General features: G+C 38.1%; 2 protein-coding genes across 2 annotated transcripts; one reads left to right on the top strand and one right to left on the bottom strand.

Annotated features, from left to right (window-relative positions):
* Positions 1-30,002: 30,002 nt before the first annotated feature.
* Positions 30,003-30,482, bottom strand: LOC141588807 (uncharacterized). The gene has a single exon (XM_074410231.1). It carries the CDS (start codon positions 30,480-30,482, stop codon positions 30,003-30,005), a length of 480 nt encoding a protein of 159 aa, XP_074266332.1.
* A 30,195-nt stretch (positions 30,483-60,677) lies between these two features.
* LOC141588806 (F-box/kelch-repeat protein At3g06240-like) lies at positions 60,678-63,891 on the top strand. Its single transcript, XM_074410230.1, has 4 exons — positions 60,678-61,030; positions 62,263-62,356; positions 62,418-62,569; positions 62,644-63,891. The coding sequence occupies exons 1-4, from the start codon at positions 60,678-60,680 to the stop codon at positions 63,674-63,676; spliced, it is 1,632 nt and encodes a 543-aa protein (XP_074266331.1). The 3' UTR covers positions 63,677-63,891.
* The last annotated feature ends 8,198 nt before the right edge of the window (positions 63,892-72,089 follow it).

Genomic DNA, 72,089 nt, shown 5'->3' with positions numbered 1-72,089 from the left:
CGGCACATACATGTACAAAATGATGCCGTTTGGTTTGAAAAACGCCGGCGCCACGTATACAAGACTGGTGGACAAGGTATTCCAAAATCAGAAAGGACGAAACATTGAGGCTTACGTCGACGATGCTATTGTGAAAAGCAAGTCCGACAAATGAGCACCGGCCGATTTACACGAAACATTTTGTTCACTAAGAAAATACAAGATGAAGCTCAACCCAATGAAATGCAACTTCGGTGTCCGGCGGGTAATTCCTCGGTGTACTTGTCGGTGCAGGCATCGATGCAAATCCAGACAAGATCCAAGCAATCCTAGACCTGCCGGAACCAAGGAATCGAAAAGAGGTTATGATGCTGACCGGGAGAATGGCGGCTTTCGCCCGTTTCATCTCTCGGTCAGCCGACAAGAGCACCCCATTCTTCAAAGTATTGAAAGGGAATAAAGACTTCACCGGGGAGGAACAGAGCACGGCTTTCAAGCAACCGAAAGCTCATCTTCGGACTCTCCCAACTCGTCCGTGCCGATCTTTGGGGAGATGCTATACCTATACATAGCAAGTTACCTCGGCCACGGTCGCCGTGATCATCGGGGGAAGAGGACAAACAAAGAACACCCAATCTACTTTGTCAGCCATACGCTGTTGCCCGCCGAGAGAAATTACCCACTAATTGAGAAAGCAGCCTTCGCCGTCGTCGTTGCCACAAGGAAGTTAAAACCCTACTTCGACGCACACCCCGTGACGGTCCTAACCGATCAGCCACTTGAGAAAGCTTTGGAAAAATTCGAACAATCCGGCAGGCTCATCAAATGGGCAGTGGAACTCTCTGGTTTCGGCATTCAGTACAAACCAAGGCCTTCGATAAAGGGGCAAGCACTTGCAGATTTCCTGGCCGAATGCACATATCAAGAAGAGCCAAACCCAGGCATATGGGAGGTTTACACCGACGGCTCCTCCACGACGAACGGCTCGGAGCCGGCATCCTTATCATCATCCCAAACGGAGACGAGTTTGAGTACGCCTTGAAATTCACCTTCTCGGCCTCGAACAACGAATCCGAATACGAGGCGGTGATAACCGAGTCGAGCTAGCTAGGGCTGCGGAGCAGAACACATTGTGTTGAAGATGCACTCACCGTTGGTTACTAACCAAATCAGGGGGAGTTTGAGGCTCGGGACGACGGAATGGTAAGGTACCTAGAGAGGGTAAAAACCGACATAGCGAAATTGAAATCTTTCCAAATCCAATGCGTTCCCGGAATCCGAAAACAACCGGCCGACGCTCTCTCAAACCGGCCCTCAACCATCAAGAATGTCACCAACCGTGCTTTGGTAGATATCAGGAATACGAAGAGCATCACGAGACTGGCCGCATGGTAGGCAACATAGAGACCGAGACAACGTGGATGACCCCGATCATGAAATACAAACTCACAGTGAATTGCCGAGGGCCGCAATCCCTCGGCCAAACTAAAAAGGATCGCCACCAGGTACTTGGTGTTCGAAGGGGAACTGTACAGAAGATCCGTAATAAGACCACTCTTGAAGTGTGTCGGTCCACCGACGCAGAAACTAATACTGACAGAGATTCACGAAGGCATCTGTGGACACCACATGGGGGCAAGAACACTAGCCCACAAAGCTCTCCGAGCCGGCTACTTCGCCCACCATGCTTCAAGATTCCGAACAAAGACCAAGAAATGCACAAACCGTCGATGCATGCCCCGTGAATACACGCTCCCTCCGGGGACCTACAAAATGCTTAGTCCCCTTCCTTTCGCACAGTGGGGGATGGACATGCTAGGACCCTTCCCCACAGCCTCCGGAGGAAGGAAGTTCTTAATCGTCGCCGTTGATTACTTCACCAAATGGGTAGAAGTCGTAGCAAGATGCCAGCGAAGACCACAAATGTCAGCGAGCCGAAAGGTAATTTGGGAAAATGTGATAACTCGCTTCGGGTTGCCCCAAGTTATGGTATTCGACCACGGCCGAGAATTTTGGAGCGACCTGATAATGAACTGGTTAGAAGAGCTTGGCATCAAGTTTGCGTACTCCTCCGTCTGCCACCCACAGAGCAACGGGCAGGCGGAAGCAGCCAACAAAACAATCCTCAACGGTTTGAAGAAAACAGTTGAAGACCTTAAGGGAAGGTGGGCCGACGAACTACCCGGCGTCCTGTGGTCCCTTCGGACCACGGAGAAAGAAGCAACGGGGTACACCCCCTTCCACCTGGTCTACGGTTCCGAAGCAGTCCTACCAATTGAAGCAACGGTGCCGACATTCAGAACGGCTACCTTTAACCCAGGTGAAAACGAGGAGGGCCTGAAAGCCTCCCTAGACCTGGTCGAAGAAAGCCGAGATACAAAGACGTCTCAACTTGGCAAGATATCAAAACCGGATGAGAAGAGCCTACAACCGAAGGGTCCACAAAAGGGACTTAAAAATAGGAGACCTAGTCCTAAGGAAGTCACCGCCACCAACAAAGGAAACATTCACGGTAAGTCGACGGCCAATCGGGAGGGTCCCTACAAAGTGGTTGAAGAGATGAGGCGGGTACATACCTACTGACGGACATGGAGGGTGTGCCTTTGATGAGCCATTGGAATACCGACAACTTAAGAAAGTACTTTGTATAGTGGCGGAGGTGTCCAAGCCCATTGTGGACACCCCAACGCGTGATCATAACAAATGAAGAATCACCCAAATTTTCCATCAAAGTACTTGTCCCCTCCATAAAGTTGCCACCGGTCACCACCCAAAGAAGAAACGTACACTCGGTGCGGTTGAGACGCAAGTCCGCGGTCAATATGCCTACGATTACGAATGCTATCGAGCCATAACCCCGACACCTCGGCCCTAGCCGAGAGCGACGGGGACACAATGACCGATACGCGCTTATCGAGCCAGAACCCCGATTACCTCGGCCAAAGCCGAGAGCGACAGGGACACAACGACCGATACGCTAGAAGAAACGTATACTCGGTGCGTTGAGACGCAAGTCCGCGGTCAATATGCCTACGATTCGAATGCTATCGAGCCATAACCCCGATTACCTCGGCCCTAGCCGAGAGCGACGGGGACACAATGACCGATACGCGCTATCGAGCCGTAACCCCGATTACCTCGGCCAAAGCCGAGAGCGACGGGGACACAACGACCGATATGCTAGCGGGAACATAGACTCGGTGCAGCCGAGACGCAAATCAAGCAATACACTAAAGACGTTAGACACAGTTGAGATATGTATTCTAATCGCCTCAAATGCTTGGCGGTAAAAACGAAGGCACTCAATTAATAACGCAAGAAAAGCAAAGGTTCGTGACCAAAGTCCCGGCCAAGCCAAGGACCGAAAAGACAAAACTTTATTGAACATGATTGCAAGGAGAGTACAAACGACGACCGTCCCCATGGGGATAGCCTAAACTCTGCCTACCAAAGCTTTACAAAAGCTACGAAACAAAAAAACAAAAGGTTACAGACTTGGGATTTGAAGCGCCAAAAGATGGCAGGGAGAGGAGGCTCAATAATTGGACCCCGAACAGCTAAAGCTATCCGAGACGCCGGGTGAGTCTGGTGATGACCGCCCGTCTCCCTATGCCTGTTGCTTCCCTCCATCAGCAGCAGCAGCAGCATCTTCGGTGGCCGGCTCAGAAGAGGGCTCGACATCTTCAAGCACCTTTAGCCCGTCACCCTCCTTCACCTCTGCATCGCAGGCCGCCTTCGCCTCAGCTATCTGAGCCGCCTTCGCCGCCTCCGCATCCGCTGCTTCCGCAGCATCGGCCATCTCATCCAGAAGCTGGTCAAATTTATCCCACGGGAAGGTGCCGTCGGGGAGAAGTTTCTTAATTGCCTCCCTGGTCGCCTCCTCGGCCCGGTCCCGAAACTGGGCACACATTTTAGGGAGGAGATCATCTTGAAGCATTTCAATATCCTTCTCCTTTTGGGCAACGGCAGCCTGCACGTCCCTGAGCGCCTCCGCCTGGTTGTCGAACTGATCCTTCCACTGATCCCTCTTGGCAACCATGGCGTCATAAGCATCCTTATACCTGTTCCGCTCTTCCATCATCTTGGCAAAGTGGCGGCATCGCTTCTCAACTTTGGCCCTCTCGGCCCCTAGCGACTTCTCAACTTCCTCCACGCGCTTCGTGGCGAAGAGAGATCCGATTTAGCCTTCGCGGCTTCCCCTTTGCGGCGAGAGAGATCCGGTTTGAGCTTTGCGGCAGTGGCGCAGCTTGGGCCATAGTTTTCTCCCCGCTCCGTGATGTAGGAGCCGGCCTGTTGGGTCCACCTCCCCAGCTTCTTATACAGTTTCGCACCCTCTGCCACAAGCTCGGAGGCAGAAATCTTCTGAGCCAAGGAGTCAACGATGACATTTCTGACACTAGCCTTCTCAGGCTGCTTCCCTGATTGCCGTTCAGCAATAACGGCGGTCGCCGAGGGAGGATCTACAAAAAATTTACACAGAGCATCCATATCACCTTGCATTGACACATCAGAAAGCCGGTCATCAGGGATGTCCAACGAACCGGCTAAATCCGAACCGCAAGTTAGATCCGTACCAGTTTGGACCCTCTTAAATGGAGGGGTCGGTAGGCTTCTCCCCGAACGGTGGAAGCAGGTGGTGGCTCCTTTCTCTTCTTTGGGGAAGAAGGACCCTTAGCAACGGTCACCACCTTGTCAGTGATGTCGATAATCTCCACATGATCCTTCTGCACCACTGGGGTCGAGGAGGGAGTGGACACCGATGCCGTCGCCACCCTGACGCTCCTTTCTTTGTTCTCTTCGCACGCCCGAGAACCCGTACTTGGGCCGCCGACGATCCAACGACTTCACCGCTTCTCCATAAGGTCGTTAGGAGCCGGTCTACGATCACTTTTTTTCACCGTAGGATGTCGGCTTGAGCGACCTTCCCGTCCTTATCAAGGCCTATCCTCTTTAAGGTACTCTCGGACAGGTCCGCCAAACCGGTCCCGCAAGAAATCAAACAAAGAATTACATGAAAGAAATGAAACATAGCTCTAAAAAAAGAACATAACGAGCTAAGATGGGCCTCACACCGACCCCACTCACCCTGGGCCGAGGGCCGGTATGAGGCCGACGTGGCTCATCCTGAAGAATAATCCGAGTCGGGGCAGCCATCCCTTCTCGGCGTCAAACAACAGACGCCCGCTTCTCATCCTCGAAGAAGGACCATCGAAGCATCCATCTTAGCCTTACCCCCGGAGATACATTTATCGTACTCTTCCCGCTCTCACACCGAAAGTGAACAGGGGGCTCGGAAAGACCGAGGCAAAGGGTAATCCTCCGGCACTTGGACATACACCCACCGCCGTTGCCAGTCTTTGCAAGAAGTAAGCTTGTTCACGGAGACATAGCCCGGCTCCGTCTGTACGCTGTACCACCCCACTTTACCGGAAATTGATGGCCGAAGACTGTGAAGTCGGCGGAATAAGTTGACTGTCGGGATCTCCCCCCTAAAGAGACAAAGCCACACAAAGCCAACTATCGTCCTCACGGCCAGCGGATGTAGTTGGGCCACCGCGACTTTCATAGCACTGATAATGGCCACGACGTATTTATTCAGAGGAAACCGCAGCCCATACTCCAGATGCCTGATGTACACGCCGGTGTGACCCGGTGGAGGGCAACAGACCGCCTGACCCTTCTTAGGAATAACGATCTTATACCCCTCACCGAACGAGAAGTGGCCTCCGAAAAATGTCTCGCCGAACAATCGCGAACTTATGAGACCAACCACGTTCAAGACCAATCGTGCGGGGGCTCGCCATGATCCGGGACAGACATGCCTCCCACCATCGAAGGGGTCCCCTCATCCTCATCGCATCGTCACCCTCATCCTCCCGTCCCTCCAGAATTGGTGGATCGACTACGGGAGAAGGAGACCTAGGGCCCCCAAACCTTATCGGAATGGCGTCTAGTATCTCCTCCCCATCAAGACGTAACGGAGAACCCTCCGGCACAGAAGTGCTAGTCCCGGCGTCAGCGGAAGACATAATAGCAATAATTGTTCAACAAAATAAAGAGAAGAAGTTTGTTTACCTTGAAGAAAAACACTCGCCGGAATGACAACTCTGAAGATTAGAAGACAAAGAAAACCTTTGAAAGTTTAGAGAGGAAAATTTTGGAGAATGAAATTGGTGACCAATTTCACGGAGCAACTGCCCTATTTATAGGGAAAAGCCCATGAAGAAGGACCAATCAGAAAACAGCCCATGAAGCGTCAACCAATCAGCGTGCAGACACGTGTCGGACATGCAACCACGGGATGTCAATCGTTGCAACAGTTAGACGTCAATCAATGCAACAGTGACCAAGCGTCTTCAACACGCCTATTCATATCTCCTTACCTATTCACCTTCCTCAACAAATTCCCAAGCATCTGCTCTCCGCCGGCCACATAATCAACCAAGCTAGGAAGCGCCGGCCGGGGGCAATCAAAAACAACCGGCACTCTCAACCCTGGTCTCGGCCAGCGTCACTTTCTTTTCCACATCGGATGCCCTTTACGCATCCATGTGGAGGGGGGATATGGTACGGCCTAAGAAAGACCAGGCCGAGGTAAAAGAAGCCGCCGCAGAAGAAGCCGATGCAGGAAATTTTTTACAAATTACTTGCGCAGAATATACGCTCAAACATACATCGGAGCCCATACCACGGCATAGACTACGCTGGGGGCAAATTGATGGGGCATATTCTGCACCGCTGACCAAGTCAACATGATTGAGCAAGGTCAAAGATATCCACAAGTCAACGACTTGGACAATCTAGCCGATGCGACCATCGGCCCGTCACTGGTCTCGGCATGGTAACCTCGCCAAATGGGACACATATCCGCGTACTCATACCCAAGACCCCTCGGCGGCGAGTCAACAGGATCCGCCGGCCAGCCATAGGCCCCTCGGCCGAGGGGTAAATCAGTCTTTCCACCTGCTAGCCACTTGGCCACTTGGCCACTACGTGACAAAAGGTGAAAGCCTATAAATACTCCTCAACCTTCATTGAGGAAAGGATCCCAACGAATACACAACTAAACCTAAATACACTATTCATCTGGTAATATCTTCCTTATCTCTCTACAATACACATCCAGCCAAGTAACAACTTATCTCTTAAGTTTACTGACTTGAGTGTCGGAGTGAGTACGCTTGGCACAAAGCCAAGCCCTCAGTTCGTTCATTGTTGCAGGAGAGGCCGTGAGGAACGATTGAGACCAAAGGAGAATCCAACTCAAGACATCATTCAAACAAGCCAAGGGTGGTAACTATACTTGATCTGGAATTACACCCGGAACAGTAATATTTTTACAAATACTCCTAAATATAAGGTAGTTTTCGACAAAAACCCTTTATCAATACCCCAAATCATTCTAACATCACCGTTAGCATACACAATCCCTATATGCAATCATAATCATATTAGTTATATACACAATATAACCCCTGGCCAGGAAATTATGGTGAAGTTGAATTGATCATTCCTTAGACACTAATAATAATCCATCTCAACTTAACTGCTTTCCTAACATGATTCATTGAACCTTAATCTTTTAGGTCCTTATAATTCATATTAAAGTAGCAACATCAAGAATTAACTTCATATCATAGCTCCAAGTCAAAGGGCATCGAACAAATTTGGACAACACAGTCCATAGGATCACACAGTGACAAAGTAGGGAATCATTTGTCAGTCCTAACGGTCGACTTACTAACACACATAGTATGATATATGTGTCACAACATAGCTCCCACTACAATGGGCATATCACGCTTCTATGTCATGCGAATCATAAGTCTAGATACTACTCAAGTATCTAATCCAAGTCACTAGATTGATATACACAATATCAATCTGACACTTGTGATTCGGTTCAAAGCTTTAGTATGAAAATAGGGTGTCTTCTCATACTTCGACTACAAAAGTCTCATCTTAGACTTACTAAGGCGACTATATAACGAGTCAATATCTTTCCCATACAACTCATGCACAAAGATAATCTTTATCTAACACTCACTAAGAATTAACGTGACTCAGTCTCATCTTGCCCACTACACAAGTGTCAAGGCGATTACCCATGTGATTAGGCAATCTATAAACTTGGTGATATCTTTTGTGCCTCATCATGCAACAAATGCATATGAACATTTCCAAAAGATACAAAATCTTTATCCAAAAAAAAATGTCCATCATCAAACACATCCACAACTCAACAAGATTAAAACTTAAGTTGATTGTTTCGCACAATTAGCTCAACACATGAACTAATTAAGAACACATCTTATGAAATAATGTGACAACCATCTTGTTAGTTAATCTTACTTGATGACAACTCTTAGTCCTACACAATAACTAATTTACTCTTACCACAAAGGTAAAAGTGAAAATCATTTGATTACATATCATTTTACGTGTAGAAGATTGATTAGGTAACAAATACTTATCAATCACAAATTGACGTTCAACCATGTACTAAACAAGGTACACATCAAAATGCCAACTACACCAGAATAAGAAATAATACTTAATTGTTTCTTACTTTTGAGCATAGGTTTAGACATAAAAACTTTATTTTTCTTCTAAATACCAATATGCCACCCATTAACAAAGAGAAACTTATTCTCTTATATAATTTTGACATATCCAAAACTATTTTACCATTCCAATTAAATCATCACACAAATAATTTATGAAATTAAAAATAAATATAAATCATTCAACATATGAATAAGCTTGAAGTACACAAAGATCTATCATATTAATCATTTGAGACAAACTAAATTGAACAATCTATGCATATAGGCTTTTCTCGAGCAACTTGATACGAGAAAATAGTCTTTACATCCATTTGAAAACAAAATCCAAATAGATAATCAAAGCTTAGAAGAAATTGGAACAAATCCCAACATTTGAGAACATATCTCAAAATAATCTTAAACCTTATTGTCATAACCGTATCATTCATTGTCACATTGTCTATCTACTCTCATAATAACAATCCATTCTTTATTACTTGGCGAAAAAAAAAACTCACTTACTAAAAGTGATATCTCCCACTTACTAAAAGTGGTTCAAAAAACGAATAGAAGGAGCAACTCCCACTATCCTCCATAATGAGCAAAACACTTAACACACAAGTTAATATTTGCTCATTAGTAGACAAACTCTCATCTTTATCTTGGATCATGGAACTACTCCCACTATCCAAAACATAGAGAGAAGTTAAAACTATTCTTGGTGTCTCAACGGGTTCACAAAAAATTCTCCCACTCACCAAGAGATAGTTACAGACAGTGACAAATACAATACATATGTCTACTACCTTTCGTCAAACACTTAGAAACACATCCAAGTGAATAAATAATATTGCGGGTCACTAAAACACAAAGTTTGACAAAATGTTAAAGCATAAAACATCAATCTACTATCCAAAACTTATTTGGATCGAACAAAATTTTCTTAAAACATATTTAAGGAATCCTCCTTTAAACCAAAAGGAAGGAAAACTTGATCAGCGTTAGACTTCACTTAGCCATGTCAAGTGACGTACAATTCCTTAACTAAAAACAACCTCTTGTCATATTAATTAGGAATTGTAAGATCAACGCACATATATTTTTCTCTTCACTTACACTTTGAACATATCAAAGAGTTATTCACAACCAACATATTTACTAAGAGTTCTAACTCTAAAGTCAAAGTTGGTTTTCACTTTTATCATAAATTGCTTGAACATATCAAACACTATATAAAATGACAAAATAATGGATACAAAACCCATTGCGTGAGCCATCTCAAAAGAAGAGAAAAAAACTGCGGTCTCATGATACTCCTTAACATTTAACTACCCACAATTAAAAATAAAAATAGATTGAAATACAAAAGTTAGAGATAATGAACATATATAAAAATGTAATCAAAGAGATGAATCAAAAATAATGCGGTGAACATATATATTATGACCAAACACATAGCCATAACGAACTATTAACAAGAGGTTTAATAAGTATAATTCGTGATTTCCAATAAACTAATTATTGAAAAGTAACCACGCACTTCAAGTGCGTAGAGAATTAACAAATCAAAGTAGCACAAAGCCTCTTTGAATTATCCATCAACAAACAATGGATTAAACAACGAATTATAAAAATTCTCACTCCGTTTCTAAATCCACAAAGGACAAGAATTAACATTGGATGCAAGAAACAAACATATAACTCGAATTGATGGAGAAGGATGTCATTTGGCTCGAAACTAACATGAACCAAATTTATAGTATCTCCTTACTATTCTCTCGCCGACACTAAGTCAGACATATTAAACAATACCACATATTTGTACTCATAGTAAGAAAAAAAAAACATAGACCATTAACAATCGTAACGAGAGATATTAGCGCCAAAAGGCACTCTTTTCCCGTCTCGATAAATTTTGAGACTTTTACGAAGGATTGAGTGTATTGACTATGACCCATTAAGAGTGTTCTATTTTTTCTAATCCCATAATCGGATGGCAAACAAATCGCCATGGGAAAAATAAGCTCTTACGTTAGCCAATCGCGTGTTTAAAAATCATTTCACACATGATAAATAAAACACGGTGACAATCCTCAAATACTCCGGGTCAAGACACACAATCTTGTACCCTACATCAAAACGAATCTGACTTACACATTAGTCTCACGCTACACAAGCAGTAAGACATGTCTCAAAACTAGTTAATAGGTCTACATACAAAAGAACACAATTTTGCATGCATAAAGTTTACTATATTTGAACAAATACTGGTAAAGAAAAAACAAACTCTCATTATCCTACTCATTAGAAAGATATTTAACCTCGACAATATAATAGTGATCACAATTTCTCAAATCGTGATTTTAATAAGATACTAAATCTTATCACTCTAGTGATCAAAGTTCAAACCGCTTCACTATGGTGAACAAATCACCAAAAACACTTGTTGTCATACACAAGTATATGGATTAAGGCACATTTCAAAATTAAATTATCAAAATCCCTTCATTTATATTGTTCGTTCGAAAATTTCGCTAAGCTCATAATCATCACAAACGCCATAAACGAGAAATTTCAACAATTTAATTAACTCTTAAGATTAAATGAAACAAAATCATTAATCTTTAATAAACAACTAAACAAATTAGCCATTCACCCTTACAAATACCGCTAAACAAATTAGCATGTATAATAATATCACTTTGATATTAGACAAATACTGTGCAAAATAAATTTGCACATCGTTAAAATTAATTAAAACTTGACCATAACACATATGATAGTTTTAATGAGTTATTGATAAGCAACTACTATGTATTCAAATTTCTCATCTCTCATGTAAAAACCAAATTTACATGATATCACATATCACTAAGACATAACGGGGTCTTAGATGTAAAACGAATTTACATGTCCAAGTATATCACAAAGATATAAATCTTTTCGTAAAACAAATTTACGATAACTATTATATCACAAAGATATACACCTTGTATGTAAGTTATAAAATCTCATGAACAACAAATGTCAATAAGATATTATTTTTTTAATGTAATACAAAATTACACAATTTTCACAAGACAAAATAAACGAAACGAATTCGTAAATTTTAACTCTATCTTGTAAAATACGATATACCACATAATTATGAGTAGCATATACAAGTCGAACACAGAGTCGAAAATTAGTATTTCTTATACTCATAAATTTTTCTAGCCAATTGCTCAAAACAAAAAAATGTCGCTAAGACGTAAAAAATTTACATACAAGGATAAATTTCACGTAACTTATAAAATATCACATAGATATTTATCATTTACACGTAAAATAAATTTATGAGATATACTCATAAAATTTTGGATATAATTAACTTCACTAAGAAATTAAATTATGCATATAAAACAAATTTATATGGTCCACACTTATTTTGTTTATATGAAACATATTCATATAATCGTACTTTTAACCAAACACATTAGTATATCATAATATCACAAAGATATATATATATATATATATATATATATATATATATATATATATATATATATGCCTATAGAATAAATATATATATATGCCTATAGAATAAATCCAATATGAAACAAATTCATACAATCATTGTGTGAAACAAATTCACAATTCCACATGTTGTCCACTCAAACTTAATAAGAAACAAATTCTTACACTTATTATTCTTGCCAAACTAATTAGCAAAAAAAAAAAAAAACATATAATGGACCATGTTCGGTAATATGAATCATAATTCATCCGACCAAAACTTTTACCATTATAAACACCCCATAAAAAAACATATAATGCTTATTGAACAGTTGGACTATCCAACCTATCATCACTCTAATACTCTATGGCTATCCAGACCTGAAATCACCTCTTTTCATCTTTCCATGTCAAATAAACCCACCTCATCTATCAGAAAACCAATTCTTTGATCTACCCATTGTCATAGAATCGTGATTTTATATCCTTCTTCACACAGAAGACAAGAAACAAATTGAGTGGTGATCTCAATATATATCATCTCTACCAAAGAGAAAATATTCATTGATGCCTAGACCCATTTCGTATCGATATAAATCTGCTCGAAAGCATATCGCCATTACTGGTGATTGCTGAAAACTTCGATACTCAGGTTCGGCGGAGGATCGTGACACACACGGTCCCGCGCAGCGAATCATCCATGACACACACGTCGACATGGGATGGATAACGCATGGCATACACGCGTAGTGGCTGGTGGTTGTTAATTTAATATGAAACGACCTTTAAGGCTGACAAACAACCTTCAAGTGTGATTCGATGTTGGCACCTGACTCACGGGCCGATTGGCATGGTTCAATGGATAACAAATATGGACGAGTAAAAAAGAACAGCCACTAAGGCGATGATCTGGAGAGCGACCCCACAGGCCAAAAAATGGTGTCGTGAATGGCATATACCATCCACAACAGACGATATTTCGCAATACAATCAACCACGAATGTTCAAGGTAGGGGAAAAATAAATAATGTCAAAAGACGGAGGCAGACCAAAGATCATACTTATAGATCAGTATTGCATAATGATAATCAGAATAAATCAGAATTCCATGGTCATATGCATGCGTACTTAAATAAATGCAACTTGCTCTATGTTATACGCATACATTCAATAATATACTAATCATGTCCATTCTTGCACATACATAACTCATTAATCAATCAAAATTTTGATTCAAGATAGTAGATTGAATAAGAATACGTGGGGCAAAAAAAATGTGGGGCAGTAGCAAAACACATTTGCTCTGATACCACTGTTGGAAAATAAGGACATACCTTTATGCGGAAGCGATCGGACCGTTGTGCTCGCTAACTGCCCAATACCGTATATCGTATCTCCGGCGGCTACTAGAGTCCCGGAACATATCCACGCCCCAAATCCCAAGTCCCATATTGATGGTGGACTTCGCAACTAGAGAAGTATGTTTGTATGTATATAGTGTGTTAGAACACATTAGATTGATGATGCCAAGTCCCCTTGTTATTTGATTGTTTGCTCTTAGTTGAAATAATTAGTGAATGAAGCAATCAAATGGACTTTCAACAATGATTCAAGATGATCAAGTCATTCAAGGAAGTCAAGACAATGATACTTTCCAAAGCCTTAGTCGATATATGTAAGAGTAAGAGTAACATTCTCATTTAAGTCAAGTAATGGCAAAACTATGCAACGGTCTGTTGTCATCGTGGTTTCGTACTATCATACGGAGGAGTTTTCGTCCAAATGTTTTTAAGTGTCAAAACTTTGCAAACTTTAAACCTTAAACATTTGAATTTTCAGAAACTTGAAAACAATCTGAAATTTTGGAGTCACAAGCCCACTTGACTAAGCCTCTAGATTTGTGCAAACACCTTTTACCAAAATGGCAAAGAAGACTTGTCAAACTTCTAAAGTAAGAAAGGCTTTTTGCCATTTCGGTAAATTGTCACATGTTGAGTGTAGAAGCTTAAGTTTTCTGATTTCTTAAGCCCCAAGCCTACAAGTCTAACACTTACCATCACTCAAAGCTATCATTTTTATATTGGATTTAATTTTTCAAAGTGTACTTACCTAAGACTAAATCCACTATAAATAGAGTGTCTTAGTCACATTTATTTCTTAAGACTTCCAAAGCATTTATTGTAAAAAACCTTGCAAATCATTTGTGCATTGAAAGCTTTGTTCTTCAAGTATTTGCAAAACGTTTTTACGATTTTAAGTCTTCAAAATTGTTTTCAAAAAGTCAGAAAACCTCCAAGTATCGATTCATTTGTCTTTGTGACATGATGAGTTTGTTCCATGATTCTCGTGTTAGATCTTCATTGTAATCTCCATGTTCATTTAAGTGAACTCTTGAGATTCAAGATTCTGTAACACCTTGAGATAGAACCCATAAACTCTTGAAGCGGAGTAGCTTTAAGTTTGAGTGCAACCGGAGTAGGTTGGCGAGTTATTTTCATTGTAAGGGGTTTAGTAAGTTTGAGTAAATTTCTAAACAAGCAATAAAATAACGGTTGGACGTAGGCCTCGGAGTAGAGGCTGAACCAATTTTTAAAATGTCGTTTGTTTGTTCATTTACTTTTACGTTCCTCCACTTTGCTATTTCTCGCATGTACCTAATCAAGTTACGTGTCACGATCACCTATACCGTGACATAGAATCTTGCATACCTTCTTGTGAACTTACATTCAATTAAGTCTCTCAAGTTTTGTACTTCTTTATTCTTAGCTTAAAGTGATTAATTAACTAAGTTGAGAATAAAATTTTTAAAAAGGTACACCTAATTCACCCCCTCCCCCTCTTAGGTGTTAATCGTTCTTAACTCTTCAATTGGTATCAGAGTCTTGTGCTCTTGATATTGGTTAAATCCAAAGAGTTGATCCTATAGTTATGGACGATTCAAAACACACTAAGTATCCCATTTTCAAGGGAGAAAACTATGCCTGGTGGAAACATCGCATGGAGCACTATGTCAAAAGTGCGGACTATGAATGTTGGTTAATCATTCAAAAGGGTCCCCTCAAAATCGAAGTGACTAATGCTGATGGCACTAGCTCCTTGAAAAGTGAGGATAAGTATGTTGAGGCCGACTATAAGAAAATCGAGAAAAACTCTAAGGCCATGTCCATTCTTCAATATGGGATCGGTGACCAAGAGATTAATCGTATATCTGGATGTGCTTCGGCCAAAGAGATTTGGGACACCCTAAACCTTGCCTATGAGGGAACGTCACAAGTCAAAAAACATCGTATTGATCTTCTCATGCAACAATATGAGATGTTCAATATGGACCGAGATGAGTCAATTAATAGTTTGTCTTCACGTTTTTCTAGTATTGTCAATGACCTTAAGAGTTTAGGTAGGAGTTTTCAATCCGAGGATTTAGTCCGTAAAATCCTTCGTAGCCTAACTGAAAAGTGGCAACCGAAGGTTACGGCTATTGAGGAAGCTAAGGACCTTTCATTGCTCACCCTTGATGAACTTATGGGCTCACTTATGGCTCATGAGTTAACTCTCATGAAGCGTTCTAGTGAAAGCTCTAAAGGGAAAGGACTCGCTCTTAATGCTCTCTCAAGTGATGAGGAGGATGAAGATGATGAGTTTGCAATGTTCACTAAAAACATTGTTGGCATGATCAATGGTCGAAACTCTCAAAGGTATAGCAACAACTCTAGTAAACGCCGTTTTCCTAAGAGAAGATCTAACTCCACCGTTGGTTGCTTTAAATGTGGTGACAAAGGTCACCAAATCAAAGAATGCCCAAAGTGGAACGATATCAAATCTAAGGAAAACGTGACTTTGCAAAACGTGATTACAAAAACAAGGTAATGACTGCTATTTGGGGCATGTCTGATTCTGAAGAGGACGATGTCCTTGAGGATGAATTAGACGCCAAACTTAGCATCTCGTCTAGTTCCTCAAAAAATGCTTCCAAATCATCAAAGAAAGAAGACATCAAGTGTCTTATGGCTCACTCCGTGGATTCGACTCGATTGGACCATGAGGTAATTAAGCTCAAGAAAAAGGTTCGATCTTTCTCTAAAGACAAAGTTTGTCTCCTCCTAGATCAATTCATAGATAAGTGTCGTGTCCAAACTAATAAGTTGGAAGCTATGCAAATCGAAATTGAGGACATAGCTGAGGAAAATGTAGTCCTTAAAGAAAGTCTAAATGAGAATGATCAACCTAGTTCCATGTCGGTCTTGAAAAAGAAATCAAAAAACTTCGAAAACAAAACTTGTTTTTAGCCAACAAAGTTGATGAAACCAAAGTCAACATGATCCTTGTCTTGTTGCATCCAGTTCTAAAGGAAATGTGTCATCACTAACACAAGAACGTGACCAACTTTTGATTGACTTAGCTACTTGTCACAACGAAAAAGATGATCTTGTTAAGATTGCTGAAATGTTAAATGATGAGTCTAGTCATGTCAAAAGTGCCTTAGAACGAGCTCAAAAACTAAATGATGACCTTCTTGCTCAAAATGAGATGTTAAAGAAAGCTGAACAGACTCATGCCACAGAGGTTTCTACTGTGGCATCTGATTCGAGAAAAGAAATAGATACTCTCACGGAATTAGTGTCTTCTTTAACTAAGGAACGTGATACTCTTCTAGCTGACCTCAAATTATGTCAAAGAGATAATAAACAATTGGAACAAATTGGGATGTTACTTAGTGATGAAGCAAGACTTGCAAAACAAGCGTTTGACAATTTAGGTAAATTGAATCTTAATCATCTTGCTAAAATCGAAACATTAACTAAAGAGCTAGATGAGGCTAAGATGTTTTACTTAAAATGGGAAGGAAGTCAGAATGTTTTGGAGTTTCTCTTGAAACAATCACAAGAGTATGAAAAATTTGCAAAGAATGCTGGACTTGGTTTCAAATGCAACAGTAGCACACACTGTTGCACTCGAAACCAGGATCCAAGTCAAACTGACTTCCGAAGAAGAAAGTATGCTGGTCTTCCTGAGTACATCATTTGTAACTATTGTGGCAAAACAGGTCATGAGTTTAATGGTTGTGACAAAAGAGTCCGTGACTTAGAAAGAAACACTAAGAATGCTAAACAAGTGTGGATAAAGAAAGAAGAAGTCAAAAAGGTCGTTGTCAAGAAGGAGCCCAAACTTGTTTGGGTTCCTAAACTAAATGTTTGATTTCTTATAGGCAGCAGCAATTGGTACTTAGACAGTGGATGCTCTCGTCACATGACGGGAGATGAAAACCAATTCCTCTCGCTAGAAGCCTACGATGGTGGCATGGTGACTTTTGGCGACAACAAGAAAGGTGAAATCATTGGTATTGGAAAGGTTGGTAAGTCAAAGTCATTATGCGTGGACAAAGTGTTGCTTGTCAAAGGTTTGAAACACAATCTCTTGAGCATTTCACAACTTTGTGATCGAGGTAATATTGTTGAATTTCTTGCTAGTGAATGTAGAATCATCAATGGTAAAACTAGAGAACTCATACTTGAAGGTAAACGTGTTAAAGACGTCTATATGACTAACTTGTATGCATTGTCGGGTCAATCACTATCATGCATGAGTGTTCAAAAGAACGACCCTTGGCTTTGGCACAAACGACTTGGTCATGTAAATGCTAAGACACTTAACACCCTTAAGAAACTTGATCTAGTTGACGGCATTCCTAACATTAAATTTGAATTTAAATCGCTTTGCGATGATTGTGTTAAAGGAAAACAAGTTAAGTGCTCTTTTAAATCCAAAAAGGTTGTTAGCACCTCCTTACCTCTTGAACTCATTCATATTGATTTATGTGGTCCCATGCGTGTTGTGAGTAGAGGTGGAAGTCGTTTTATTTGTGTCATTGTAGATGACTTCACAAGATTTGTTTGGCTTCTCTTCTTAAGTTCTAAGGATCAAACATTTGATGAGTTCTTAATTTGGGTCAAAAAGGTTCAAAACAAATTTGGATATAAACTTGTCTCATTAAGATCCGACCATGGAACCGAATTTGAGAACTCGTCATTTGAGTCTTATTGTAATGAGTACGGTGTTAGTCATAACTTTTCGACAAAGAACCCCACAACAAAATGGGGTTGTGGAACGAATGAATCGAACTCTTGAAAATATGGCTAGGACCATGCTCATTAGCTCTAAGGTTCCTAAGAATTTTTGGGCCGAAGCCGTAAACACATCTTGTTATATTTACAACCGTGTCATGATTAGAAAAATCATTGAGAAAACTCCCTATGAACTACTACGAGGAAGAAAACCTAATCTTTCACATTTAAAATGCTTTGTGCACAATAATGGAAAAGACAACCTTGGCAAATTTGATGCTCGTAGTGATGAAGGAGTTTTTGTTGGTTATTCCGATCATAGTAAAGCATATAAAGTCTATAACAAAAGGACTATGAAAATGGAATAAAGCGTTCATGTAATATTTGACGAATCTAGTCTTTTTGTGTCAAACACACAGGTTGATGATGAGGATGATGAATATGATGATGATTTTGAGATTGGTATGATACGACATGAAATGGATCAAGTGGTAGAAGAAGCTGAGCAACAGTTAGAGCCACTGTTGCATGAGGAGGATGTGCAAAATTCAGGGGGAACTAATCGTCCTCCTACACAAGATGATGCTACCTCATCCAGGGGAACAAGGATGGTGAAGAACAGCCCAATCTAATCATAAACGAACCACAATCACCTCCTTCAAACATTCCTCATGCAATGCCCCTCATCATCATTGCAAACGAACAAACCGAATCTTCTAACTCACTTATTCCCAAGAAATGGAAACACCAAAGCTCACATCCCTTATCAAACTTAACCAGTGACCTAACCTCTGGAATAAAAACCAGATCATCGCTTCAAAATTTCTGTGCACACAATGCCTTCATCTCAAAAATCGAACTGCACCATGTCACAAGAGCCTTGATCGATGAATCTTTGGATGATTGCAATGCAAGAAGAATTGGAGCAATTTGAAAGGAACAAGGTATGGCATCTTGTCCCTAGGCCCTCCCAACGTACTGTAATCGGTACACGGTGGGTCTTTCGCAATAAGCTAGATGATGTTGGAGAAATCGTACGGAATAAAGCTAGACTAGTGGTGCAAGGTTTTAACCAACAAGAAGGAATTGATTACGATGAAACCTTTGCACCGGTAGCTAGGCTTGAAGCCATACGAATGCTTGTAGCTTTTGCGTCTTTTCAAGGTATAAAGCTTTTTCAAATGGATGTCAAAACCGCATTTTTAAATGGATACCTTGATGAAGAAGTGTTTGTTGAACAACCTCCGGGCTTTATAAACAACGAGTTTCCCAACCACGTTTTTAAACTAGATAAAGCACTTTATGGTTTAAAACAGGCTCCTAGGGCTTGGTATGATAGGTTTTCAAAGTTTCTATTGGAAAATGGTTTCATACGTGGGTCCGTGGATAAAACGCTGTTTATCAAGTCACAAGGAGATGAACTGTTGCTTGTGCAAGTATATGTCGATGACATTATTTTTGGTGCAACTAACAATGTTCTTTATAAGTACTTTTCTCGATTTGATGACTTCGAATTTGAAATGAGTATGATGGGAGAACTTGGATTCTTTCTTGGTCTTCAAATCAAACAATGTGAAAATGGAACGATGATTCATCAACAAAAGTACTTAAAAGAAATGCTAAGTAAGTTTGGGTTGACTAATTCTAATCCTATGCCTACACCAATGGTGTCTAAAGTCAAGCTTGACAAAGACGAAAACGGTAAGAGCATTAGTGAAAAGGTATATCGAGGTATGATCGGTTCCTTACTTTACTTAACCGCTAGTCGACCCAACATACAATTTAGTGTGTGTGCTTGTGCCCGTTTCCAAGCAAATCCTAAAGAATCTCATTTCAAAGCCGTCAAACGGATTTTTAGGTATTTGATTGGAACACAAGGGCTATATCTTTGGTACCCAACTCACTACGAACTTGATCTTGTAGGTTTTTCGGATGCGGACTATGCCGGTGACACATTGGATAGGAAAAGCACTTCGGGCATTGCTACCTTCCTAGGACCGTGTCTCATTTCATGGGCTTCGAAAAAGCAAAACACCGTTGCATTGTCTACGGCCGAAAGCGAATATGTGAGTGCCGCTCTATGTTGTGCACAAATTCTTTGGGTACGTCAACAATTGCATGATTATGGCCTTACTTTCGAGGCTACCCCTATTTTTTGTGATAACACTAGTGCAATTAATATATCAAAGAATCCTATACAACACTCACGAACTAAACACATCGACATACGACATCATTTTCTACGTGATCAAGTTGAGAAAGGTCATATTTGTCTAAGCTTTTGTAAAACGGAAAATCAAATTGCGGACATTCTTACAAAACCGTTAGAAAGAGAACAATTCGAAAGACTTCGGTCGGAAATTGGTTTATTAGGTGACATACCGCTAAATTAAATTATGTCTTTCCAATGATTGATTAGAAGGAGGATTTACATGCAATTAAATGTTAGTTAATATGGTAGAATGCATGCAAATGTCGAACAAATGTGACTGACAACCGTATGAGTGCACTTGAGTTGTTTTTGCATTGAGCTTCCAAAATAACTTTATGTCCCATCACTCCTAAAAAACCTACACCCTAGCCTCACTCTATCAACACTCAACCGTCCCTTCACCTAGATTAATTACACCAACCCATCATTTATATTCATGTTTCCACTAAATGCTTCCTATTACCCACTAAATAAACAACCACCCTTACCTTTTTCGGTTTCCCAAAACCAAAACCGCCATTAACCTTCCTTTTTCTCCTCTCTCTTAAAATGCCTCCTAGACTTTCAAAAGAATTACTTCAACTCAGAAATACCTTCAATCCAAAATTCATTGCCAAGAAAAAGATGGCTCCCAAAACCGCTGCAAAACCCGATGAAATCATCTCTGCCACTGCCAAACCAATCACAGACGAAAGAAGACAACCGCCAAAAAGGGCGGTGGTCGTGGCAGAGGAGGAAGAAGTAGGAATCCTCCTATTTCTCTCCAATTAGATGCTGAGGTGGACATTGACACCGATGAAGAAGACTCCGGTTCTAAGGGAACCAAAAAGAATGAAGATATTCAAAAATCAAGTGGTGTTGTCGAAACAAGTGAAAAGGGAGATCACTCAAGTGAGTTGAAAGAGGGGGAACCTGATGGAGAGAAATCAAAAGAGGGAAACAAAGAAAAAGAAAGTGATGAAAAATCAGAAAAATCAAAAAGTGAGGAAAAATCAGAGAAAGAAAAAGAAAGTGAAGAAAAATTAGAGGGAAACAAGGAAAAAGAAAGTGAAGAGAAATCAGAAGGAGAAAAAGAAAAATTAGATGAGAAAAATGAGAGGGATTCAGACGGAAAGGAAAGGAAGGAGGATAGTAATGTCATTTGTTTGAGAAGAATGATGATGATGTGCTCTTAAAGGATTTGGTGAGTGACTCTTTAGAGAAGGATAAGAGGAGTGAGATTGATGCAACGGAGGCTCCCACTGTTGAAAGGGAAATCGATTCCAATGCTGAAAAAATCGACTATGAAGTTGTTGATGTTGAGGATCGTGATGATGCCACAGTGGTGTTTGATGATGGGCTTCACCCATTATTTTCAAAACCTGCATCACGAACTCGGTCCAAGAGGAAGATGCTTGAGATATTTGGTGATGATGACGAGGATGTGACCCCGGAGGCATCCCCTCCAAAACCCAAGGTTACCCAAAGAAAAAGGGGATCCGGATCAAAATCAAAAGCACCCAAAAGGGCTCGTTATCAACGGGATTTACCGAGCATAAATGAGGATGAGATCATTGAGGAGAAGGTGCCTCTCAACACATGCATGGACCTTGTTATTGCTCCTTTTGCCGAATCATTCAAGAATGATATCCTCAACCATCTAAATTCTCTTGATCTCCCGGAGGAGATCTTCAAGATATGCCACTGTATGTCGCTTTGTTGCTTCTTCCAAAGGGACGTCGTTATAAGAAATCTTGGTATGACACCTCTCCTGCTTTTAAATATTTCAAAGAGGCCATGTATGCACAGGGTTGGGTGAATCTGTTGGACAAATATAGCCCCATGTACTTGTCCAAAGTCATCCAATTCTATGCAACAGTCAAGGTAGATGTTGAATCTGGAACTCTCTCAGCCTTTATCAATCAGAAACCCTTTGTCCTAACCATCGACCAACTTGCTGCTCATCTTGATATTTGTAATGTCGGGCTTACCTCCTTTCCCAAACGTGATTGGGGTGAAATTGATGAGGTTACCTCTACCCAGGTCATGAAGGTTCTTCGACCTCATGATGATGATGGTCCTACCAACATATATGCCTTTGAATTAACCGCACCCATCCGGTTCATCTTTAACCTGGTTTTTCGTAACCTTGTCCCTTCCAATAATGTAAGTGGGAGATGTTCTCTTCTTGACATGCTCCTAATTCATCACATTGTTAAGCACAAACCCATTAACCTTCCTCGCCTTATGTTTCACCGAATACTTGAGATGTCCACTGAGTTCCAAAGCGGCAACTTTGACAAAAATGTCGTAGTTCCTTATGGTATGTGGCTCTCGATAATTTTTATGAGGGAGGGGTTAGTGTTGAAGGGAAGCCCTGCAATTGAGAAATTAAGTGATGAGATGACACCGGGTCTTCTTTCTCGGATGAACTTGGAGATTAAGAATGGCAAATTGGAAAGGAAGAATCAGTCGGGTTCTACAGTGGGTTCTACCGTTGAAATGGGTGTGGTACTAGCCAAGTTGGATGAGCTCCTTGGGATTGTGAATCGGTTGGTCAAAGAACAGGGCAAGTTGAGGGATGAAGTTGGTGATCTTCGCACCATGAATGAAGATCTCCTTGAACGTCTTCAGAATGCCTCATAAACTCATGCCTCTTTAACCCGTTTCTCCTCTTGACCTTTGGCTCTTTGTTTTGTTTTAAGACACTCTCTTGCACCTTCGGTTGTTTGTTTTTATCTTGCTTGAACAATTTGCGTGTGTTTTAATCGTGTTGCTTCCCTTTTGAACATGTTTTCTCCTCCTTTGACGATGTCAAGAGGGGGAAGTAGTTTAATTATGCCATGTGTGATCTTCTAACTCTTAGGCTAACGTCCACCTTAATTATGTCTTAGCTTCCATGATTAGATGTTTTACTTTGGCCAAGCATGTTGCACCTTTCGAATACCTTGATCATGTTTATTAATTATGTTTATGTTGAAATTGACCAAAGACCGACTAACCATGGGCTAAGGGGGAATATCACACATGTTTGGACTTGTCATCATCAAAGGGGGAATTTGTTAGAACACATTAGATTGATGATGCCAAGTCCCCTTGTTATTTGATTGTTTGCTCTTAGTTGAAATAATTAGTGAATGAAGCAATCAAATGGACTTTCAACAATGATTCAAGATGATCAAGTCATTCAAGGAAGTCAAGACAATGATACTTTCCAAAGCCTTAGTCGATATATGTAAGAGTAAGAGTAACATTCTCATTTAAGTCAAGTAATGGCAAAACTATGCAACGGTACGCTGTACCGTGGTTTCTGGTACTATCATACGGAGGAGTTTTCGTCCAAATGTTTTTAAGTGTCAAAACTTTGCAAACGTTAAACCTTAAACATTTGAATTTTCAGAAACTTGAAAACAATCTGAAATTTTGGAGTCACAAGCCCACTTGACTAAGCCTCTAGATTTGTGCAAACACCTTTTACCAAAATGGCAAAGAAGACTTGTCAAACTTCTAAAGTAAGAAAGGCTTTTTGCCATTTCGGTAAATTGTCACATGTTGAGTGTAGAAGCTTAAGTTTTCTGATTTCTTAAGCCCCAAGCCTACAAGTCTAACACTTACCATCACTCAAAGCTATCATTTTTATATTGGATTTAATTTTTCAAAGTGTATTTTACCCTAAGACTAAATCCACTATAAATAGAGTGTCTTAGTCACATTTATTTCTTAAGACTTCCAAAGCATTTATTATAAAAACCTTGCAAATCATTTGTGCATTGAAAGCTTTGTTCTTCAAGTATTTGCAAAACGTTTTTCTGATTTTAAGTCTTCAAAATTGTTTTCAAAAAGTCAGAAAACCTCCAAGTATCGATTCAGATCTTTGTGACATGATGAGTTTGTTCCATGATTCTCGTGTTAGATCTTCATTGTAATCTCCATGTTCATTTAAGTGAACTCTTGAGATTCAAGATTCTGTAACACCTTGAGATAGAACCCATAAACTCTTGAAGCGGAGTAGCTTTAAGTTTGAGTGCAACCGGAGTAGGTTGGCGAGTTATTTTCATTGTAAGGGGTTTACTAAGTTTGAGTAAATTTCTAAACAAGCAATAAAATAACGGTTGGACGTAGGCCTCGGAGTAGAGGCTGAACCAATTTTTAAAATGTCGTTTGTTTGTTCATTTACTTTTACGTTCCTCCACTTTGCTATTTCTCGCATGTACCTAATCAAGTTCTGTGTCACAGTCACCTATACCGTGACATAGAACTGCTGTACCTTCTTGTGAACTTACATTCAATTAAGTCTCTCAAGTTTTGTACTTCTTTATTCTTAGCTTAAAGTGATTAATTAACTAAGTTGAGAATAAAATTTTTAAAAAGGTACACCTAATTCACCCCCTCCCCCTCTTAGGTGTTAATCGTTCTTAACTCTTCATAGTGTATGTTATGTCATTGTGTATATGTTACTTACACATACGGAGTAACTAGTGTTGATCCCTTTGATAGAGAATAAGACTAGGTCGTTAAATGCTAGAATTAAGCTACCAAATTAACAATTTATAACCAAACTATACTCTAGATTACTCCAAATGATAAAGCAATATCGTGCAAGTAAGGGTCGATCCCAAGAGAAGGTCTTTTAAGCTAAATACTTGAATTGTAAACTATTGAATACTAATGACTAGTGTATACACAAACAATGGTTATCAACAATGACAAACAATAGATGAACATAGACAAAGGGAGGTTTTTGAGTTGATTGGTGACTTGAAAACAAAGTAAAGTTGCAATCTTGTCTAACAAACAATTTAACAAACACTTGGTGAGCAAGAAAATTCAATATTTAAGAGGACTTGATGTAATCCTTCCTTAGTAACCAACAATGATAAAGTTTGACTCTTTTGTAACTCTCTTCTTATTATCCACCCAATACTCTCTAGTCAAGATGCTAACATACACAAATTAAACCATCCATGTATATTTTTCAAGTTTAATCAACAATTCATTAAACCATGAGTGCAAATCAAACATGAGCATTAAGAATTATGCCAAGATAAGAGGTTAGGATCAATTCTCACAAGATTAAACCATACAAATGAGAAAAGACATGAAACTTCCTACTTATTGCATGAATCCTTTAAACCAAATCAACATACAACAAGCTTGCTCCAAACAATCATAGGTAGATTAAACCATTTCTCTAGAATTTGCAATAGTTGAACAAATAACAAGAATGGATGGCCAACCCAAACATAAACTCATTAAACATAAGACATTAAGCATAAGGAAAGATCAATGGATAATTAAAAAGAGATTAAAAGAGTCTTACAATACCAAAGTTGGAAACTTTGGATGAATTACACCCATCAAAGAAGGATTTAGCCTTCCATAATCTTGTTACAACCCACAAAATGAAGAAAGATTAACATCCAAAGCCAAAGATTAAACTTTTATTCCTAAAGTTCCAAGTTTTCTTAACACACAAGCCTTTTTGAATTATTGCTAAACAAGATGAGATTTAGGTCTCCAAAATGTGAACTATTTATAGGGCTGCACGAAATTCTAGGATAATACGGAAATTTGGGCTTTCATTTAAGCCAACGGGCTAAACAAAAGTCACGAGTACAAAGACATCGACACAGATCGTTCACGAGTGGCAGATGTCGGCTGAATGGCGATCGCCGTGGCATCGACTGGTGGGCTGGTGGCGATCGCAAAATGCCTGAATGCGAATTGTTTCTTCACTTTCTCAACATGAGCTCTCCACTACTTGACCTTCATGCTTCCTATCAAGGAATGTCGGCTCCGCAACTGGTTCATGTAAGGTCGTCTCCGCGTGATTGTTTGTCTACTAGTGTGGCTAGAGGCTCGCGCTCGGGATTCCGGGTTTTCTACTCATACGAAGCTTCACACATGAATCAAAACGCATTAGTTATGACAATCATCGGGACGGGAAGATTAACTCTTTATTCCGACAAAAGAACCCTTAATTAAAACATACTTGGCCTAAGAAGGCCATAGTAACTCGACACTTTTTGACCCTATCAAACTCCCCCACACTTGGACTTTTGATCGTCCCGAGTAAAACTCAAGGAAGGCATCCGGCAAGTCCATAAGCGGGTGTGGAATTGAATGATCACTCTTCCCTCACCTCTTCCTTCTTATACCCCTCTCTTAAACAACCACCAATTAATGGGAAAATCTAGACTCAAAGGTGACACACACTCTTCTCTCACTCCCCCTCCTTATATCATCCCTCACACAAGACACGATCCGACACGACCCCAACTCCGACTCATCATTCAAAACCACCCTTCTTATCTCTCCAAAGTTATAATGGTCACCCTTGCCTTATCCCAAGGCAATAGCAAAGTGACCTACACAATCCTCCAAATCATTCATACTTCCCTTATATCACCCCCTTATCACTCCAAGCAATGCAAGTCATGCTACTAAGTTGGCCAAACACCAACAAAGATCAACAACCTAGTAGCCAACATGAAAAACCACCAATTTGAAGCAATTTTCTTTGACTCAAAAATAAATTAAATCCTAAATCTAGCCTCCTTCCTAAATCCTCCTTATCACTCCCTTCTTGTCCCTCCATATTTTTGGTGTTGCTTTTTCAATTTTTTCGATTTTTTTGTTTGAAAATCCCTCATTTTGCCTAAGGTGCCCTTCCGGGTTTTCACCTTAGCTTTTCCTTTCCTCTCATTGGTGGTTCGCAACTCGATTCTTCATTTTGCCCGAAATGCCCTTTCGGGTTTTCATTCCGTCCTCGGCCACCTTTTCCAATCTTGCCTAGGTGCCCACCCTTGTGAGTTTTCACCTAGCCGGAATTTTCATTTTTTTTATTTTTTTTGCATTAAACAACAAGAAGTTTACATATATTACAATTCATATTCCTCCCCCACACTTACATTCCACATTGTCCTCAATGTGGAGGAGGTCACAAACTTTTCTTCAAAAATGAGAACTCGAGGCATCCACTTGATCATGGGTGCCTTGGTTCTTCCATCTTCTTTCTCTTCTTTCTCTTTCTCTTGTGGCCCGGGCATAGTTTTGGTCCACATCTTCTTGGGTAATGGAGGGTGGGATTGTTGGGTTAAGAGACATGCCAAATAGTCCACTAACTATCCCAAGTGTGTCCTCTTGGGTCCTTGCATCGTAGTATGAATCTTGGATATACTCTTGATATCTTTCATTTTGGACCCCAAATTGGTGGTCCATTTGGCCTCTCCACTCATTTTGCTCTTTCCACATGTTTGCATTGGCCGTCATTGTTTGGTCAAGTTGTTGTTGCCAAAGACAGTTAGCCTCTTGGTTGGCAATCATTTCCCTCATCAAGGCCGTTTGAGTCGTTGCGGCCTCCTCTATCAACTTCCCTCTATCATCAACCACATTTTTCCATTGATCTAGATTCTTCAATCTCGGCGTTTGTTGTTGTTGGCAAGAATGGAGATTCTCCACACACCCACTTATGGTAGTGAAAACCTCTCTGGTCTCTTTGAAATCGTACATATTTTGTTTCCAAGGAGCAACCGGGTCATGAGAGCCCTCTCCCGCTTCATACATAGGGGTGTCCATGTCCACGGGAGGGTCATTTGGTGCCTCCTCTTCTTCCTCATCGGAGTCAAAGTCCGATATATCCATACGACAATAGAAATTCCTACCATGGCTACCACTTGGCAAAGGAGAGTTGTTAGGCCTAGGAAGCCTCAAGTACTTTTGCTTGTCGGGACCCAACCAATACCCTTTAAGGGGGGTTTCCCTCACTTTCTTAAACATCTTGCACTCCTCAAGAACAACATCATTGTACAAGGGAAGACCTTTAGTCTTGAAGATGTCTTGGGATTCATCAATGTCCCCCTCAAAGTGTGTAACAAATAATGTGATTGACCCCCCACAATTGATGCTCCCTCCCGAACTTTTGGTCTTGTGAACCATGCATGCATCAATAAAAAGTTGTACCCAATCGGGCACTCCTACTCCCTCTGGGAGCATGGTCCACATGGTAGCTCGGATCTTTGAGTTGACCTTAGTGGGTTCTCCTATGGCATAGAAGATTGTGGTTATGAATCGGGTGAGGAGTTGTACCACGGGGTTGGTGCAATAAGAGATCATGTTATAATGTTTAGCATTTTTGGTTCCCACAATCTCGGTCCAAGCCACATCACTCCTATGCCCGAGCATGAGAATGGGAGATGGGGTTTTGGAAATGTGCAAGACCTCCCTCACTTGAGTATGGGTAAGGGTGTGCCACTTTCCATTCACTCTAAACCGGATTTTTTTCTCTCTTCCCTCCGCCACATTACACTCCGTCAAGGTGGAAAGGAACTCTCTGGTGTAGAAGGTGTAGGTGTAATCCCATAACTCATCATCAAAGTATGCTTCTAGGCCCACCTTAACAAGCATAGCTCGGGTTAGTGTGCCCATATCTAAAGCATTTAGGGGGTGGGGGGCAAGGAAACGGGTGGTTTTGATTGGTTGTTTTTGGTGTAGGCCGAGTTTTTGAAAGATTTTTGATTGGTTGACATCTAACCCTTCCTCCCCGGTAAAAATTGGTTCCTCCACATTTTCGGTCTCCTCTACAACCCTTTTCTTAGATGGCCTATGGAATGGGTTAAGGCTTGACATTCTTGTACCTACAAAAGAGTTGATACAACAAAACCAACACAAAATATGGCACTCAAAAAATTTTCACTCTTTGGGACAATTCACCAAACACTTGGTGTGCACTAGCTCAAGAAGGTTTCAAAAGCTTGTGTTTGGTGTTTGTCTTGCCTCACCCAGAAAATTTTACCACCAACAACAATTATAACATCAAGAGACAACAACTAATCCAACTAATTCACTAAAACAAGACTAAATTCGGATTATAAGAGAGCAAGAAAAATGAAAGTTGAGTTTGGTTGTTATACCTCCCCGAATTCCACAAAATAATGCTCCTTGTTGCTCCTAATTGCTCAAAAACCCGTCTTAGACCCTTGAATTTCAATCCTTTAGCTTGAAATTTGAAGTCTTGAAAGTTAGGGTTCTTTAAAAATTTGGGAAAAATTTCTGATTTTTGGTGGAATCAAAGGTATTTTGTGTTTGTGATGGAAGGATTGTTGCCAAAAGATTGAAGGATTGAAGATTTGATGAATGTTGGGAGGAATTTTGAGTGTTTTGGTGTGGAAAAAGGATGATTGAAAGGTAGGGGATGGTGGTTGTTCTTCGAAAAAATCGGAAATGAGGGATAAGGAAGGTTGTCGTGTATTTGGCTAGATAAAAAAAAATCACTATTCAGACCAAACGGCAGACTGCCGTGTATATGGTAGACTGCCGTGGCAGACTGCCGAGGAGTTTGGCAGTCTGCCAAAATCCCTGATTGTTGCATTTTTTCGTTGGCTAAATTTTGGTATTAAACCAAAATTTAGCTAATGAAGCTTCACCTCTTCCTTGCTCTTTCCCTTAACATGCTCCCATTCAATTCCCTTTCCACATTTCCGTCACTTCACCAATGACACGCTTTCCGAGGTGGTGTAAAAATCAACTTCAAACTTCATAGAAGGATTAGTAACTTCATGAATGTTAATGCAATTTATTAACAAGAATATAAATGACGGAATGATAAATGACGTGAATTTAAATTCTACCTACGAAAAACGGGAAATTCTACACTAAAAAGAGGATATTTACAAATTGGTGCCGTATTTTTAACGTCGATGGCTCGACTTAGTCAATGTTGGAGAATTAATCTTTGTAAATTGGATCTTCTAAAAGAAGATCCTCTTCGCCTTGTAACTCGATTCCTTTGAAGTAATGCTTCAACCTTTGCCCATTGACCTTTATCACTTTTCCCGAGGTCGGGTCTTCTACCTCCACCGCTTTGTGTGGAAAGAGTTTCTTGACTTTGTAAGGCCCATACCACTTCGACCTTAGCTTGCCAGGAAAGTTCTTGAGACGACTTTGAAAGACCAATACATCTTGTCCCTCTTTAAAAACCCTTCTTGTTACCATCTTGTCATGCCAAGACCCAGCCTTTTCCTTGTAAATACTAGCAATGTCATAGGCATTGTGCCTAATCTCTTCCAATTCTTGAATTTGAAGCTTTCGGTGCAATCCCGCCTCATCGACATTTTGATTGAAAGCTTTGATGGCCCAATAGGCTTTGTGTTCAACTTCTACGGGAAGGTGACATCCCTTCCCATAAATTAGCCTATATGGAGACATGTCAATTGGGGTCTTATAAGACGTTCTATAGGCCCATAGAGCATCTTCAAGCCTCTTGCTCCAATCTTTTCGGTTGGGATTGACCGTTCTTTCTAAGATATGCTTAATCTCCCGGTTAGAGACTTCCGTTTAGCTGTTTGTTTGGGGGTGATAGGCCGTAGAAACCTTGTGAAGAACACCATATTTTTGAAGCAAGGTTGAGATCACCTTGTTGCAAAAATGAGTTCCCCTATCACTAACAATGGCCTTTGGGAAGCCGAACCTTGAAAATATATTGCTCTTGACAAATGCTTTCACCATCTTTGCATCATCACATTTCGTGGGAATGGCTTCCACCCACTTAGACACGTAATCTACCGCCAAGAGGATGTAGAGGTATCCATAAGAATTAGGAAATGGTCCCATGAAGTCTATTCCCCATACATCGAAAATCTCCAAATAAAGCATCGGTTGTTGGGGCATTTCGTTTCTACGTGAGATGTTGCCAAAACGTTGGCATCTATCGCAAGTATTAACGAAAGTATGAGCATATTTGAACAACTTGGGCCAATAGAACCCGCACTCTAGGATTTTCCTTGCCGTTCTATGAGGCCCAAAGTGACCCCCACAAGCGTACTCGTGGCAATGTTTGAGGATAGATGGAATTTCTACATCCGGCACACAACGCCGAATGACTTGATCTTGGCACATCTTCCATAGGTATGGTTCATCCCATATGTAGAATCTAGAATCGGCCTTTATCCTATTCCTTTAACTTGATGAGAGTGAGGGTGGAAATTTCTTGGTCACCATATAGTTGACAAGGTTAGCATACCAAGGCTCAACGGCCTTCATAGAATATAGAGATTCAAGAGGTAGGCTACCGTCCACTACTCCCATGGTCTTCACGAGATTCTCATTGATGTGAATCCGACTCAAATGGTCGGACACCACATTAGCACTCCCTTGCTTGTGCTTGATCTCGATATCAAACTCACTCAACAAAAGAACCCATCTCATTATCCTTGCTTTGGTGTCCTTCTTGTCTACAAATTGTCTTATAGACTTATGGTCGGTATAAATGATGACCTTGGCACCCAAGAGATAAGCCCGAAACTTTTCAATAACATACACCACCGCCAAGAATTCCTTCTCCGTGGTAGTTTAGTTCCGTTGAGCATCATCAAAAGTGAAGAAGCATATTGTATCACATGAGCAACCTTCCTGTCCCTTTGGCCTAAAACCGCGCCAAGGGCATATCACTAGCATCGGTCATGATTTCAAAAAGGAGGCCCCATCTTGGATCTTGAATTATCGGGGCCGTCCAAGCTTTTCCTTCAAAGAATCGAATGCCAACCTACACGCATCATCAAAAACAAACTTCACATCCTTGTGCAAAAGCTTGCACAAGGGGTAAGCAATCTTGGAGAAATCCTTAATAAATCGACGGTAGAAGCCCGCGTGTCCTAGGAACGACCTTATCTCCCGTGTATTAGTAGGATATGGCAAGGTTTTTATCACTTCAACCTTAGACACATCCACCTCAATCCCTCTCTTTGAGACTATGTGACCTAACACGATCCCGCTTTTAACCATAAAGTGACATTTTTCGGAATTCAACACAAGGTGTGACTCCGTGCATCGTGATAGGACCATAGTTAGGTGGTCCAAGTAAGCTTCAAAATTGTCTCCATGGACGGTGAAATCGTCCATGAAGACCTCTAAGACTCTTTCTACAAGATCCGAGAAAAGACTCACCATGCAACGTTGAAATGTACCCAGAGCATTACACAAACCGAAGGGCATCCTTTGGTATGCATATGTTCCGAAAGGGCATGTGAATGTTGTCTTGGATTTATCCTCCGGAAGTATGGGAATTTGAAAGTACCCGGAATATTCGTCCAAGAAACAATATAATTCCTTCTCCCCTAACCTCTCTAGCATTTGGTCTAGAAAGGGTAGAGGAAAATGATCTTTGAAAGTCACGGCATTTAGGCGGCGATAATCGATGTAAACTCTCCACCCGGTTTGAATCCGGGTGGGAATTAAAGCTCCTTCTTTGCCCTCGATTACCGTCACACCACCCTTTTTAGGTACACATTGATTGGGACTTACCCATTGAGAATCGCTAATGGGGTAGATGATTCCCATTTGGAGTAGTTTGATGATCTCTTCCTTCACCACTTCCATCATTGGTGGGTTCAATCTTCTTTGTGGTTGCCGAACCGGCTTGCTTCCCCTTCCAACTGGATCTTGTGCATGTAAACACTTGGGCTTATCCCTTTAAGATCCGCAATGCTCCACCTGAAAGCTTCCTTGTACTTGTGCAATACATCCATAAATCTCCTTTCTTGATCACCCTCAAGTTGGTTTGAAATTATGAGGGGTAGAGTGTTGTTTTCCCCAAGAAAAACGTACTTCAAGTGGTCGGGGAGTGGTTTTAGATTGGGGGTGGGTGGCTTAATGATGGATGGAAGTGGTATTTCAAGGGAGGCCTCTAGGGGAAGGAATTTGGGGTAGCTAGGATTTGTCTTTAAGCAAAACAAGTATTCGTGGAACAGGGGATTTGGCAGACTGCCGTGGGGCTGGCAGACTGCCATGGTAGACTGCAGTTTGTCCGGCAAACTGCCGTGGCAGACTGCGGTTGAGTTTGGCAGTCTGCCGAATTCCCTGGTCCGGGCTATTTCTTTTCCATTTGGTCATCTTCAAGGGTTATTTCCTCCTCTAACTTGTTGACATAATCCTGCACATCATTAGACAACAAAAACCGCAACCCTTCTTTCTCTACATTGTTAGTGAGGGCCATCTCAAGTGGGTCCCTATGACTCAATTGGTAAACTCGATTTGCCAAAGGTTCAATTTTATCAAGAAAGTAGCAAAAACTCAAATCATCGGTCTTCTTCATTGTCTCATACACATTTTACTTCAAAATTTTCCCTTCAAATTCCATGGTCAAATTTCCATCATACATGTTAAGTTTGGTTTTGGAGGTTCACATGAAAGGCCTCCCTAGCAAAAGGGGTGTAGCCTTGGAGTCCGGTTCCATGTCCAAAACGTAAAAATTGGCCGGAAACATGAATTTATCAACCTCTACTAACACGTCTTCTACAAGACCCTTAGGGTGAATTGTGGAGCGGTCCGCCAATTGTATCACAACATTGGTCTTAGACAAGGGAGGCAATTCTAAGGTCTCATAAATGGAATAAGGCATGACATTAATAGAGGACCCCGAGTCTAACATGGCTCTAGCAAAAGCTTTGCCTCCAATTGAGCACGGTATAGTTAGCATGCCCGAATCATCGCACTTTTTGGGAAGATTTTGTTTGAAAATTGCCGAGACATGCCTACTAATCGTGACTATTTCAACTCCTTTCCTTGGCTTCCGTTTAGGGGTGCAAAGTTCCTTAAGAAACTTTGCATACCTAGGAACGGTTTTGATGATAGTAAAAAGAGGGATGTTGACCTCACATTTCCTAAAAGTTTCATAAAGATCGGAGTCTTTATCAAACTTCTTGGGATTTGTGAGGGCACTTGGGAATGGTACCTCCGGTTCATATTCTTTTTCAATCTCTTCAATTTGATCCTTTGTGTTGGTGCTTCCCTCCTTTTCTTTGTCAATGCTCCAAGGGCTCTTTTCTTCTTCCTCATTAGCTTTTGAAGATGTCCCTTTCTCTTGTTCAACCACAAGCTCTTCTTCAATTTGCTCTTCAATTTCAATAACCCTTTCGTGTGACTTGCCCCTTCTCTTCTTCTTGGGAGGGGATTCTAAGGTTCTCCCCTTCCTCAATGTCATAGCACTAGCATTTTCTCTAGGAGGGAAAGTAGTGGAGGGAATAGAAGTTGAATTCCTTTGATTTTGCTTGGCAAGTTCTTGGGCAATTTGGCCAAGTTGAACCTCAAGGTTGGCAACCTTGGCATCACTAACACCCTTGTCGGCATCAATCTTGTCAAACCTCTTGTTTGTTTTGACTTGCTCTTGAAAAATGTGTTTAAGCAAGTCTTGAACACTTGGTTCCTTTTGGGAATTGGTGTTGTTACCTTGATTGCCAAATTGGGATGATTGACCTTGGTTTTGGTTTCTACCTTGGTTGTTGAAATTCCCATTCCTATTTCCATGAGAATTTGAGCCTTGACCTTGTCGGGAATTTTGGTCCCTTAAGTGGTTGAATTGGCCATTCACAAAGCTCTTTGAGGTGTCACCACCCCAACCAAGTCGAGGGTTGTCTCTACTCCCAACATTGTAAGTGTTGCCACTAGGATCATAGTTGTAATATCCTCCCCCAGAAGGATTCCTAGCATTGTAATTCCCATAACCCATTGCACTTACATTTTCCACCCCAATTCCTTCTTCAATCATAATGGGGCAAGCTTCCTCCAAATGAGGACCTTGGCAATAGTTACATTCCACTTGATTCATTTGACCTCCATCTTTGTTTGGATTGTTCACCATCATATTCTTCACTAGGTGAGTTAAGTCATTCACACTTTGCTCAAGATTTTGAGTAGATGAGGAAGAGGTTCCCATTGAAGATGTATTCCTTGTTCCCCTTTGGCTTCTACCATAATTCCTTGTAGTTGAGGCAAGTCTCTCAATGATTTCCTTGGCATCCACTATGGAAAAATTCTCCAAACCTCCTCCGGTAGCGGAACTGACCATCCTTTGACCATCTTGGCCTAACCCTTCATAAAAGTTCACAAGGAGATCATCATCACTCAACTCATGGTATGGGCATTGAGCCACCAACTTCTTCAATCTCTCCCAATACTCATACATGGTTTCACCATTGGGGTCTTGTTCTGTGGTGGTAATGGCCTTCTTTGCACGGTTGTGGCGTGAATCGGGGTAAAATTTTTCAAGGAACGCCGCTTTCATTTCCTTCCAAGTTCTTATAGACCCCGGAGCAAGATAGAAGAGCCAATCTTTGGCCTAATCCAACAAGGAAAATGGGAAGGCCCGTAGTTTGAATTGATCCTCCGTCACTCCATTCGGAATGGCACCTTCACACATCATGTGAAATTCCGAAAGGTGACGGTTTGGATTGTTTCCCGCATGGCCGTGAAACTTAGGCAAGTTATGAATAAAGAAGTCTTTTGAGTTCGAAATTTGCATTGGCTCCTAAAGGGGGGTAGGTGATGCACAAAGGTTGCTCATCATAATTCCTTGCTCTTATCTCCCGGATGGTTCTCGTGTCATTCGCCATAGGGGGATACTCTACTTCAATCGGATTTACTTTAATAGGATCTTCCGATGCTGCTTCTTCTACTCGAGGTTCCCTTTGTGCTCTTTGGTACCAAGGATTGGTAAATAACCACGAATATGCTCCAAAAGAGTCCTCTTCAACGGGGGTTGATTCACCGTTTTGAAAAGGACTAAACATAAACCTTTTGCACTACACACAAGTTAGAACTTCCACTTACTTTCAAAAACAAAGAGAAGAAAAATAACTAACATGCAATTAACAATCAAGCCTTTAGCTATGTTTCCCTTCCCCGGCAACGGCGCCAAAATTTGATAGATAATAAGACTAGGTCGTTAAATGCTAGAATTAAGCTACCAAATTAACAATTTATAACCAAACTATACTCTAGATTACTCCAAATGATAAAGCAATATAGTGCAAGTAAGGGTCGATCCCAAGAGAAGGTCTTTTAAGCTAAATACTTGAATTGTAAACTATTGAATACTAATGACTAGTGTATACACAAACAATGGTTATCAACAATGACAAACAATAGATGAACATAGACAAAGGGGGGTTTTTGAGTTGATTGGTGACATGAAAACAAAGTAAAGTTTCAATCTTGTCTAACAAACAATTTAACAAACACTTGGTGAGCAAGAAAATTCAATATTTAAGAGGACTTGATGTAATCCTTCCTTAGTAACCAACAATGATAAAGTTTGACTCTTTTGTAACTCTCTTCTTATTATCCACCCAATACTCTCTAGTCAAGATGCTAACATAAACAAATTAAACCATCCATGTATATTCTTCAAGTTTAATCAACAATTCATTAAACCATGAGTGCAAATCAAACATGAGCATTAAGAATTATGCCAAGATAAGAGGCTAGGATCAATTCTCACAAGATTAAACCATACAAATGAGAAAAGACATGAAATTTCCTACTTATTGCATGAATCCTTTAAACCAAATCAACATACAACAAGCTTGCTCCAAACAATCCTAGATAGATTAAACCATTTCTCTAGAATTTGCAATAGTTGAACAAATAACAAGCATGGATGGCCAACCCAAACATAAACTCATTCAACATAAGACATTAAGCATAAGGAAAGATCAATGGATAATTAAAAAGAGATTAAAGAGTCTTACAATACCAAAGTTGGAAACTTTGGATGAATTACACCGAGCAAAGAAGGATTTAGCCTTCCATAATCTTGTTACAACCCACAAAATGAAGAAAGATTAACATCCAAAGCCAAAGATTACACTTTTCTTCCTAAAGTTCCAAGGTTTCTTAACACACAAGCCTTTTTGAATTATTGCTAAACAAGATGAGATTTAGGTCTTCAAAATGTGAACTATTTATAGGGCTGCACGAAATTCTAGGGTAATACGGAAATTTGGGCTTTCATTTATGCCAACGGGCTAAACAAAAGTCACGAGTACAGCACATCGACAGACTGCCGGCTGAATGGCAGACTGTCGTGGCAGACTGCTGTGGCTGGTGGCACTCTGCCAAAATGCCTGAATGCGAATTGTTTCTTCACTTCCTCAACATGAGCTCTCCACTACTTGACCTTCATGCTTCCTATCAAGGAATGTCGGCTCCGCAAATGGTTCATGTAAGGTCGTCTCCGCGTGATTGCTTGTCTACTAGTGTGGCTAGAGGCTCGCGCTCGGGATTCCGGGTTCTCTCCTCATACGAAGCTTCACACATGAATCAAAACGCATTAGTTATGACAATCATCAAGACGGGAAGATTAACTCTTTATTCCGACAAAAGGACCCTTAATTAAAACATACTTGGCCTAAGAAGGCCATAGTAACTCGACCCTTATATAATATCTCACAAAGAGATGTTACATACAAGGTATTCAATACCCACTTAATCACCCATAAGTAGGACAATAAAGTCACATAATAACTCATACTAATACACAATTATGTAAGAGCATTATGACTTTGTAACTGCCACCATAATGTGGCCGTTTAACTTTCAATATAACCAAATTAACTCACTGGTCACATCTGCTATTGCAAGATATTCTACCTCTGCGTTTGATTTTGCCACCGTGACTTGTTTCTTCGCCTTCCACGATATGAGTGTACTGCCCAATGACACGAAATACCATGTCAAGGACTGTCTAGACAATGGACAAGCAGCATAATCTGGATCTGAATATCCATACAACTTTAATTCTGAATGCTTTTCCATTATAATGCCTTTGCAAGGAGTCCCTTTAATATACCGAATGACCCGTAATGCAGCTTCCATATGCTCCTTCCTCGGGACATGAACAAACTGCGACAAAATGTGCACGAAGTAGTATTTTTGTTGTTCTAAAATGTGCCGACGTCAAAATTTTCAGGCTCACCTAATACAATTTAATGTTTCTTTTTTCACTTCGCAATTATTAAGCAATTTTGAAATTTTTCTTAGTCTAACCATTTGATACATTTGTTTGGCAACAACATTAAAATGCCTTGTTCGATCACCGATCACGGCACATATTTTAGTTGCATTTACTCAGGTGAGTCCGGTCTTCTACAGTATACGTGATAATGTGTCCATTATCAATGGTGAGGTTGATTTTGCTCACCGAATACACTATATACAAGAGAATGATGATTTAGTTACTAACTAGTTTAGATCCCGCGCAATGAGTGCGCGATATTTATAGAGTTACTATTGTAGACCTCGTGCAATATATGCATAGTATTTATAGAGTTTTAGTTTTTAGTGTATTATTTATAAAATTTAAATTGCCAATTCACTTATTTTTCATGTTTCTCCTTAACGTATTTTGATTAGAGAAATAAATAAAAATTAAAATCGTAAGAAATAATAAAATGAGTATTTTTTTTATTTTTTTATTTTGTTTTTTTACCGAGAAATTAATGATGTTAATTTACAAATATTTACTAATAACATATTTTTTATGTGCAAATTTTTATCATAAAAAGTCAATGAATTTTAACATATTTACTAATACCATATATTTTAGCCGCAAATTCTTATCATAGAAAGTCAATAATTTTTTTATCAAAAAATTCTTTAAAAAAAAATTCCTTATCCTAAAAAATCGATATAAATTTGTAGAGAATATGAACTATTAAATGTTATAAATATTTAAATACAAAAGATTATATCCATTTATAACTTATCATGTTTATACCTATAGTATATGCTAAAAATACCAAGTATTATTATAGGAAATATGTTTTAGGCGGGAAAAGTTGGAGTTTCGCCTATTGATTTAGTAAATAGGGGATTTAACAAATCACCAAAATTCAGTTGCTAAATATATAATTTAGCGATTAATGTTGAGACAAAAAATATATTAGTCTCTACTTTAAAGACTAAACTAAAATGGTAGCTAATTATGTCTCTATTGTAATGACTAAATAAAGTAGGTAGCAAATTTCGTATCTAATTTAAATTTTTAAATACGGAAATTTGTCAGTAACTAAGTACGTAGTTATTATAGAGACAAAACAAAGCGACTAGCAAATTTAGTATCTAATTTAAGTTTGCAGCTACGGAATTACGTGTAATACTACGGTTTTCTATGTCTATGGGTACTCTATCGAGTGGGACTTACTCTGTCGAGTAAGTAGCTTTTTACGCAAAACAATAGTCTGCCTGATGGGTACTCGATCGAGTAAGTATGACACTCGATCGAGTAAGGGTCACTCGATCGAGTAAGTGTGTTTTACGGGTTTGATTAGCCGGGTTTTGTTAATAACGCGAGATTAATATAAAATCTTCCGTCATTGTTTCTTAAACACTTTTATCATCCTAAAACCTTTCAAGAGGAGATTAAAAGTTACGTTGTTCGCATCTCTCGCTTTATTAGCAAATCCCAAGGCTAGGATCGTTGATTTGTCTCGTTCGTTATACCGTTGTGATCGTTGCGTCAAAGATAAGCTTCTTGTATAATTTTTATAGTATTTTTTGAGTTTGGTTAAACCCTAATTGGGTAGATTTGGGGCCCGGGATTTGGGAGTATTATGATGTATTGGTAGTAATTATATGTATACATGTTATATGAGGAGGATTCGTAGAGGAGAAGTTCTGATTAGCTGTTAGACGGTCTCGTGTGGTTGTTGTTCCAGGTAGGGTTTTCCTACTCAGTATTAATTACATGGTTGTGTTGATGATTAACTGTTGTTGTTGTATATCGTATTGGCATTGGATTATGAGTTGGTGATTGTTGGTAGTGTATTGTGATTATCGTATAACTGTCTGTGGTTGTGATACCCCAAATAAAATTATCTTATTTAATAGATTTGAGAAAAATAGTTATTTGAAAATAGAAAGAATTTTTTTATCAAGTAAAGTCGAAAAGGTACACAAATGAAAGGGGTCCATCCAAGAGGGAGATATTGACCAAATAAAATTCAAAAGACATAGTAACCTAGTATAGGTAAGACCCTAGAATAAAAATAAAATAATTCGTGTGGAGTCCAACTTAATAATAATTTCACCCGTAAAATTTTTACTAAACCTATCTAAAAGAAATAACCCGTAAAGTAAAATATCTAAGATATTTTACTAGTTTTCTACACATGTAAAAATTGAAATAAAAAAAAGGTGGGGTAGCATACATGGTTGCCATGCACACCACGTAAACATGTAGGGGAAATTGTAGGTTGTACTTGGATGGGGGGTAAACACGTAGAAGTATAGCTAACTGATAAGTTACTATTGTAACCGACTTAGTTTTACTATAAAAAGGACGTGAAGGACGAGGGGAAAGGAGGCACACAAAAACAAAAAAACCAATTAGTTAGCTATAGTTGGAGCATAAGGACAAGTATTCCGAGTAGTGAACAATTATAAGAGGTATATTTCCTACCTCTCCATCTTAAGTTAATGTAATAAGTATGTTATCGTCATATTTACTTAACTGATATTATATTGTACGTGAATTATTGTTTTTGGTGATAAAGTTAGGTTATACCTGTAAAATTTACGTAATGTGGTTTACGTATAACTGTGGTACTATTTGTGTCAATAAATAACGTTATAATGCTCACATGATAATGTTAATGTTAAAATACCAGTGCTAAGATATACATTTGGCCAATGTATCATCTGGGACATTATTATTGGAAGGGACCGGACCACATTATTATTTTATCCCGTGTACATGGATGTGAGCTCCGAAGTGGGCTCGGCAGGGGGCTCGACAATTGGCTCCGCCCCGTTATATCCGGATAAAAAAAAAGGAAAAAGGAGAAAAGGAGAAAAAAAGGAAAAGATTGTTATCCTGTGTACAAGGAGGAGGGCATAGCCTAAGGGAGTCTCGGCTCCGTAATGTGGCACTGTTCAATAATAATGACCCGAATTATATTAACAGGTTGGTTGACCCTTTATTTTATTAATCTTTCTCAGGTACAGGAAACAGGGAAGGGCTTGAGTGAGGTTGACGCAAGGAAATAGAATAAGAATAATGTATCATAATAAGACAGACCAATCAATAAAACATGTAATGTAAGCCTTGTATTTCTCTGTATGGGGAAATACGGCGGTAACGCTCGGTAATTTCCGCTGCTATTAATAAAATATACCATTTTGTACTCCTGTTGTTTACGGGGGGTTACAGTGGTTTGCGAGGTGCGTCCTCGGCTGAGTGGAGTCACTTGCGGGAGTGGCTTCACGCCCTTGATTCGCCTTCTGTGGAACCCGCCACATAAGGGATGTGCACATTAAGGAACATGGGTTTATTGCTCGGATGAGTTGAGCGGAGCTTAGGTGGGAACGGCTGCGGTCCCCCATTGGCGGTGTGGAATACTTATTGCGATGAGTATTCTGGCAAGACTACACACTTTAGTGTGTAGTCAGGTGTGTGGTGATGTGACGGAGTTGGTGGATTGGATTGGTTTGTAATGTTGTTTTATTGCAGCTGTTTGTTTTGTGTAATCAGTACTGACTACTGACCCCGTTTATTTTTTTTTTTAAATTTTGGTGATCCATTCGGGGATGGTGGGCAGTTATTGAGCAGGTATGAGTTGATGCGCATGGGATAGCTGGGGTTGAGTCATCACGAGCTGTCTTAGAAGTCTTCCGATGTGTCGAACACTCTTCGTTTAGTTGGTTTAACATTTTGAGAACAGTTGTACTTCTAACATTATCAGTTTTGGTTGGACTTGTATCACGTTAAACTATTTAATTAAAATACGTTTCTTTATGGTCTATTTGATTATCATTGACTCGGGTAACCGAGATGGTAGCACTTCCATGCCTTAAGTGGTCCTGGTAAGGCACTTGGAGTATGGGGATGTTACACTACGTTGGTAGCTAAAGTTATAGAGACAAAACAAAGGGAGAAGCAAATTTAGTATCTAATTTAAGTTTTCAGCTCTGAAGTACGTTGGTAACTAAAGTTAGTTTTCATTATCATGTATTTTTTATATTTCATATAAATGTATGCCAATGTGAAATATACTTTTGAATTATTATTATTATAATCTATTTATATTATTATAACTATTTTGAAAAAAGTAACTTATAAGTCATATACGTAACAATTACTTTTACTTTAAGTAAATATTCATCACCAAGATAGTTATTAATGCTTCTTTGCCTCAATGGTTAGAATGTGTGTTACAGAGTTGAAGGTCATGGGTTCGATTCCTTTTAACATTTGTAAATATTTCTTTATAGAGTAATTTACTTACTTGTAATGGTATCATTCAAAATAAACAGTGTTATATTAGAAATAGTCAAAATTGTGAAACTATTTTTTATATAAGACTAATTAACCTAATAAAAGAAAGTCCAATAAAATGAATTAATGACTTTGTGTTCGTGACTAATACATTTGTTTTGAAAATGTAAAGAAATGACGAAAAGCTTTAAAATACCTCCCAAAATGTAAAGAAATGAAGTAAAAGGCTTTAAAATACCTTTTAACTGTAATTAACCAAATATTATCACCGAAACACGGATTAAACCGTCATGGTATTAGGAACCAAGGGTGAAAAATGTTTTATGGTTAAAATCTTGTAAAAAGAAATAAAAAAAATAAAAAAAAAGGGTTTGAGAATATTTGAAATGGTAAAAACGATTACAAATATGAAAATGAATTAATGAGGAAAGACGAGAACAAACACGGTTGAGTCTGACCTGGACACCCCATTGAGGCGCGAGCCTCTGTGCAGAACAAGGGGCTTCTGTCTCAGACCAAAACTCAGTTTTGGCTCGTCTATCCTATGTTTTGGATCGTGTTATGCATGTTTTAGCATGTTAAGGTCATAAAACAAGTAAAGACATGATAATAGAAGGATTTTTACACCCTCATACTTACATGTTTGGTTATGGCGAGTAACCGACGTAAGTGTAGCAACTCGTTTGTTCGGAAAAAGACTCGGTTTAAAACCGTTTTGGTAGGTAAAAAGAGTGTTTTATTAAGTTTAGTGACGGTGTAGAGGTCGAAGTGGTCGGTCAAGTGATTTAATGCACGATGACGGTACCAAACAATGTGTAAGGTTTGTATTTACGATCGGTAGGTCGTAAATACGCGTCGGGTTGTGATTTAGGAAGTCGAGTCGAGAATTTTAAGGGAGAAAAGAGGGGGCGGACACTCGCGTAAGTTCTCAAATGGAGGCATTTGAGCGGTATTTATAGGAAAATGAGTGGTTGTGTGAGTTTTGAGCGACGTGGCCACCTGGGCTGCTCAAAGAGGCGCGAGCCACGTCGCGGGTCTTCGAGTTGTCCTGTCACTTTCACACAAGTACAATCAGGATTTGTTCTATCCTAGGATTTATAGTCACATGTTTGGTACTTGACCATTCATGAATTCGGGAAATCTTAGTATAGAAGGCTTTGAATGATTTTTTTTTGGTGGTTGACTCGGTTTGACTCGTTGTTGGAGTCGGGATTTGAATTTTTGACTCGGTTTTTGGTCCGTTGTCGGTTTTGACTCTAGTTAGTGTCATTGCGACCCCGTCGTCGTGCATTAAACACTGCAGGTACTTTTGAAAAGTTTTGAAATATTTTATTTTCGAAATCGTTTTAAGTTTTCCGACGTAAAGTTGTACACGAATTGTCGATCAAGCGCCGCGATTCCAAAGCATGTTGTAGTCCGATAATCATCGGGTGTTTTGTTGGAGTCTCAACAGATACTGGGTATCTACACCATGTCATATTTAATTTGTCATGTCATATTAGTCTTTTAATTATATTGTATAGATTAACCCCCTCCTCTTAAATCTTTGTGACAAAAATCATAGGTAAACAAATGCCTTGGACGGAGAAAGTATCTAACTACGTATCCTATTTTTACTACTTTTTCCCTCCAATCATTTAGTTACATTTAATTAAAATATTTTTTTATAAAAAATAAATAAAGTAAATAAATGAATAAAACAGAAGGATCGAAAAGTGTATTACTTGTTGCTTTCGGCTCTCAAAAAACCTGGACTGACTAAAGTACTAAACCCATCGAAATGAGAAGACACTAAGACAAGAGCACGTACATATCAATGCAACCCGTCTTAGAAGTAACTTGATAGTACTACTACAAGGTCATTAACGTGATAATAACTTTGAAAATTGACCAAGACAACGCGCGAGAAGGGCTTCAAAGACTCTTGAGTCTTGACCCACTATTATATTGCCACATAAGTGTACTGTGTACGCCTAGACTTTCTTACAGAAAATGATCTTACTACGTTACTAGTCATACTATTTTGAGTGTTATATGTTTGTCCAACTACAAAATATATTTGACCATTATGTCACCTTTATTTTACAGGTGAGTCAGTTGGTCTCTCCTGTAACGGTTATAAATTACAATAGAAATAATATACTCCCTCCATATCAATCCAAAGGTAACATTGACCAAAATGGCACTATTTATGGTCGTAGGGAATCTTCGATATTATTCTTAATCTATAAGACAAATTATAGTCATGTGAGATCTTGTTTGATTTATCGTCATGAATGCTACAAGAATATCAATTATTTATAATTTTTAATAATGTGTAACTATAGATATTCACGTTGCAAAACGTGTCTCGGCAAGTGTGAAAAAGTCAATGTTACCTTTGGATTGGTATGGAGGGAGTAACTATTATCTTATGATAAAAAAAGTTATTATTCATAATTGTTACTTTTTTTTAGCATAAAATCGTCACTTAATCACAAGTTTATAACGCGTTATAGATGAAAATTTATGCAAATATATAAAGACTTCATTTGGTACCCACCCCCTTGGAATCCCATACTCATCTTTCTCCCCAAGGTTCCAACTCCATTCCATCTCACACATTATTATTCCCATTCCCGAATTGAACCAAACAACTTTAAACAGGTATGGAGTTCTAACTCCATACCTCCTTAGAGTTAGAATCCATTCCATTCCATACCTAAAGTTTGAACCAAACGCCCCCTAATTAGAGTCAAAACCAACACCGGGCTCAAAATCGACTAAAAATTTAAATCCCGACTCAAACACGAGTCAAACACAAAATACCCATGCCAAATACTACCCAAATACCAGCTTACACGACTAAGCAAATCTCAAACATAAACAAAACATGTCTTTACAAAACCTAGGATAGAACAAACACAAATCCAAATTTGCGAAAAGGACAGGACACCCTATTGGGGCACTGGGTAGCTCGTGCCCCAAAGGGCCTTCTCCTTAATCACCAAGCAAACTTAACCGACTTACTGATAGGTTTTATCGCGTACCTATGCAAAGATAATTTCCCTAGACACAATTTAATGTAGTAATAGGGGTCGAACACAAGGAAACGGGAATTACGTAGTGAATTGCTATGGGTAGATTTTTATCAAGGTCGATTACGATTTGGGTTTGGTTTGTTTGGTTTGATGATTAATGAAAATTGCAATGTAAATAATATGATAAAAGATAGTCTAAAGAGTTTGGGTCACTCATGCAAAGGTAAACATATGAACATGATAAACTTGATACTAATAATGTTGTCAATTGCTTAGGCTTAAAGATACCCACCTTACGGCATTAGTTATCAACTGTATCAACCATAGACCGGGTCCTAGAAAAACTCTCGTCCATGACTAGGTCGTCCTACCTCACATGCTTAGTCTAATTCAATTCCGTGCCTCTCGACTTTAGAACGAATGAACAAATATAATCTACGACTACGGCCGATAATCAAAAATTAAGCGTAAAAAAACAAGCATGTGATGGAAACAATTGATCAATATTATTATAAACTTTATTTAATCATGTTACATGTTTAATTTTGCATGGCTCCCCTAGCCTTTAGACTAGAGAATTTAGCTACTCGTATTTGTAAAAGAAATGCAAATGATATAAGGCATATTGTAGGAATTATAACTAAAGTGGAAATTGTATACTAATGATGAAATGTAAAAGACTAATACTAAACTCATAAACAAAATACCAAATGTAAATAAGAGAAAGATTACCAAAGTAGGAGCTTGATAGAACTAACTCGGAAACCAAATGCTTGAATATATAAATAACCAAATGTTTAACAACTACAAGCTTAACAATATTGAAAACTAATGAGAAAACAATTGAGAGAAATATAGTGTTTAAGGCTATTGTAAAGTAAACTTGGACGTAAAAATGAGATGCCTAAAACCTAGGAATACCTCTCCTATTTATAGGAGAGGAGGAGAAAACGTAAGCATCAATGAGCATGCAACCCCGATCGGGGTTAGGCGGCCCCGATCGGAGTCGTGTGTTCCTCGGTCCATCGTCTTAATTCTTGATTAATTACATGAGGAATCTCTATGCTTCGTTTTTAATGCTCCTTAATCACCCGGTAATGCTCTAAATTCTTAGCATCCTAAGCTCTCTTGGCATCCAATGTTTGCACCCTGATATGGACCTTCATTTTGGGCTTGACTTTACATTTGGCTTCATTTGTAATTCCTTACTTCAATCCACTAATCTTCATGCAAAACCCAAGCAATCTTCACACACTTAGTCCAATATTTGGCCTTATTTAGCTTAGTGAACTTGGTGTACAAAATAATAGGAAAAAGCCTCTAAATGCTTAGATTCCTACAAAACCGTAACAAACACAACGATACACCTAGAACACAAAATTAGCTCAAAAATATATTAATTAAAGTATGATAATCAATAGAAACCGAGCTAAAAAGAGGGGTAAAAGTATATATAAAATGAACATATCACTTACCACAAGAGCTGGCAAAAGCTGCCCGATCCGAATAATCGATGATGCGTGTCTTTTATATGATGTTTTATACCTCATTTTACACGCATTTCAGAGCTCATTTGTGTAGTTTAAGCTACCATTTCCCCTATTTCCGTCTACTTCCGTGTTTTGTACATTATTGCAGAAATGTGAAGAATTCAACGGAAATCGAGCTAAATCCGTCCCCGAGTACCTTGCATTTCATTTGACGTGAAGGATTCACTTAAGGAACGAGCTTGGTGCGCATTTCAAGGCCCGAAAGACAAATCCACGAGATCATAGAAGTCAGGTACCAGCTAAAGCGGTCGATCGACCGCCCTCCTTAGTCGATCGACCAACTCTCGGGCTCCAGAAGCTACTGTACCCTGCTTAGTCGATCGACCGCCCTGCTTAATCGATCGACCACATCGCTGCTTCAGACAAGAATTAAAAGATCGAGGAACTTGAAGCTCATTGTGTTTAGGTTTTAATAATAAGTGTTACGTATATTTGCTATATAACGTAACCTAGTTCAGAGATACAATCATCCAGTTTTATTCAGAAATTTACCTAGTTTTACATTCAGTTTAGTTTATCAATAATTAGGGTTCAGAAATATTGTTTTGCAAAAGATTTTCGTTCGAGCTTTTAATCATTCCTCTGCAATTTCGGTATTCCTTCTGTTCTATTTCAATTTATCTTTATCGCATTGATAGTATAGAAATCGCTAGCTAGTTTCCCAAAGCCGATTTTGTTGTTTTATGTTGTCTATTTGTTCAATCGTCTTAATCATGAATTCGATAGTAAATTATGTCAATTTCATTGTTGTTATCATCTCTAGTATGAGTAGCTAAATTGCTTGTGCTAGGATGTAGGGGAATTATAGTGTAGGTGGCGTAGAATAATGCAGATCGATCGCGTGTCGATCGATCGATCGACATATACTTGATCGATCGACTGACCTCGTTGGGTTTTACTTTCGTTTTAATTGTTTTAATTCTTTATTCGACAAATCGAGTGCACACGACTAGTTGAATGTTTAGGATATGACTGACCCATTAGATCGAGAGATAGGGACAGTTGTTAGATCACCAATTAAAATGACTAAACTATGTTGAGATCGAAAGATAGGTAAAGTTTAGATTATAAATCACTTTTCAGGACGAGAGTCAGTATTAGTGATATTAGGGACTTATAGCGAGATCGAAAGATGATATCTGTTAAGAGTGGACCGAGAGGACCTCTTGTTTCCCGCCTCATGTGTTTGATTTAGGCCGACTTAGTTTGCTGCCACCGAAGCTATAGTGAACCGACCATCCTAGTACCCCTTCTTTTATCTGTTTTATCCGTTTATTTAGTTTATTGTCTTTTATTGCTATTAGTATAGACCAAATCAATTCAACCCTCACTTTCGTTACCTTAAACTAAATTAGACAATTAGAAATTACATTCGCCTCCTTGTGGTTCGACCTTGTTACCACTAGCCTAGGTTAGTTTTAATAGGAAATTATAAATCTTATTTTTGGTACCTACAACGACGGGTATCAAATTTTGGCGCCGTTGCCGGGGAGGCAATTGTTCTAATTTTTAGTTGTTTTTATTTAGTCTTTCTTAGTTTAAGGGACACCTGTTCCTTAAACTTTTCTTATATTCTTTTTGTAATTTCTTCTTATGCGCAGGTCACAGGGTGGTGAACTAGTACCGATCAATCCTGAGATTGAGAAATCCTTGCACGAGTTGAGACGATCACAAAGGGTATTACCGACAGAGGAAGAGCTGAGTACTCTGTCAAGCTACTACGAGAACGCTCTGTTCGAGGAAGATCCACCTACATCTCCTGCTTCTATTTCTTCAAATGAGACAGTCACTTCTCCGAAATTCCGGTCATGGTGAAGAAGCAACTATAGCAAGTCATTCTGAGCCGACAGCCGAAAACCTTTACAAGGGATTCGAATTACCTGGAGCTGATAGGAAATTCGAACCAAAGCCTTCCTATATCAACGTAGTTGAGAGGAACCAGTTCGGGGGAGCTGCAAATGAAGATGCAGCCAAGCATATGGAGATATTTATCGATTCTCGCGCTCTATACCCCCGCCGACCGGTGTGACCCAGGACCAGATAAAGGAGACTATGTTTATATTCTCACTTCGTGATGCTGCAAGGGAGTGGTACAGAGATCTGGACCGAGCCGCTCATGGGATCACCGACTGGAATTCCTTAGCCCTGGCATTTTACAAAAAGTACTTCTCTGCCTCGAAGACTAATGCCTTTAGAGCTCAGATCACGAGCTTTAAACAAGGGCCGGATGAGAATTTTCATGAAGCATGGGTTCGTTTCAAGAAGCTGGTGCGAACCATACCGCACCATGGGTTCGAAAAATGGAGTCTTTGTAATCAGTTCTATAACGGGCTATATGATGACCAGAGGGCTATTTTGGATACTGCAACCAATGACCGATTTGCTGAAAATATGGGAGAGACTAAGGGGTGGAAGGTCATTGATGACTTAGCCACCCACAAGGCTGAGTATGGGAATTCCCGGGGGAATCAAAGGAGGAGTACTGAATCTCCTTCTGTAGCTGCACTTGAAACTCTCACTGCGAGATTTGACAAGTATGAACTGGGAGGAGCTTCAAAAGGAGATATTTACCAAGTAAATGCTGTGTCAGACGGTCCTTTCATCTGCAGAAGGTGTGGAGCTGAGGGACATGTCTCGGAGAATTGTCCCAGTCCTTTCGAGTCTTGTGCTGCCTTTCAACACTATAGGCAGACAAACACCTACTATGAGCCTAATGTTCATCCCAACTTGAGGTGGAGTAGCCAGAATGTCCTAAATCCAACTCCACCTCCGCAGCAGCAAGCCTATGTACCCCCTCATCATAAGCAACAACAATATCAAAAACCTCCCTATGTGCCGTAGCAGCAACAATCTCAAAATTCCGAGTTTGCTGAGTTGAAGAATATGTTGCCAAAGGAGTCCCAAGCTAGAGAGGCTGGAATGAAACTTTTAGAAAGCCAAATTGCTCAGTTGGCTAGCAAGAGTACCACTCGAGCTCCGGGACACTTACCGACTCAAACTGACCAGAAAGAGACCCTAAATGCCATAACTTTGAGGAGTGGGTCTACCCTGGAGGGGCCTGCTATGGTCGAGGATGCCACTGCAAAAGATGAGGCGAAACCGAGTCAGAATAAAGCTGTAACGAGTAATACAAAGAAAAAGGCGTCTACCAGGTATATCAGTCGATCGACTGATATACCCGGTCGATCGACTGAAGTGCGGGTTACAGGAGCTTCTGAAACTGTAGATCTCAGTCGATCGACTGGGCAAGGTGGTCGATCGACTGAGGCCACTGTTGATATTGAGAAATTTCGTCCTCCAATGCCCAATAATTTGAGAGACCACTTATTTCGGGGTACGACAACTCCAAAAGTATTGGGGCAAGACCCGAGTGCTGATGGGTCCGTCCCGATTCCGAAGTTCGCCCCAATGTCGGTCAATGGCTCACATTTGAGACGGTCTGAAGAGGGTTCAAGCTTCAATAAAGAGAAGGTGGTGGACTTCCAGCCTAAGTCCAGGGATGCCGGCATGCGTGATTTAGAAGAAAGGGCTAAGCTACTTCTTACAGCCCCGTATCCAGAGAGACTAGTGCCGACAAAGGAACATGTATCTTTCAGTAAATTTGAAAATGTTGTTCGTAGTCTTAACGTACAAGTGCCTTTCCTTGAATTAGTGAATCAAGTGCCCGCTTATATGAAGTTCATGAAGCAATTGCTTTCTAAAAAGAGGTCACTTGAAACCGTTCACACTGTTGCACTAACTGAGGAAACTTGCTCTTACTTGACTCACACTGCACCCCATAAGCTAGAGGACCCGGATAGCTTTTCCGTTCCTTGTAATATAGGTACCTTCTCTATTGAGAAGGCATTATGTGACCTAGGAGCTAGCATTAGCGTCATGCCCTTAAGTCTTGCTAGGAAGCTAAAATTGACTAGGTTTGCGATCCACGGACATGACAAATTGAGATGGTGACCGATCTGCGGTCCGGCCTATAGGCGTCCTAGAAGACATCCCTGTGCAAATAGGGAAGTTTTTCTTCCCCGTAGATTTTGTAGTCCTAGATATGCCTGAGGATGCCCACATACCTATCATTCTAGGTAGGCCATTTCTGTACACCGCTGGTGCGATTATTGATGTTGGTTGGGACCACGACCTTCAAAGTGGGGAAGCATTCTATTGTCTTCGCCAAACAACTAGGAAGAAGGACCCTATGTGGCTGTCACACCGTAATACGGTTTACGAAAAGAAATCATACTTTGTGCTTCCCGATATGTCCGCCTCTACTCCTATTCCTGTCATAACCCCTCCGCCCCAGATTGGGAGCAAATTGGAGGAAGATTTGTCTATCTCTGATATTGCAGGGGCTGGTTTGGGGAAGGAAGAGCCGCAAGTCGCTCCAGCTGTGAAGAAGCCGATCATTCAAAGAGGAGGTCTTGGTTGCCTTAGCTATGCCACTGATGAGGAAGTTGATGACGAGCCGATCAAAGTAAAAGAGTCCGATTTAGATTCTGATGAGTCCGAAGAGATCATTGACTGGGGAGATATAGAAGTTGTTGATCCGTTGAGTTCGGCGGATGTTGAAGCTAAGAAGGGTGCGGCTAAGAAGATGAGCATCGTTGAGGCTACCTCTAGTAGCCAGAAGCCGACGAAGTGGGCCATACCATGGTTATTCTTGTTCAACTATTAGTTGATCAAATGCTTTATCAAACATTTACTTTATTGCTTTTAAGACTATTTACCGTATTTTGTGTGCGCGAGACTTCGCATTTATTTTTGTTGCTTAGGATTTTTAAGTACTTTAGACTTTACTTTGGGTTTTGCGCAATTTTAGGCACGTATTATTGTGCACTTGCAGGTTTTTAGACCTCATTAGCTCAAATAATTGAGCAAATACGAAGAAATCTGAATTTACAGCAGCTTTCCCAGTCGATCGACTGCCTTCCATGGTCGATCGACTGAGTTGCGCACCTCAGGAGTTTCTGTTCCTGTTCACTTTGGTCGATCGACTGCCATTTGTGGTCGATCGACCACTGCCGCTGCTGTATCTGTTCACGACCTTTCCCCTGCTGTGTTGGGTCGTTTTGCGGGATTAAGGGAGTTTTCTACTCTATTTTATTTCCCGACTCATTTCTGATTTCTTCCATTTTCGTAACTTTGCACATAATTACCGCTTCTTCATTGCTTTCTCGGTTTTATGCGTGGTTCATTGTTTGTCTTTTCAGGTATTTATTGGTAGCACTGCTGGCTACTGAAACCTCCTAGCTCACGCTGGTTTGGGGAGGTTTCCTTTCTTCTTAAAGTCTTGTGAGTTTCTAAGTCTTTACTTCATGTTTTATTTATTTAATTTTCTCGCAAATTCCCGTTTCTCTTTTCTTCATTACATGATTTTGCACAATGGGGACATTGTGCGATTTGGTTTGGGGAAGGGTTTTGCGTCGCATATCATTTGCTTGCATTCACGTTTACATTTTGTTTTGCATTGCTTTTTCATTTCATATATATACGAAAATTCAAAAAAAAATTGATTGAAAACTTTCAAAAATTCAAAAAAATGCACGTTTATTTTAGCATGTAGGTCGAGTCGGAACGGTGGTATTTCAATGATGACATTGCATTTGCACCTATTTTTGCCTGAGCCTTGCTTGATTAACATGTTATTAGTAGAATCATATAAGTGCATACCTACGAGTTTTCGTTAACTGTTTGCTGAACTTGAGACTTGACTTAGAATTTTGGCAAGCTACATCATATTTCTAAGATTTAGAGCTTATAACTGGTGACATCTATGACCAGTTTATCTAGGATGTGAGTAGTACTCCTTATGAGGCATGTTACATAAATGTGCATAAATATGAACTTAATCTGCTTAATACCTGTATGCATTCGGTTTGTGGTCTGTCGACACATGTGGTAGAGGTTTCCCTTTATTCATTTTACCCATGAACTCCACACTGCCAAAAATATCCTTTTTGTCCTATTTACTACATCCTACATTTAGCCTGTCCTTTGTCAAGCTAGTAGTCTATGTTCTTGGGATTGTTACTTAGTTTTTGGTAGCATTTGCTCTTATTTGAGATTTTGTTGGGAAGATGAAATGAAGGAGGAAAGAAGTTGAAAGGAAAGAAAAAGAAAAAAAAAAGAAAAAAAATGAAAAAAAAAGAAGAGTTCTTTACTGTTCATAGTAGTCGATCGAATGCCAATTCTGGTCGATCGACTGAGGTTCGAAAGAAAAGAAGAAATCAATTCGCAAAGTTCATAATCCTTATCTTTTGGCGATTTTTGCTCCCATGTTGCCTTAGTATCTTATGGGGAGTTAGTTGATTACTTTTATACCTGGAGACTGTGAGATTTGTGCTTGCTATAGCACCGTTTCGTTTGATTTTGAGCAAGAAGTTGGATGCTGTCATATGGTTCCGTTTTGGTACTAGCTTGATCACCTGTGCCTACACTTTTCCATAAATGTTTTGCCTCTTCTTACCCATACCTCACATATCCACATATTTACCTCGGCATGTGTCATGGTCTTTTGTTGGTTGGAATGCATATGTACGGTTTAGAGATTGTTTTCATATTATATTGCAGGCATGTTCTTATAGGTCGTAGTTAGGTGAGAGTCTTTACAAAATGAATTCTTTCTATCCTCTTATATTCACCTGTGCTTATGTGTGATATGAGCGACCCGTGAGAGTCCAATTTGATAAGTCTCTATAGTTGACAGTTCAGCAATTTTCTAACGACTTCATAACTCGTTTGCATGATTCACATTACTAATTGGTTGTTGATTAATGCATTAAAATGGTTTAGGCTTTACATGTTGTAATTCGCTCTGAGATTGAACTCGTTCCATTAGGTCATTAGATCGAGTCTAGTTCTTGCTTAGGGACAAGCAAGGGTTTGGTTTGGAGAAGTTTGATGCGTGTCTTTTATATGGTGTTTTATACCTCATTTTACACGCATTTCAAAGCTCATTTGTGTAGTTTAAGCTACCATTTCCCCTATTTCCGTCTACTTCCGTGTTTTGTACATTATTGCAGAAATGTGAAGAATTCAACGGAAATCGAGCTAAATCCGTCCCCGAGTACCTTGCATTGCATTTGACGTGAAGGATTCACTTAAGGAACGAGTTTGGTGCGCATTTCAAGGCCCGAAAGACAAATCCACGAGATCATAGAAGTCAGGTACCAGCTAAAGCGGTCGATCGACCGCCCTGCTTAGTCGATCGACCAAATCACGGGCTCCAGAAGCTACTGTACCCTGCTTAGTCGATCGACCGCCCTGCTTAGTCGATCGACCACATCGCTGCTTCAGACGAGAATTAAAAGATCGAGGAACTTGAAGCCCATTGTGTTTAGGTTTTAATAATAAGTGTTACGTATATTTGCTATATAACGTAACCTAGTTCAGAGATACAATCATCCAGTTTTATTCAGAAATTTACCTAGTTTTACATTCAGTTTAGTTTATCAATAATTAGGGTTCGGAAATATTGTTTTGCAAAGGATTTTCGTTCGAGCTTTTAATCATTCCTCTGCAATTTCAGTATTTCTTCTGTTCTATTTCAGTTTATCTTTATCGCATTGATAGTATAGAAATCGCTAGCTAGTTTCCCAAAGCCGATTTTGTTGTTTTATGTTGTCTATTTGTTCAATCGTCTTAATCATGAATTCGATAGTAAATTACGTCAATTTCATTGTTGTTATCATCTCTAGTATGAGTAGCTAAATTGCTTGTGCTAGGATGTAGGGGAATTATAGTGTAGGTGGCGTAGAATAATGCGGACTAAATCGCGTGTCAGTCGATCGACTGACATACTTGGTCGATCGACTGACCTCGTGGGGTTTTACTTTCGTTTTAATTGTTTTAATTCTTTATTCGACAAATCGAGTGCACACGACTAGTTGAATGTTTAGGATATGACTGACCCATTAGATCGAGAGATAGGGACAGTTGTTAGATCACCAATTAAAATGACTAAACTATGCTGAGATCGAAAGATAGGTAAAGTTTAGATTATAAATCACTTTTCAGGACGAGAGTCAGTATTAGTGATATTAGGGACTTATAGCGAGATCGAAAGATGATATCTGTTAAGAGTGGACCGAGAGGACCTCTTGTTTCCCGCCTCATGTGTTTGATTTAGACCGACTTAGTTTGTCAAAACTATAGTGAACCGACCATCCTAGTACCCCTTCTTTTATCTGTTTTATCCGTTTATTTAGTTTATTGTCTTTTATTGCTATTAGTATAGACCAAATCAATTCAACCCCCACTTTCGTTACCTTAGACTAAATTAGACAATTAGAAATTACATTCGCCTCCTTGTGGTTCGACCCTGTTACCACTAGCCTAGGTTAGTTTTAATAGAAAATTATAAATCTTATTTTAGGTACCTACAATGACGGGTATCAACCGACCCGACTTATCCAAGAACCGACCCGATAGAACCCGTAAATTTGATGAACCGAAACCGACCTGAACCGACCCGAAGGTTAACCGATAAACTGATAGACCCGAAATGATATGACCCCAACCGAATTGTGACTCGATCCGAACTGACCCGAAACCCGTTTCACCCATAAACCCACATGACCCGAACCGAACTGAACCGACTTGTAATCCGTTTTGGACCCGACCAAACTCGGCCAACTACTATCCGTATAATTTTTTTTAGATAATCTAAATTCCTTGTAATTTTTTTGTTAAAAAATATTAGCCATTTTCTTTTCAAGATAAAATGTAATCTCAAAAACCGTAAAACTGATCCAAAAAAAATATATTTCCTCCATTTCATTCAATTCTATACATTTGCTTTACACATGTATACTGATAAGGCTAAAGTCGTATCACCAAATCAAAATAAAACTATCTCAAGACTAACAAGAATAGCTAGCAGTAAGACAGGTATCGAATCCACAGGGAGGCGGTAATAGCTAAGTCTGTAAATATTTAAATTGTCTAAAAGGTAACCGTTTTCTGGGGTTTGTTTTGTTTGTTATCTAACCAACTAATTGCAAGTAATTAAAAAGAGTTTAAACAATAATATTAAAAGTTTAGGATTTTCGGTTCACTAGGTCAATTATATGGGGTCTATTAATCAATTGCTAGATCTACCAAGCTGTCTAAGGTCATAAGATCGGTCGACTCTATTATGCCCTTTAGATCGATTCTAACATGCGGTCGCTATAATTAGATACAACCTATTTGATTATCGCAGCCTATATTAATTCTAACCCGGTCGGTGAAAGGATTAATTCGATACACTAATTAACAACTCAGGCCTAAGTTAATTAACTAGAATAAGAACAATAATCAAACGACAACTTTAACGATTTCACTAGCAATTAATCAATTTCCCCTTTCTAATTAACCTAGATCCCCTTCATCCTAGATGGGGAATTTAGCTACTCATACTAATTATAATAACAACAATGATGATAATTGAAAGCGTGATTAAGAACATGAAATAAGAATAATTGAAGAACATAAAATTGAATGATTAATTAATGAAGAAAGATTAGTACCGTAACAAGGAAAGATTAAAGCTAGCAAGAGTAATTGCTAGTGAAATCGTTAAAGTGCAAACAAGAAGACGTTGATTAAGGTGCAAACAAGAAGACGTTAGAGTAGCCTCCATCCCAAGAAAATAAGATAGGCAACCAAGATCCTTGAGAGAAAAACGGGAAGAAATAACTGATATAAAATTATTAACCTCAGTAGCATTCGGCCCTGTAATAATTATATAATCAACATAGACCAAAGCATATAAGCAGATATTAGTACGATCAAAAATTCCGAATCAATGAGTTAATGGTTTCTAACTGAACGAGGCTTGCCTTGATCGTCATTAAGAGGCTTTGGGCCTTCGCCTGTCATTTGTGCTTTCGCATAACTCACCTTTGACAGCTTTAACTAAGGATGCAGGATTTCATGGTGCTTTTTCTGTACTTGAATAGTCTACTTATTTCATGTTGCATTGTTTTGGATTTTTCCTTTATACACTTCTTACTTTATAAATAGCCTCCTCATTTTTCATTTATTGCTAAGACTTTCAAGAGCATTTATTGAGTATCTTTGCTAAGCATTTCTAAGTAAAAAACTTTTGGTTTTCTTTAGTATTTGCAAAAACGTTTTTAAAGTCTTCAATTATTTTCAAAAGTGCTGAAATGTCTCCATGTATTCGTTCGCTGCACTGTGACATAATGAGTTTGTTCCATGATTCTCGTGTTTAAGTCTTAATTATAATCTCTATGTTATTAAGTGAACCACTGAGATTCTGACTCTGTAAACAAGTGAGATATAACTTATAAACTCTTGAAGCGGAGTAACTATAAGTTTGAGTTGCAACGGAGGTTAGTTGGCGAGTTATTTTCATTATAAGGGGTTTAGTAGTTTGAGTAAATTTCTAAACAAGCAATAAAATAACTGTTGGACGTAGGCTTCGGAGTAGAAGTTGAACCAATTTTTTTAAACATCGTCTTGTTTGTTTATTTACTTTTATCTTTCTTTGTCTTACTTATCTCGTTTCAATTGAGTACTTCTGTCTCTGCAACAGTCCATCGTAATGTGGCTCAGACCTGCTGTTATTTTCTTGAGAACTTAAATTCAATTGGTTTTCTCAAGTATTGTGCTTAATAGTTCTTACTTGTGTTGTCAAATAACCAAGCTAAGCATAAAATTTTAAATGTACACCTAATTCACCCCCTCCCCCTCTTAGGTGTTAATCGTTCTTAACTTTTCAGATATAGCTGGTTAAAGTTTATTTGGTTAAAAATGTTTGATCGACCATAGTTTTTGGAACGAGTTTCGAAATTGGCAATATTTTTTTTTTTCAAATCGAATATCTCGCAAAGCGATCAATTTGAAAAAAAAGAATCGTCGCATTCCGAACTCATGACCACGAATTATGGGTCGTCAAAGTTTTTTAATGCAAAAAGAGGAGCACCCCTTAGAAAACCAAAAAACATGAGAGTACTATGTAAAATATCCCTTATATTTTTGGTGTAACGTAAGCTTGCATCCCCTATTTACTAAATGAATAAGCAAAACTCCAACTTTTTCCGCCTAAAACATATTTCCTAGAATAGTGCTTGATATTTTCAGCATATACTAATTACTAGGTGCGGACATGATAAGTTATAAATGGATATAATCTTTTGTATTTAAATATTTATAACATTTATTATTTCACATTCTCCACAAATTTATCTCCAATCTTTTTAGGATAAGGAAATTCTTTTTTTAAAGAACTTATTGATAAAATCTTATTGACTTTTTATGATAAGAAGTTGCGGCTAAAAAATATAATATTAGTAAATATTTGTTAAAATTCATTGACTTTTTATGATAAAAATTTGTAGTTAAAAAATATGTTATTAGTAAATATTTGTAAGTTAACATCATTAATTTCACGGTAAAAAAAATATCATTTTATTACTTCTTACTTCTTATGATTTAAATTTTTATTTATTTCTCTATTCAATATACATTAAGGAGAAACATGAAAAATAAGTGAATTGTCAATTTAAATTTTATAAATAATACACTAAAAAGTAAAACTCTATAAATACGTGCATATATTGCACAAAGTCTATATTAGGAACTCTATAAATACCGTGCATTCATTGCGCGGATTCTAAACTAGTTAATTAACAAAAGATCATATTACAACATAAGGTATGACTCATTCCAAATCAACCATCAATTAGCCCACACAAACCATCAACCTCTCTTTTGCTCAAAGTTTTTCCACTTTTCCACCAAGACCAAGGACTTTCCTCCATATCAACAAAAACAATTTGTTTACTGTTGCGCCAGGAGTAGCTACAAGCCTACAACAGCGTTCCGAATACAATTATTCCTGCCATTAATATCTTTATTATTATTATTTTATTTTTTATATATCGTAATAAATTATTATTATTAATGAATAATATTATATTACAGGTTATATTATTATATAATATTATTGTTATAATTATTATTATATTTATTATTATTATTATTATTATTATTATTATTATTATTATTATTATTATTATTATTTCAGTTCATCAGTTTAGTTCAATTCAGATCAGTTCAGTTCAGGTCCATGAAATTCAGTTCAGTTCACTTCAACTCCATTAAGTTCAGTTCAATTTAGACAATCCCCTATTTACTAAATGAATAGGCAAAACTCCAAATTTTCCCGCCTAAAACTTGCTTCCAGAACAGGGTTTTGTATTTTTAGCATATAGTATAGAGATTTACATGACCGGTTATAAATGGGCATAATCTTTTAGATTTGAATATTTATAACATTCAATATTTCACATTCTACATAAATTTATCTCCGGTCTTTCTATGATAAAGAAATTATTTATTTATTTTCTTAAGAACTTTATGATAAAAATTCATTGATTATTTATGATAAAAAGTTGCAGCTAAAAAAATATGTTATTAGTAAATATTTATAAAGTAACATCATTAATTTCTCGGTAAAAAAAATTCAAAAACACACTCATTTCACGACTTCTTACGATTTAATTTTTTTATTTCTCAAATCAAAATACAATGATGAGAAACATGAAAAATAGATGAATTTTCAATTTAAATTTCACAAATAATAACTGAAAAGTAAAACGCTATAAATACCGTGCATACATTGCACATGGTCTATAATAGTTTTAGTCCAAAAGAACAAGGCCTTAGTCTTTGTGACAAAATCAAAGGTAAACAAATGATTGAGACGGAGAAAGTATTTAACTACGTACCCTATTTTTACTATTTTCTTCCTTTCAATCGTTTATTTACATTTAATTAAAATATTTTTCATAAAAATTAAATAAAGTAAATAAATGAATAAAACTGAAGGACCGGAAAGTAGGTTACTTGTTGGTTTGGGTTCTCAAAAAATCTAGACTGACTAATGCCATCGAAATAACAATAAATCTCATTGAAGACGGACGACATCCGTCACAAGCTTGTGATGGATACCGTTTCCTCTTATAAAATACTCATTGAGAGGTGAGTGAGAAGCACATAGGGGGTGTCACACCTTATCCCCTCTCCCTTTTTGAGAACTCATCACAAGCAAGACGTTTTGAATAATAATGAAAAGACATGAAGACAACAGCACATATCAATGCAACCCGTCTTAGAAGTAACTTGATAATAATACAATTATACAAGGTCATTAACGTGATAATAACTTTGAAAATTGACCAAGACAACGCCCGAGAAGGGCTTCAAAGACTCTTGAGTCTTGACCCACTATTATATTGCCACATAAGTGTACTGTGTACGCCGAGACTTTCTTACAGAAAATGATCTTACTACATACAGTACGTTACTAGTCATACTATTTTGAGTGTTGTGTTTGTCCAACTACAAAATATATTTGACCATTATGTAACCTTTATTTTACAGGTGAGTCAGTTGGTCTCTCCTGTAACGTTATAAATTACGAAAAAAATAATATAACTAATATCTAATCATAAAAAAAGTTATTATTCATAATTGTTACTTTTTTTTAGCATGAAACTGTCACTTAATCACAAGTTTATAACACATTATAGATGAGAATTTATGCAAATATATAAAGACTTCATTTGGTACCCACTTGTTAGTACGAGTAGTTCATTATAAAACACCATATATACAACAACATATCATTACTCTCTTTCAAACCCCCCAAAAGAAAGAGAAGAAAAAAAAACAAATTACACCATTAATTTCTCACTACTTTTTGAACATGTTCACTAAGTTTCTACCAGAAAACTCTCTAAGAGCTTATATGAATAAACCCAAAACACAAAAGTATGTACGCATGGAAGACAAGAAAAGCAAGAGCAAAGTTTCAAAAACAAAGTTTCACAAAAATGCCAAAGTTATGGATTATAATAATCATCATGGTCATGGTCATCCCTTAGAAATGAAGCAGCCTTTGGTTCCGAAAACCAAGTTCGAGAAGATTAACGTCAATAATAATGATTATTATACCAATACGACGACGGTAAGGGTGAAAGTTTTGATGACAAAAGATGAGGCGGCAAAGCTATTAGCTAAACGTAAAAAAGAAGGAACTTTGGAGTTCAAAGATGTTGTTAATGAGCTCGTGAATATCCCGGCGCAACGGGTAATTAGTGTTGCTCCTCTCATGGCTAACTCTAAAGATATCGGGTTAGCTTCTATATTTGAAGAGGAGGAGCCCGTCCAAGGATAGGATATGGATATGGATCGTCGTGGTCATAATTATATATCTATAGGTAGCTTAGTAGTCGTCCTGTATACGTGATGGCTCAATATAGACGTAGCAGTACAATTTACCATCTTATTAGTGTTTGCGCGATGATTCAATTTAGGTAGGTACAATGTAATTTTAGTTGGCTTTCTTAATAAAATTAGTACTCGAACATTTCAATTTCAATTGAATGTCAAACGCGCAAAACAAATTCACCGATCAGCCCAAGATTATTATTACTCCTTCGCCCCAATCATAAAACATGTTTATAGAGGAACCTCCAAGTATAAGATAACAGGACGAGCTTTGTAGCCTTCGAGTATGTCAGTGACATTATATTTAAATTTATTTACTCGGTAACCATTTGCATCCTATGACTTTTCTTATCAAGGGTAAAATAGGAAAAGTATCAACGACATAAAGTAATTTATCGATTGCCTTTAACAATTGAATTTACAAATTATGTAATTAGGATGCTCTCCATTTCATCTTTAATACTCCCTCCTATTTCCTTATATCTTCCCCTTTCTTTTGAGCACAAAAATTAAGAAAGGGAAAAAAAAAGGAATAAAGTAGAATAAAGTATTGTAAGTTGTGAAATTTATAGGTGAGAGAAAATAATAAAGAATAAATGATGAATAAAGAATAGATAAAGTAATGCGAGTTTTTAATTTTTTAGGAGAGAGAAATTAATAAAAAATGAATTAAAAGGAAGATGAAATTGGAGGGAGTACATTTTTATTTTAAAACATTTTCTCTCTCCCATTATTAAAATGAATTCATTTTTTTTTTTGGCAAGAAATAAGACATAAAGTGCCTTCTCTAACTATGCCAATACAATCTTCAATTATTTTATCCTCGTTGCGCCACTTCTGATCGATTATACCAATTGCTACTTCCATACTTAAAAAGGTTTGTCTCTCATCTTTCTGTTATCTGTCATTTTTTTGATTTCTTTTTTCAACAACTTTATCTCATTAATTTAATCCAATTGCATGTCGAATTCGTTGAAAGTCTATGATATACCCCTCTTAAGAGAGATCAATTGCATCTCATAATCTTTTTGTTATGGTTTCGCTGTTTTGGATGGTGGCAATCACAGTTTGTTTAGGAAATTGGTTTTCTGTTTAATTTAATTACATGTGGAAATTATTGAAAATCCATGATATAGACCTGATAAAGCTGACCCGCATACCCAGAAGCTGAATCACCCTACCCGATCCGACTTCAATGTCATCACAGCAGAAAATGATGTAGCCGGAAATGTATAATGAGATATTTAGTGTTATTGCTGTCTTTTTACTACAGTATATTTTTCAACTGTAGGGAAAATTGTCTAAAGGCGGTGGTGGCGGAGTTAGTTACTTTGTTGAGTCCATGGAAACAAACCTGTCCATCTTTTTAAAGGATGATTCACTAAATGTGAAAGAGATCCTTCCTGAGGATATTTTGGTGGAAATACTATTAAGATTACCAAAGTGAGACGATTCTCGTGTTTGAGATGTGTGTGTAAATCATGGTGTGCCCGATTGACGACGTTAACTTTATCAAGCGACATTATCGGTTCATATGCCATATGCAAAGCAGATGGAGATATCCCCTTTATCTGTTGGGGTCCCCAATTTGATATCTTCAACCATGATCTTCATGTCTGCATTCTCTCTAAACACTTTGGAGATGTTCCTCTTGATTTAAAACCTGATTTACTTCGCGATACTGCACCTTCTTTCCCTAATGCCCCTCATCTAATTCACGAGGGTTTGTTGGTTGGCTGTGTGAAAGGTCTGGTTTGCTTTATTTGGGGCCTTCAGGACTTGGGCTTGTGGAATCCTGCCACCCGAGAATTTAAGGCCATTACTCCTTGGCTATATAACCCCATTCATGTGTATCGACTTAACTTGATTGGTTTTGGGTTTGATTCCCTCTCTAATGATTTCAAAATCGTGCGAGGAAATTGTTCTGATGACGGAATACATAGCTATGAAGTGTACTCGTTAGCCACAAACTCTTGGAAGAGTCTAAGAGAACCATCGACTTTGGTTAAGCTGTTTAGAACATTTACGGAGGCATACTTAAATGGTGTCTGTTATTGGCCTGCTTATTCTGATTTGTTCGATACCCCATTAATCTTGTCCTTTAATTTCAGCACTGAAGTTTTTATGGTTTTTAATGAACCACAGAATTCTATTGGTTCTGAGATAAAATTTGAGCCCTGGGAGATTACTGTGTACAAGGAATGCCTCGCGGATGTTGTAACACGAACTGACTTGGAGAAGGCAGAGTGCAATTTTGACATATGGGTTGTGACGGAGTTTGATGATGTTTCCGGAGTTCCAAAATCATGGCAACATTTGTTCACTATGGGACCATTTCCTTCATCTGATGGCCTAAAGTTTGATAGATTTCGAATGGATGGTGATGTGCTGTTCGTAATCAGGTGTCCAGGTACTGAGGAAGAGAGCAGCTTGTATAATCTGTCGAATGGAGTTTTCAAAGATTTTGGGTGCCGTCTTGATGGTTTTTTCGATTATGTAGGGAGTTTGTTTCCGTTGTCAAAGAGGCTAGCTCAGAGTTCAAAGCTGTGAGGATCATAATCTTCTATCAACAATTGCCGATAAAAGACAATGAAGGCTACATTATGATTTATGATCCTAGATTTTACGGATTCTATTTTACGAATTTCAAGTTCCTGACATTAGTTTTGGATTCTGTTTATTTTTATTTTCATATCATATTTCCATGGATAAAGTTATAATCAATGGAGGTGGACCAGGTGGTACTACTTACAATGATTCGTGAATCATGAAGCATAAATCCTCGACCAAAGTTACTAAAGTGATGAAGGTGCTCTTAAAATGGATATCGTTACTGATGGCCGTGATGGGCTTCAGTGATGGGACTCGTTAGCTGTTTTAATTTTATGTTTCAATTTGGATATCCTCGACCAGGTTGTATTTTCTTTCTGTTGTCCCTTCATTATGGCAAGTGTTTTTGTTTGGGCTTGCTTGGATTGAGGGTAAAAGGAGGGGAATAATTAAGGTGCATTTTCCACGGTTGGCATGAGAGTAATTATTCACTCCCTGAATCTATTACCCTCATAAAAGGGTAATACATTACCCACCCTCCTCTCGGGTAATGATTAAGGGAGTAAAACATCTACTCAGTAATTATTACACTTATGTCAAACCTATCATCAATGAAATCATTACCCTAAATGCTAATAAAATTGAACTTTCATGAAATAGTGTTCTTGTTTCGATTTCATTATGGCTTTAATAATTTTTAATGATGAGAACGCTTTTGGGAAGGTGGTGTTCATCGGAGCATATTGAATTATTGACTGAGGTGTTTTTCTTCTTTCTCGAGGGGTTGGGTGGGGGAAAAGTGTAAAACTAGTGTTGCTATGGTGATCATAATCTTGAAAAGTTGCGAGAATTGTGTAGATACGCAGTGTTTGCACCTTTTAAAAAACACTCGATGATGATCGGACTATAACACATGTTCTTGATATGCGTGCATGAATTGGCTATACATGACACGGTTTAATGCATTACTCAAACATAACAAATAATTTAAAAAATGGTTTTTTAACTTCATTTGCGTTAAAACAACACTACTTAAGAGTTTAAACCAACTTCGGACTCAAAACCGACTCAGAAACCCGCAACTCGAGTCAACCTGAGTCAACCCGAGTCTCGAATGTCTAAAATAATGTCATTAATGGTTTTATCATGCCATTTGCATTAAAATGACACTCTAAGGGGGTGTTTGATTGGAGCTTTTGGAATGGATTCAAGCCATTCCAATGTTTGGTTGGAGCATTTTGGAATGGAGTTAGATATCTGATGGATTCTAACTCCATTCCAACCCTTTGGAATCTCATACCCATCTTTCTCTCCAAGGTTCCAACTCCATTCCATCTCACACATTATTATTCCCATTCCCGAATTGAACCAAACAACTTTAAACAGGTATGGAGTTCTAACTCCATACCTCCTTAGAGTTAGATTCCATTCTATTTCATACCTAAAGTTTGAACCAAACGCCCCCTAATTAGAGTCAAAACCAACACCGGGCTCAAAATCGACTAAAAATTTAAATCCCGACTCAAACACGAGTCAAACACAAAATACCCATGCCAAATACTACTCAAATACCAGCTTACACGACTAAGCAAATCTCAAACATAAACAAAACATGTCTTTACAAAACCTAGGATAGAACAAACACAAATCCAAATTTGCGAAAAGGACAGGACACCCTATTGGGGCACTGGGTAGCTCGTGCCCCAAAAGGCCTTCTCCTTAATCACCAAGCAAACTTAACCGACTTACTGATAGGTTTTATTGCGTACCTATGCAAAGATAATTTTCCTAGACACAATTTAATGTAGTAATAGGGGTCGAACACAAGGAAACGGGAATTACGTAGTGAATTGCTATGGGTAGATTTTTATCAAGATCGATACGATTTGGGTTTGGTTTGTTTGGTTTGATGATTAATGAAAATTGCAATGTAAATAATATGATAAAAGATAGTCTAAAGGGTTCGGGTCTCTCATGCAAAGGTAAACATATGAACATGATAAACTTGATACTAATAATGTTGTCAATTGCTTAGGCTTAAAGATACCCACCTTACGACATTAGTATCAACCATACACCGGGTCCTAGAAAAACTCTCGTCCATGACTAGGTCGTCCTACCACACATGCTTAGTCTAATTCAATTCCGTGCCTCTCGACTTTAGAACGAATGAACAAATATAATCTACGACTACGGCCGATAATCAAAGATTAAGCGTAACAAAACAAGCATGTGATGGAAACAATTGATCAATATTATTATAAACTTTATTTAATCATGTTACATGTTTGATTTTGCATGGCTCCCCTAGCCTTTAGACTAGAGAATTTAGCTACTCATATTTGTAAAAGAAATGCAAATGATATTTAAATTATAAGGCATATTGTAGGAATTATAACTAAAGTGGAAATTGTATACTAATGATGAAATGTAAAAGACTAATACTAAACTCATAAACAAAATACCAAATGTAAATAAGAGAAAGATTACCAAAGTAGGAGCTTGATAGAACTAACTCGGAAACCAAATGCTTGAATATATAAATAACCAAATGTTTAACAACTACAAGCTTAACAATATTGAAAACTAATGAGAAAACAATTGAGAGAAATATAGTGCTTAAGGCTATTGTAAAGTAAACTTGGACGTAAAAATGAGATGCCTAAAACCTAGGAATACCTCTCCTATTTATAGGAGAGGAGGAGAAAACGTAAGCATCAATGAGCATGCAACCCCGATCGGGGTTAGGCGGATCGGGGTTAGGCGGTCCCGATCGGAGTCGTGTGTTCCTCGGTCCATCGTCTTAATTCTTGATTAATTACATGAGGAATCTCTATGCTTCGTTTTTAATGCTCCTTAATCACCCGATAATGCTCTAAATTCCTAGCATCCTAAGCTCTCTTGGCATCCAATGTTTGCACCTTGATATGTACCTTCATTTTGGGCTTGACTTTATATTTGGCTTCATTTGTAATTCCTTACTTCAATCCACTAATCTTCATGCAAAACCCAAGCAATCTTCACACACTTAGTCCAATATTTGGCTTTGTTTAGCTTAGTGAACTTGGTGTACAAAATCATAGGAAAAAACCTCTAAATGCTTAGATTCCTACAAAACCGTAACAAACACAACGATACACCTAGAACACAAAATTAGCTCAAAAATATACTAATTAAAGTATGATAATCAATAGAAACCGAGCTAAAATGAGGGGTAAAAGTATATATAAAATGAACATATCACTTACCACTAGAGCTGGCAAAAGCTGACCCGATCCGAATAACCGACCCGACTTATCCGAGAACCGACCCGATAGAACCCATAAATTTGATGAACCGAAACCGACCTGAACCGACCCGAAGGTTAACCGATAAACTGATAGACTCGAAATGATATGACCCCAACCGAATTGTGACTCGATCCGAACTGACCCGAAACCTGATTCACCTATAAACCCACATGACCCGAACCGAACTGAACCTACTTGTAATCCGTTTTGGACCCGACCAAACTCGGCCAACTACTATCCGTATAATTTTTTTTAGATAATCTAAATTCCTTGTAATTTTTTTGTTAAAAAATATTAGCCATTTTCTTTTCAAGATAAAATGTAATCTCAAAAACCGTAAAACAGATCCAAAAAAAATATATTTCCTCCATTTCATTCAATTCTATACATTTGCTTTACACATGTATACTGATAAGGCTAAAGTCGTATCACCAAATCAAAATAAAACTATCTCAAGACTAACAAGAATAGCTAGCAGTAAGACAGGTATCGAATCCACAGGGAGGCGGTAATAGCTAAGTCTGTAAATATTTAAATTGTCTAAAAGGTAACCGTTTTCTGGGGTTTGTTTTGTTTGTTATCTAACCAACTAATTGCAAGTAATTAAAAGGAGTTTAAACAATAATATTAAAAGTTTAGGATTTTCGGTTCACTAGGTCAATTATATGGGGTCTATTAATCAATTGCTAGATCTACCAAGCTGTCTAAGCTCATAAGATCGATCGACTCTATTATTCCCTTTAGATCGATTCTAACATGCGGTCGCTATAATTAGATACAACCTATTTGATTATCGCAGCCTATAGTAATTCTAACCCGGTCGGTGAAAGGATTAATTCGATACACTAATTAACAACTCAGGCCTAAGTTAATTAACTAGAATAAGAACAATAATCAAACGACAACTTTAACGATTTCACTAGCAATTAATCAATTTCCCCTTTCTAATTAACCTAGATCCCCTTCATCCTAGATGGGGAATTTAGCTACTCATACTAATTATAATAACAACAATGATGATAATTGAAAGCATGATTAAGAACATGAAATAAGAATAATTGAAGAACATAAAATTGAATGATTAATTAATGAAGAAAGATTAGTACCGTAACAAGGAAAGATTAAAGCTAGCAAGAGTAATTGCTAGTGAAATCGTTAAAGTGCAAACAAGAAGACGTTGATTAAGGTGCAAAAAAGAAGACGTTAGAGTAGCCTCCATCCCAAGAAAATAAGATAGGCAACCAAGATCCTTGAGAGAAAAACGGGAAGAAATAAGTGATATAAAATTATTAACCTCAGTAGCATTCGGCCCTGTAATAATTATATAATCAACATAGACCAAAGCATATAAGCAGATATTAGTACGATCAAAAATTCCGAATCAATGAGTTAATGGTTTCCAACTGAACGAGGCTTGCCTTGATCGTCATTAAGAGGCTTTGGGCCTTCGCCTGTCATTTGTGCTTTCGCATAACTCACCTTTGACAGCTTTAACTAAGGATGCAGGATTACATGGTGCTTTTTCTGTACTGAATAGTCTACTTATTTCATGTTGCATTGTTTTGGATTTTTCCTTTATACACTTCTTACTTTATAAATAGCCTCCTCATTTTTCATTTATTGCTAAGACTTTCAAGAGCATTTATTGAGTAATCTTTGCTAAGCATTTCTAAGTAAAAAACTTTTGGTTTTCTTTAGTATTTGCAAAAACGTTTTTAAAGTCTTCAATTATTTTCAAAAGTGCTGAAATGTCTCCATGTATTCGTTCGCTGCACTGTGACATAATGAGTTTGTTCCATGATTCTCGTGTTTAAGTCTTAATTATAATCTCTATGTTCTTAAGTGAACCACTGAGATTCTGACTCTGTAAACATGTGAGATAGAACTTATAAACTCTTGAAGCGGAGTAACTATAAGTTTGAGTTGCAACGGAGGTTAGTTGGCGAGTTATTTTCATTATAAGGGGTTTAGTAGTTTGAGTAAATTTCTAAACAAGCAATAAAATAACTGTTGGACGTAGGCTTCGGAGTAGAAGTTGAACCAATTTTTTTAAACATCGTCTTGTTTGTTTATTTACTTTTATCTTTCTTTGTCTTACTTATCTCGTTTCAATTGAGTACTTCTGTCTCCGCAACAGTCCATCGTAATGTGGCTCAGACCTGCTGTTATTTTCTTGAGAACTTAAATTCAATTGGTTTTCTCAAGTATTGTGCTTAATAGTTCTTACTTGTGTTGTCAAATAACCAAGCTAAGCATAAAATTTTAAATGTACACCTAATTCACCCCCTCCCCCTCTTAGGTGTTAATCGTTCTTAACTCTTCAGATATAGTTGGTCAAAGTTTATTTGGTTAAAAATGTTTGATCGACCATAGTTTTTGGAACGAGTTTCGAAAGTGGCAATATTTTTTTTTTCAAATCGAATATCTCGCAAAGCGATCAATTTGAAAAAAAAGAATCGTCGCATTCCGAACTCATGACCACGAATTATGGGTCGTCAAAGTTTTTTAATGCAAAAAGAGGAGCACCTCTTAGAAAACCAAAAAACATGAGAGTACTATGTAAAATATCCCTTATATTTTTGGTGTAACGTAAGCTTGCATCCCCTATTTACTAAATGAATAGGCAAAACTCCAACTTTTCCCGCCTAAAACATATTTCCTAGAATAGTGCTTGATATTTTCAGCATATACTAATTATTATAGGTGCGGACATGATAAGTTATAAATGGATATAATCTTTTGTATTTAAATATTTATAACATTTATTATTTCACATTCTCCACAAATTTATCTCCAATCTTTTTAGGATAAGGAAATTCTTTTTTTAAAGAAGTTATTGATAAAATTTTATTGACTTTTTATGATAAGAAGTTGCGGCTAAAAAATATAATATTAGTAAATATTTGTTAAAATTCATTGACTTTTTATGATAAAAATTTGTAGTTAAAAAATATGTTATTAGTAAATATTTGTAAGTTAACATCATTAATTTCTCGGTAAAAAAAAAAATATCATTTTATTACTTCTTACTTCTTATGATTTAAATTTTTATTTATTTCTCTATTCAATATACATTAAGGAGAAACATGAAAAATAAGTGAATTGTCAATTTAAATTTTATAAATAATACACTAAAAAGTAAAACTCTATAAATACGTGCATATATTGTACAAAGTCTATATTAGGAACTCTATAAATACCGTGCATTCATTGCGCGGGAACTAAACTAGTTAATAAACAAAAGATCATATTACAACATAAGGTATGACTCATTCCAAATCAACCATCAATTAGCCCACACAAACCATCAACCTCTCTTTTGCTCAAAGTTTTTCCACTTTTCCACCAAGACCAAGGACTTTCCTCCATATCAACAAAAACAATTTGTTTACTGTTGCGCTAGGAGTAGCTACAAGCCTACAACAGCGTTCCGAATACAATTATTCCTGCCTTACCAAATGCTCTAAATCAAGCCTACAAATCCACAATCATAACAAACATGATACTCCTTCTACCATTAATATCTTTATTATTATTATTATTTTATTTTTATATATCGTAATAAATTATTATTATTAATGAATAATATTATATTACAGGTTATATTATTATATAATATTATTGTTATAATTGTTATTATATTTATTATTATTATTATTATTATTATTATTATTATTATTATTATTTCAGTTCATCAGTTTAGTTCAATTCAGATCAGTTCAGTTCAGGTCCATGAAATTCAGTTCAGTTCACTTCAACTCCATTAAGTTCAGTTCAATTTAGACAATCCCCTATTTACTAAATGAATAGGCAAAACTCCAAATTTTCCCGCCTAAAACTTGCTTCCAGAATAGGGTTTTGTATTTTTAGCATATAGTATAGAGATTTACATGACCGGTTATAAATGGGCATAATCTTTTAGATTTGAATATTTATAACATTCAATATTTCACATTCTACATAAATTTATCTCCGGTCTTTCTATGATAAAGAAATTTTTTTTTCTTAAGAACTTTATGATAAAAATTCATTGATTATTTATGATAAAAAGTTGCAGCTAAAAAAATATGTTATTAGTAAATATTTATAAAGTAACATCATTAATTTCTCGGTAAAAAAATTCAAAAAAACACACTTATTTCACGACTTCTTACGATTTAATTTTTTTTATTTCTCAAATCAAAATACAATGATGAGAAACATGAAAAATAGATGGAATTTCAATTTAAATTTCACAAATTATAACTGAAAAGTAAAATGCTATAAATACCGTGCATACATTGCACAGTGTCTATAATAGTTTTAGTCCAAAAGAACAAGGCCTTAGTCTTTGTGACAAAATCAAAGGTAAACAAATGATTGAGACGGAGAAAGTATTTTAACTACGTACCCTATTTTTACTATTTTGTGTTGAATAATAATGAGAAGACATGAAGACAAGAGCACATATCAATGCAACCCGTCTTAGAAGTAACTTGATAATAATACAATTATACAAGGTCATTAACGTGATAATAACTTTGAAAATTGACCAAGACAACGCGCGAGAAGGGCTTCAAAGACTCTTGAGTCTTGACCCACTATTATATTGCCACATAAGTGTACTGTGTACGCCTAGACTTTCTTACAGAAAATGATCTTACTACCTTACTAGTCATACTATTTGAGTGTTATGTTTGTCCAAGTACAAAATATATTTGACCATTATGTCACCTTTATTTTATAAGTGAGTCAGTTGGTCTTTCCTGTAACGATTATAAATTATAACAAAAATAATATAACTATTATCTTATGATAAAAAAAGTTATTATTCATAATTGTTACTTTTTTTTTAGCATAAAATCGTCACTTAATCACAAGTTTATAACGCGTTATAGATGAAAATTTATGCAAATATATAAAGACTTTATTTGGTACCCACTTGTTAGTACGAGTAGTTCATTATAAAACACCATATATACAACAACTACTCACACAACAACATATCATTACTCTCTTTCAAACCCCCCAAAAGAAAAAAAAAGGAAAAAAAAAACAAATTACACCATTAATTTCTCACTACTTTTTGAACATGTTCACTAAGTTTCTACCAGAAAACTCTCTAAGAGCTTATATGAATAAAC

Source organism: Silene latifolia, chromosome 6, assembly GCF_048544455.1.
Source record: "Silene latifolia isolate original U9 population chromosome 6, ASM4854445v1, whole genome shotgun sequence".
NCBI classification, from domain to species: domain Eukaryota; kingdom Viridiplantae; phylum Streptophyta; class Magnoliopsida; order Caryophyllales; family Caryophyllaceae; genus Silene; species Silene latifolia.
The sequence above is the reverse complement of the archived record's forward strand: the minus strand, read 5'-3'. Positions and strand labels throughout refer to the sequence as shown.

Bases quoted from the DNA above. Each gene is read 5' to 3' on its own strand.
- LOC141588807 (XM_074410231.1), bottom strand. From the start codon at position 30,482: ATGTCTCCATATAGGCTAATTTATGGGAAGGGATGTCACCTTCCCGTA.
- LOC141588806 (XM_074410230.1), top strand. From the start codon at position 60,678: ATGGAAGACAAGAAAAGCAAGAGCAAAGTTTCAAAAACAAAGTTTCAC. The intron at 61,031-62,262 runs GTTAGCTTCTAT...TCCATGATATAG, and splicing joins GCTAACTCTAAAGATATCGG to ACCTGATAAAGCTGACCCGC. The intron at 62,570-62,643 runs GTGAGACGATTC...AACTTTATCAAG, and splicing joins ATACTATTAAGATTACCAAA to CGACATTATCGGTTCATATG.